The sequence below is a fragment of the Chiloscyllium punctatum genome, chromosome 28 (assembly GCF_047496795.1).
Source record: "Chiloscyllium punctatum isolate Juve2018m chromosome 28, sChiPun1.3, whole genome shotgun sequence".
Taxonomy (NCBI): Eukaryota; Metazoa; Chordata; class Chondrichthyes; order Orectolobiformes; family Hemiscylliidae; genus Chiloscyllium; species Chiloscyllium punctatum.
The window spans coordinates 53,571,451-53,643,539 of NC_092766.1; positions in this window are offsets into that span (position 1 = coordinate 53,571,451).

The following is a 72,089-nucleotide window of genomic DNA, read 5'->3' on the forward strand; positions in this document are numbered from 1 at the left end:
ATGTTCTCATGTTCCATTCAGCCCTCGGATCTGCTAAACAGGGGCAGATCGAGGCCACTCAGATGGTTAGGTGTAGTTTTGGAAATGTACTTGGAAAATCCAGGCTGGATCAGAAAGTGGCCACCACCTGCACCCCCCAGTCCCTGTTTCCATGCTTCCCCTCTCTGCAACTTCTGCTGCAGATGTGGGTCATGTTGCAGCCCCAGATACGCTGGAAATACAGCCACATACCCCACCCAGGGTTAAAATATCAAATCCTCTGCTCTCCCTGAATGCAACATTGTACAACACGATTTCCAGCAAAATAACCCGTTACTTTCCAAAAGCATAACATGTGAAATTAATAAATAGGAACAGGAGTAGGTCAATCGGCCCCTCAAGTTAACCCTGTCATTTAATAAGGACATGACTTACCTACTCCAGGGCTCAACTCCACTCTCTTGCCGACTCCTCGTATCCCTCCATACCTCTCCGAGTTAGGGAATTCCAGACATTCACTACCTTCGGAGAGAAGCAATGACTCTGCATCTCAGATTGAAATCGATGTTCCTTATTCGGTATCTATATCATCGAGTTCGACACTTTGCTCAAGAATGGAAAAACACTTCTCAACATCTACCTTCTCCAACCCCTTCTGTGTCTTGTATGTTTCAGCATTATCACTCCTCATTCATTTAAACCCCAATGAATTATCGCCTCACCATCTTAGAGATTCTCGATAACACAACCCTTTCTTCCCAGGAAACCGCCTAATGTACCAACCAAGTTACTTGCTGCATCAGCATGCTGACTTTATGTTTAATACACAGGAAGACTTTAAACCCTTTTTACTGCTCCTTTCTTGGAAGACTTCTCCATTAAGTAACAGCCTGCCTTTTGATTCTCAGTGTCATCCTCAAACTCGGATGTGTATTGCACTCAGCTCCCTCCTTCAGGCTATCAGTATAGATTGTAAATAACTGATGCCGTCAGACTGATATTTGTGGTACTCCAGCAGATACACCCTTATCATAAAGATCCATTAATCCTGACTCTCCGATTTCTGTGTTAAACAATCATCATCCCATGTTAATACAGTATCCGACGTCCTGAAGCTCCTGTTTTGTGTAAGAACTTTTGTTTTGTAATACCTTGTGGAAAATCTCTGAAAAGCCTGGTGTCCACCAGATCCCCTTTATCAAGTCCGTTGTTACATTTTCAGGCATGTCCAGAAATACTTTGCATGATTTTGCAGGGCAAACTATCATTTCCCTTTCACAAAACCACCCTGACTCTGCGTGAAGCTTTTCTAAATGTCCATGCTGGGCAGGTTTTCCAAACTATACTCGTCCCATCTGTTTTCATTAGGTCCATGGGCCTCTAAATGTTTCCCATTCATATGTTTGTCCAAATGAGTTTTACATGTTGTAGCTGTCCTTGCATCTCCCACTCTTCCTCTGGAAGCTCATTCCATACCCACACCGCCCTCTATGTAAAAAAGCTGCCCCTTAGTCCCTTTTAAATCTACCCTCTTTCACCTTAAACCTATTCTCTCCATGTTTGGATTCCCCTACCCTTTGGAAAAGACCTTGGCTATTCACCCTATCCATACCTCTCATGATTTTATAAGTTTCTATAATGTCACTCCTCAACATCCTACAGTCCATCTGATGCTAACTTCAAGAACAAGCGTTTAAAGATAAGCACTGCAAAATTGAAGTAATATTAAAAATGACAGGTAACCAACACTCAGCCCAAACGTCATACTGTGATTTGTTTTTCTCCATATTACAATACTAAGGCAGCATGAAACGCTTACTAGTGCCAATAAGAAGTCAAGCACCTGAATTCCTTTGTCTAAAGGGGGTAATGATCACGACAGTGAAAACGTTTCTGTGGCCAGATTTATATAATACCACATGGTCAACATTCTCCCTCCTAGCCTCAGTATGACTTTGTTTGGTTGTGTCTTATTTATCTTGCATTCAATAGAGAGAACACCTTACCCCCATTTACACCTTAATTTCGACCCGTTATACAGAATCTTCTCATTCACCACTGCGAAAAGCCCGTTTTTCTTTTGCCACACCCACATTTCACTGCCACCCAACCTCCACGTCTGGCAAGGGATTAAAAGACCATTTTGCAATTGTATTCAGTTTTGAAGAATTGTCACACTGGACAGGAAACACTAACTCTGTTTCTCTTTCTCTGCAGACGTTGACAGACCTGCTGAGTTTCTCCAGAAATGAATAGGCACCGAACGATTTTTCATTTAAACAAATAATTATGAATACTGGAAATAAAAATAAAAAAAAACTTTATAGAAGCTTCACTGGACCTGAAAAGTTAACTCTACATTCACACCAGAATATTCTACAGCATCTTTCGCAATTTCTTCAGCAATTTCTGTTTTTGAACAATTTCCAACGACATATTGTCAAAGATGCCAAACATCCTGTCCAACATGTAGCGCCATACACTGGGAACTGAACAGTAAGGCATGGTGACAAGTTCCTTGACTCTGAAACTGCATAAGGCTGGCATCACTGATGCTGCAGAGCTCTGATTCATGGTCAGGGAGAAAAACAGAAGGAAACACATTCACTTCAAATACAGAAGATGGCATTACTGAAAGGAAACGTTTCAGATTAGCACCTTAAATGGATATTGTTTATGTAACAAATTGGAAGCGTGACACCAAGGAAAGACTTCCAACAGAATGAGAACATGAAAATGGAAGTATTTCCGCATCAGAAACCAGAGTAGGTCACTGAATACAGGGCAGATGGATGAATGGGTCTCGGTGTGAACTGGGGTTGGGGGTGGCAGTGAGTAGAATTGAATTGTAGATATTGCAGCTAAAACTTGGTTATCATCTGATGCGGTAGATTTCAATGACAATCTGTAACTTTTCCCCCAGGGTAGTCCACCCGTCTACCATTTCCATCAAGCCGATCCATTGGTCAGTGACGAGTGTGGGTGAACATGGTCGGGTCGGAATCACGTGCATCTAAACGTGATGACAATCCATTAAAGCTACCGCACTTGACTGGTTACACTACAAACAGCAGGACTAACATCTGATACAGAGAGAGAGATGATCCCAAGACTAACAGATCAGATCTAAACTCTCTCGTCCTGTCAAATCCATGCATAAAAGTTGATGAACCATTAAACAACTTACTGGAAGAGAGGACTCCACAAATATCTCCATCCTAAATAATGGAACAGCCCGGTGCATCCATGTAAAAGATGCAGTATCTGCAGCATCCTCAGTCAGAAGTGTTGAGTCGATTACCCACCTCACCCTCACTATGATACCCTCAGAATCACAAATGCCCGTCTTCAACCAATTCAATTCACTGCACGTGACATGAAGCAACAGCTGGACACAGTAGATACGACAAAGGCATTTGGCCCTGACACCATTCCTGCAATAGGACTGAGGACTTTTGCTACACAACAAGCCATGTTCCTGAGGAAGCTGTTTCATTCCAGCTCCAATTCTGACATCTCCCTGGCAATGTGGGTAATTACTCAACTATGTCCCATCCCCTAAGAAGGGAATAATTACAATCAGACCAATTACCACTCCCTCAGTCCCATCACGATAGTCAAATTGGTTGGGTTATTTTTGACAGAGTTGTCAAACAGCACAGAAATAATCGGTTCCATGTGGTTTCCGATAGGCCCCCATGTGGAAATGGTGCTGTTGTGGAATTGTCATTGGATTGCTAATCCAGACCAGGATAATTCTCTGGCAACTGGTGCAACTTAAAAACAATTAATAAAATATCAAGATCTATTATCTGGTGCCAGTAATAGTAATCTTGTGTTCAATGTTGATTATAGATGTCGATCTCCTTACCCAGTGTACTTTCAGGAAGTGAATCTCCGTGCTTTCCTGTCTGGCCTAAAAGTGACTCCAGACACACAGACATGTGCTAAACCCTTCAATGGTCTCTGAAACGGCCAAGCAAGGCACTCAATTGTATCAAACTGCTCCGAGGTCTTAAAGGATAAACCCGGAGAGAACACCCGGCAACAGCCTCATTATCAGAAAAGGGAACGGGAAACACAATCCTGTCGACCCTGCAGAGACCTCCTTCCTAACAGCTGAGAACTTGTGACAACATTTATAGAGCTTTCCCACACACTACACAGAAGCATCAGGAAAGGAATACGTCATACAACTCATTGAGCTTTCCCTATTCGATTTAAAGGTCGAACATCTCCTCAACGCAGTTTTCCCCATACAATATACATTACCCTTAATATGTTGAAACATTGTGAAACATAAAATGAGAACGGCTGTAGTCCATTCAGCCCATCAGTTTTGCCCCTCCATTCAATATACAGGCGGTTCACCGATAACACGTGTTGATTAAATACAATTAGACTGCAATGCAATTCATGAACCTTTTTCTATAAAGTGAACTGGCGATCACTGTGATGCGATTCCTTGGCGGGCACCAGCTGAACAGCAAATCCTGTCTCAGAAACCCTCTGCCTACAAAAGGTATAATCAATGTGTTCAGCAAAAACAGGAATGCAATTGAATCTGCAGGCTTTGAAACTAAGCCTGAAACTGGGAATTGTAGTCTATATTTCGAAAGAACTTTATTTCAAACTGTGGGGAGAATCTTGGAGAGAACTGGAATTCCCCATCGGCATCACATGGTCACTCAGCCCCCGTGCGCTTTCTGGTGAAGATTGTGGTGAATGGTACGGTGCACCAGTGAGTGACTGTAGTGTGAAAGCGTTCCATTTACAGCACTGTTCCATTACAACATGTAATTTAAAGATTTATTTAGACTGTCCTATTGTGTGTTAGATCAAATTTAATTTTTGATTTTTACTGATATTTTGGGGGGTTCGCCAATTTCCCTCTTTTTTCCATAGGCCCCATTATTAATATTGCACGATTTTGTCCAACACAGTGTTGTGTACAGGAACACAGTTATTGCGTTATTGGAGAACAACCTGGAATGATAGCTGATTCTTCGATCTTCACACCATACTCCTGCTCTCTCCCTATCCCTTTAGTTTCCAGAAATCCTGATTTATATTCAGCCCCTTGACTTCCACAGCCTGACCTGGGAGAGAGTACCCCTGGTTCGCCACTCTCCGAGTGCAGGCATTTATTCTCATCTCAATGTAAAGTGGCCTGTCTGGACCTAATATTGTGGCCCCTTGTTTTAGACGTCCCAGCCACGGGAATTACCATCCCTGCTTCTAATCTGTCTCGCCCTGTCAGAGTGTTATATATTTCATTGAGATTTCCACTCATTTTCCTAATCCCCATTGAATACAGGTCCAGATACCCCAAACTCTGCTCCCACAACAAATCTGTCATCCCAGAGATCAGTCTGGTCATCCTTTGCTGCTCTCCCTCAATGTCAGGTTTGTCATCTGTTAGGAAAAGAGACCAAACCTGCACACAATACTGCACAATGTTCGAGATGGGTCTAACCAAGGCCCTGTAAAGCTGCAGTAAGATAAATTTACTCCTGTACTCAAATCCCCCTCAAATGAAGGTGAATACAACATTTTTCTTCCTTCCTGCTTTCTGCTCCTGCAATATTGCTTTAAGTGATTGGTGTACAGGGAGATCCAGATTCCTTTCAAAATTACAGTTCCCCACGTGCTGGGCCTACATACAATGATCATCGTGCCAATGCCATTCCCAGTATTGACTTCTGGCCTCAGAACCCACTGCCCTACATGGACTCGGAGGGCTACGCAGAAATAAACAAAAATGCAGCTTACGTTCATTTATAGTGCAACATTTTTCAACCACTCCTTTTTCAAATGAGAGGCTGCCCGTCCATTGTTCCCATCAATGTACACAACATCTCATCTCTCCCATTGCTCTCCATCTGCCAGGTATTTTCCCAGTCACTCCACTTGTCTCAGTCACCTTGGAGCTTTTTTATATCCTCCTCATCCACTCACAGGCTGACATTGTTTAGTGCTGTCAGCAGACTTGGGAATATTGCATTTGCGCCCCTCACCCAAAGATATGATGTGTATTGGGAATAGCTGGAGCCCAAGACACAATCCGTACAATATCCTCCAAGCATTCCATTTAAAAACAAAACATGGTTTTATTCCTGCTCACTGTTTCCTGCCAGCTCTCCCATTCTAAATCTATGACCATATATTAGCCCGAGTCCCTTGGATTCGAATTTGCACAATAGGCTTGGGGTTTTATCAAAAATCTTTCTGATAATCCACTCACATGGCATTGATACCTCCTACATAATTCTACTAAAAGCCACTTTCTCAAATATGATTCCCATGTCATAAATCTCTGTTGCCTTTGTCTATGCCCATTAATGTCAGTCCAATACTTTCTCTAAACTGTTTAGTTGCTATTTACATTCTATTCCCCTTTTCTCACAAGACTGAAATTCTCTCGTATAGCCAGGAAGTTTTCATTTTTGTTTTGTTTTCTTCTGTGAAGGCATAATTAAAGTATTTGCTCCATAGTTCTGCTATTTCCCGGTCCTCAAATATCTGGTATCAGACTGTAAGAAATCTGCAACGTTTTTCTCTTAATTTTGCCATTGACATATTTCCAGAAAATATTACAAGTTCTCTCTTATCAACTTTGTTAAGATAATCTTCAGAAACCCATCAATTCCTACCTTAAGCTACTCAATGATTGGCCTTCCACAGCCATACAATCACAGAAGCACAGACTCTGCACTACCAGAAATACAGCACAGTCTACATTCGGCCCACTTTCCGAAACAAGACCTTAGCCGTGAATCTTAAAGCATTTGAAACGCACAGCCGTGTCGTTACGAATGGTTTGAGGTTAGCATGACAACTCCACTCTCAAGAAGTGCATTCCAGACCCCAACACGCTCTGGTTGAAAAACAATTCTCAAATCTTCACTAAACCGTAAACCTTTCACTTTAAAAGTGCGAACCTTTGACTAAAATCAACAGCTGCTGTCTATCCAACCTATCCATGTACCTCGTAATCCTATCCTTCTGAATCACAGACCTCACAGCCTTCTCTCCTCCAAACTGAACAACCCGAGCTTACCCAGCCTCTCTTCATAGCTGTTATGCTCCATCCCAGGGAACATCTCTGCTCCCTCTCCACGACAATCACATCCCTCCTGTAGCGTTGGTCCGAGACCTACACACAGTATTCCATCTTGCCCTCACCAAAGTTCTGCATAGTTCTTATAATCTATGCCTCGATTAATAAAGGCTATATTTACAATCCCCTAGCCTTTCCCAGATTGTATATTAACCTGTGCAGTCACATTCAGCGATGTGTGGAGAAGCACCCTCTGAGCTTTCTAGTGTGCTGCCATACATTGAGTACTCCCCTGACTGGTTCCTTCTTCCAAAGTTGCATCACCTCACAGTTATCAGGGTTACATTCCATCTGCCATTGATCCACCCATCAGACTATTCCATCAGTATCTACCTGCAACATAAGGCCTTCCTCCTCACTGCCAACCACCCAGCCAATCTTTGTATCAAACACAAACTTATTTATTACACATCCCACCCCTCATCCATATTCACAGCTGCATCATCTATGAATACCACAAATAATAAGGATAAAAATCTCTCATCAATTACATCACGTGGTTGTGCACGTTGATGAAGAAGCTACGTTTCGAAAGCTCGTGCTGCCGAATAAACCTGTTAGACTATGGTCTAGTGTTATGCTATTTTTAGATTTGTGCACCGCAGCCCAACACGAGCACCTCCGAATCACAAATACTAAGGGACGCAGCACTGATGCCCGTGGTACACCATTGGACACGAGGCTCCAGTCACACAAACAGCCTCCTACCACTCCCCTCTTTGTCCTACTATTAAAGTTGATTTAGATGCAACTTGGCAAGTCACTAATGAGTCGGTCGTGTTCACTGGTTTTTCTGTTCCGCTTGACACACTTGTAAGTTATCTGGGGATTCTCTGTAATCTTGTCCTGCCTTGCCCCTGTGTGAGTCAGTCCCCTCCACGTGCAGAATTTCCTCCTTATTGCAGTCTTCAATGGTTTGTCCCTTATCCTGTCATTATTTGCCTTGAATGTGGATTAGACAACCTGATAAATTTCCTGTTAATTTCCAACTTGCTGTATGTTTTGTGAGTTTTATAAGTTCACAGTGACCCACCGCTGGTTCTTTGAACCTCTAGAGAACATAGGCTATTGGATACAGAGGGGGAGGCAGCGCATCTGCAATAGGAGACAGACAGGGGGAGAGCAGTGCTTCTGCAATGGGACACAGACGGGGGAGGTTCGAGCATCTGCTGTGCGATACAGACAGGGAGAGAACAGAGCGTCTGCAATGGGATACAGACGGGGGGAGGGCAGAGCATCTGCAATAGAGACAGACAGGGGGCGGGCAGAGGGTCTGCAATGGGACACAGTCAGAGAGAAGACAGATCATCTGCAATGGGATACAGACGAAGGAGGGCAGAATGTCTGCAATGGGATATGGACGGGAGAGGGCAGAGCATCTGCTGTGGGATACAGACAGTGGAGGGAAGACTGTCTGCAGTGGGATACAGATAGGGGAGTGCAAAGCGTCTGCAATGGGATACAGACAGCGGAGGGCAGAGCGAAGACAGTGCGTCTACACTGGGATACAGACAGGGGGAGGGCAGAACATCTAAAAGGGAGACAGACTGGGGAAGGGATGCATGCCTGCAATGGGATACAGGCAGGGGGAGGGAAGAGTGTTTGCAATGGGATACTGATGGGTGAGGGCAGAGCATCTGCAATGGGATACAGACAGCGGAGGGCAGAGCGAGGGCAATGCATCTACAATGGGAGACAGGCAGGAGGAGGGAAGAGTGTCTGCAATGAGATACAGACGGGGTGGGGAGACAGAGCATCGGCAATGGAATACAGATGGAGGAGGGGAGATTGTCGGCAATGGGACACAGACAGTGGGAGTGCAGAACGTCTGCAATGGGACACAGATTGGGGGAGGGCACAGCAACAAGCAATGGCATACAAACAGAGGATGGCTGTGAGCAAAGCTTGAACAGAAAAAAAATCAGTACAATATATATGTGATGGAAATTTTCTGTTTTGGGGAAAAGACAAAACAGCAGAAATTTATTTAAATTCAAGGAGAATGCAGAACTCAGTGTTACAGAGGGATTTGTGTGTCTTAGTACATGAATCACATCAAATTAACCTGAAGATGGAGCAAGTGATTTGGAAGGTAAATGTCATGATCCTGTTTCATGCAAGGGGTGTTGGGTATGATCTTAACGATGTTTTCTGCATCAGTACAGGGCATTGCTGAGATTACATCTGTTGTATTATGTGTAGTTAGAACTGCCTAAACAGAAAATTAAAGAAAACAAAATTGTTTTCGAAACGTCTCAAAGAGAATATTTCTCTTTACACATTCTTGGGATGAAGACATTACGTTGTGAAGAATTAACAGTTCGGCCTGAGAATGAGGGATGTTTTCTTGACCATATAAGATCTTGAGAAGAGTGCAGTTGGTGAATACTGGATGGATATTTCTTCTTGAATAAGAGAATACAAATGGGGAAATTCTTTAAGAATAAGTCAGTTTCAAAGGAAAGGTCCCTGGACAGAAAAATTGAACTGTGAATTCTCTTCCTACATGCTGACAGACAAGCTGAGCTTTTCCAGCAATTCCTGTATATGTTTAAGAATATTCATTCTACCACAGATATTGTGAAGACATGAAACGCTTATTTTTACATTATACAAGCACATATTAACACATCGTCAAAACAATTAGGACCATTTATTGTTAATGAATTTATTCTGCAATAACGCACTGACCTGGAGTCAAGAATGTAATGGAGTCATATAGTTCGGACAATGTTCAAGAAGAGCTCACGGAGTCCAGTGTGGGACTGATAACGTTACGGATTTAACTTACAGATGGAAAATGTAGCCTATCTGTGGAGAAACATTCTATTGCTCCCTTTCTGTTTCCCTATCGCTCATCACAGCAATGTGTGGAGTGAAAAAAAGCCCAGTCGTCTTTCCCACTAATGGAGGATTCCTGATGAGGATTCATTGGAATCTCCCCATTGCCTGAAGCAAAACAATTCAGCCAAATTCAACTGTTTCATGAAGAAATCCCATTGTCAGAAGGCAGTGCAAGTAAAATAACCAGAGAAGTAATTATCCGACTCGATAGGGAAGGGAACAGACAGGAGATTCTGTGGCTGCAAATGGGAATCAAGAATGGTGTGTAGCCTCCCACATGCCAAGGTCCAGGATGTCTCAGAGAAGCTGCAGAACGTTCACACCGGGGATGGGGGAGGGGGGGGGGTGGAGCGGGAAGCAGCCAGAAGTCATTGTGCACATTAGTACAAAGGACAGAGTGACCCAGGTAGAAATAGTGATGACATCCTGCAGAGTGATTGTAGAGAGCTAGGGAAAAGGAGAAAAGACAGGACCATGACAGTGGTAATATCCAGTTTATTTCCAGTGCTCCGTGCTAGTGAAGGTAAGAACAGGAGGATATGGCAGATGAAGGAGTGGCTAAAGAATTGGTGCAGGGGGCAGAGATTTTTGGATTACTGATATCTTTTGTGGGGCAAGGTGACGTGTTCAGGAAGAACAGGTTGTACCTGAGCTGGGAGGGGACCAATATCCTGGCATGCAGGTTTGCAACTGCTGCAAGGGAGGGTTTCAACTAGATTGGCTTGGGTTGGGGAGTGGTGGGATCCTCAACAGCAGGGAGGCAATTGCGAGACTGGAAGGAGATACAGTAATCAGAAACAGTAAAATGAAAAGACCGGTCAGGCTAGACAATGACAGGGAGCAAGAAATGCCTGTTGGATTAAATTGCTACTGTTTCAATGCAAGATGGCTGACAGGTAAGGCCGATGAACTCAGGGCATGGATCGGTGCGTGGGACTGGGATATTATAGCTATTACTGAAACATGGCTAAGGGAGGGACAACACTGGCAGCTTAATGTACCATGGTACAGGTGCTTTATCCGGGACAAGATGGTGGAAGGAGGGAACGGGGAATTTCATTTTTGATTCAGGCAAGTAACACAGCAGTAAACAGAGATAAAATAACTGATGGATCATCCAGTGAGGATATGTCTGAGGAGCTAATAAATAAAAAGGGAATGGTGATATGATTTGGATTGTACTATAGGCCCCCAAATAATAAACATGGAATTAGGGGTACAAAAATATGTAGACAGACTGGGGAGACTTGCAGGGCCAATAGTATTGCATTAGTAGGAGATTTTAATTTTCCTAACATAGACTGGGAATGACAGAGAATTAAGGACTGAGATGCGGTGAATTTATTAAGTGTGTTCAGTATAATTTCCTCAAGCAGTAAGTAGAGGATGCAACTCGGGAAGGGACAAAACGTGACCTACTCTAAGATCTAGCGCAGGAAAGGTGACTGAGGTGACAGTGGGGGAGCACACTGGGACCCGTGACAATAGTTCTATTAATTTTTAAATAGTTACGGAGAAGGACAAAACTGGTCCACATGTTCAAGTTCAAACTTGGTGCAAGGCGAATTTTGATGGAATTACTCAGGAGCTTGTAGAGGTTGGTTGGAGGAGTTTGTTTGCAGGCGAAGGGACCTCCTGCAAGTGGGAGGACTTTAAAAGTGAAATGACTACAGTTCAAGGTCTATATGCTACTGTTAGGGAAAAAAGCAAAGTTAGTAGGAAGAGGGAACTTCGGATGTCAGGAGATATTGAGGCTTTGACCAGCAAAAAAGGAGGCGTGGTTCAGGTCCAGGCAGCTGGGGATCGAGGGAATACCTGGAGGTATACAGGGGATACAGTAGTTTACTGAAAAAGGAAATCAGGAGGGCGAAAAGGGGGCACAAGGTAGCTTTGGCTGAGAAGATTAGGGTGAATCCAAAGAGGTACTTTAAGTATATTAAAGAAAAAGGAATAACTAAATGAGAATATGACACCTCGAGTTCCAAAGTGGACATGCACGTCTAGAATCGTAAGAGATTTGCGAGATTCTCAATGAATATTTCTCCTCTGCCTTTACCGTGGAGAAAAGCATGAATACTAGGGAGGTTAACAAAGGTAGTAGTGTCATCTTGGGGTGAGTCAATATCACAGGAGAAGACATGTTGGATGCATTGGAACGTATGAAGGTGGATAAATCTCCTGGTCCTAAACAGATGCATCCAAGAACACTGCAAGAGGCTACAGAAGAAACTACGGGGACCCTGGTTAATACTTTTGCATCATTGTTAGCTACAGTTTAGGCTCCAGAATATTGGAGATTAGCAAATGTTGTGCCATTATTCATGAAGGGAAGCAAAGAAAAATCTGGGATCTATAGACCAGGAAACCTAACAACTGTGGTACGTACGTTACTTGAAAAGACTCTGAGGGATGAGATATACATGCATTTTGAAAGATAAGATTTGTTAAGAAATAGTTTTTTGACAGATTCCCTACAGTATGGGAACAGGCCATTTGGCCCAACAAGATCACACCGACCCTGCAAACAGTAACGTACACAGTCCCATTCCCCTGCCCTATATTTACCCCTGACGAATGCACAAAACACTATGGGTAACTTAGCATGGCCAATTCACCTGATCTATGCATCTTTGGATTGTAGAAGGAAAATGGAGCATCCAGAGGAAACACACAAAAATACAGCGAGAATGTGCAAACTCCACACAGAGAGTCACCCGAAGCTGGAACCAAACCTGATCCATAACACTATGAGGCAGCAGTGCTAACTACGGAATCACCATGCCACCTTTACCTTTTTCAACACAGTTCAATGACACAGGTACAAAATCTATTCTGCCCTTCATGCATGATGCACGTTCCAATATTACATCCCATGGATAATTTATTCTCCACAGAAAATGTCATCTTATTATTATTTACTAATTCGTATGTTATCATTAATTTTAGTAAATATCATTAATAGATGTTTTTAGACTGGAAAGATTTGTGAGTGGGAGATCATGCCTCTCATATTTGTTTGAGTTCATTGATGAAGTGACCAGTAATGTTGATGAGGGTAGGGCGGTTTACGTAGTCTGTATGGTTTGTACTAAGGCCTTTGACAATGTTACCATTGATATGCTCATCTGGAAGGTTGGAATCGCATGGGAGAGGCAAATTGGACACACAATTGGCTTCATGGTAGAAGCAGAGGGTAATAGTGGAAGGATGCTCTCGGACTGGAGGCCTGTGACACATGAAGTGCCTCAACGGTCGCTGCTGGGTCCATTGCTGTTTGTTCTCTGTATCAATGATATTCTTGCGAATGTTCAAGGCATGATTAGGAAACTTGAAGATGACACTAAAATAGGTGGTATCGTGGACAGTGAGGACGTTAATCAGAAATTGCAGCAGGACCTTGATCAAACTGCAGAGGTGGGCCGAGGAATATTTTGGCAACGTTAGATCAAGGTAGGAGTTTCATGGTGATTAGTAGGACCTTAGGAGTGTAGTTGAGCAGAGGGACCATGGAGTTTAGGTCCACCGTTCTCTGAAAGTGGGATCATAGTTAGACATGGTAGTGAAGAAGGCTTTTGCCACACTAGCAAGCATTGGTCAGGACATGGAGGAGAGCAGTTGGGAAGTTATGTTGCAGTTATACAGTATGTTGGTGAGGCTGCACTTGTCGTGCTGTCTTCAGTTTTAGTCACATTGCGATCAGGAAGTTGTTTTTAATTTGGAATGTGTGCAGACGGATTTTACAAAAATATTGCCAGGTCTCAACAGTATGAATTGTAGGGAGAGGTTGGACAAGCGTGGACTTTTTTCTTTAGAGAATAGGAGACTGAGAGGGATCTTATAGAAGTTTACATCGATAGGATAGATCCAGCCTTTTTTCCCGAGAGTTGGGGAATCAAGGAGGTGAGAGCATCAATTTAAGGTGAGAGGGGAAAGAATAAAATGGAAACTGATGGAAACTGTTTTACGCAGAGAGTAGTACACAAAAGCAATGAGCTGCCAACGGACGTGGTTGCAGCATTTATATGAACGATATTTAAACGGCATTTGGGCAGTATCATGGATAGGAAAGGACGAAAATGCTACGGTCCAAATGCTGGAAAATGAGGTTAGTGTGGTTGGTATTTGGGTCAGCATGGACGTGTTTGGGCCAAAGGGCCTCTCTGCCTCTCTCCATGTTGTCGGACGTGATGACTTTACAAATAGAACAGCATTTGGGTCAAACTCTCATTTTTCCTTTGGTCATGAGTTCGAATCATATTTCGACAATGTTCTTTCAAGTTAACTTTGCAGATATTTCACTTTTCAGTTTATTATCGACAATCCGTATGTGTGTGTGTGTGTGTGTGTGTGTGTGTGTGTGCGCGTGCGTGTGTGCGCGCGCGTGCGTGTGTGTGCATGTGCGTGCATGTGTGTGTGTGTGTGTGTGTGTGTCTGTGTTTGCTTCTCAGCAAAATATCAATGTACCTATTTGCAATAAATTCTCGTCATTCCCATTTCCATCATAGTTTGAGTACATTTGTTTTGGTCATAAACGTGTTGTTTCAGCAGATTAAAGAAATCTGCCTGACTTGTTCCTAACACTGACCCTGACACACTCTAAGAATTATATCATTGGCCATACCACCAAATTAGTTTTTTTTTGTGGACAGCGGAGGAGTTGGGCTAGAAAAGGGAGAAGCAAGCCAAAACAACACAGGGAATTATTGACTCAATCAGCCAACGTTAGCGCCGAGGCGGTCGTTGGAGAGGATTCTGAAGGAATGGATTTACATGTATTTAGAAAGACAAGGACTGATTAGGGATAGTCAATATGATTTGTGTGATGGAAATCATGTCTAATTAATGTGATTGCGTATTATGAAGAGGTGACAAAGAAGATTGAAGAAGACACTGTGGTAGATATTGTTTACACAGACTTCAGCAAGGCATTTAATAAGGCACTTCAGCGTAGACCGATTACTAAAATTAGGTTATATGTAATCTAGGACAAACTAACCAATTGGATATAAAATTGGATTTGAGGTAATGGATTGTTTTCCAGACTGAAGACCTGTGTCCAGCGATGTGCTGAAAGAATCAGTGCTAAACTCACTGCTTTTCATCACGGATGTAAACAATGTTGATGTGATTATCGGAGGCATGGTTAGTAAGCTTACAGATAACATCACCAAGGTGGTGCAGTGGACAGTGAAGAAGATTATCTCAGAATATAACGGGATCCTTGACGATCAATGAGCCAAGGACTGGCAGATGGAGTTTAATTTAGATATTTGTGAGGTTTTGCATTTTGGTAAGCTAAAGCAGGGTAGTGCCCTTGGGACTGTTGCTGAGCAAAGAGACCTACGGGTGAAGATTCTTAGTTCCTTGAAAGTGTAATTTAGGTCCATAGAGTGGTGAGGAATGTAGTCGGCATGCTTGCCTTAATCGGTCAGAACATTAAGTATCGGAGTTGGGGTAGCGTGTTATTCTTGTACAGTACGTAGGTGAGGCCACTTTAAGAACACTGCGTACATGTCAGTTGACTCTGCTAAAGGATGGATGTTGTTAAGCTTGAACGGGTGCAGAAAAGATTGACAAGGATTTTCTGGAACCTGAGGGTTTGAGCTACAGGGAGTTGATGAACAGGTTGAGGCTTTTTTCCCCTGGACTGTCAGAGGCTGAATGGTGATATGACAGATGTTTAAAAAAGTCCTAAGGGGCATAGATAGTCTGAATGAGCAGTGGCGTACTGAACTGGACCGCATAGTGTGAAGGTGAAATGGCTAAAGACTTAGAAGGGACCTGAGGTGAAACGTTTTCATACAGAGGCTGGTGGGTGTACTGTCAGAGGAAGTGGTGAAAGCGGGTACAATTACATGTTTAAAATGTATCTGGAAAGGTACATAAATAGGAATGGTTAAGAGGGATGTGGGCCAAATGCTGACAAGTGGCACGAGATCTGATTAAGACGCCAGATTGGCGTGGACAATTTGGACAAAAGGATCTGTTTCCGTGCTGTATGACTCTCTAATTCTCCCAACGCGATGAGGGAAAATTCTAAAAGGGCCATTCGAATGGGAATTCTCTTCCCCAGAAGTTTGTGGTGTCTCTCTGATTACAAGTATTCAGAGCTGAGTTAGTTAAATATTTGACAGAAAAGTGCGTCACTGATAATGGGACACATGCAGGAAGATGAGGCTGAGACCACAATCTGATCAGCAACAATCTTAATGCCTGGTGGAGAAGGCTCAAATTCTCTAATGAACCACGCTTGTTCCTCAGTCACATATTTCTGTGCTCCATTTAACCACTCAAACCGGCTAGACAGGAGCTATTGGAGTCCACTAACTGTTATAGCATGGTGCACAGAAACAGAGGAGACCATTTCGTACCTCAAGACTGTCCCACATGGTTTGGTAGCTTTGGAAAATGTAACTGGAAGACACAGGCTAGATTTAAAAGAGGCCCCTCATCTCTCTTTACAGGGCTTCCCCTCTCTGTAACTTGTGCTTCATTTGTTGATCATGTTGTAGACCCAGATTCACTGTGAATACAGCCCCAAAGGCTCACCCAGCGGTGCCTCGCAAAATCCGTTGGTCTCCCTGATTGCAATATTCCAAAGAAGACCTTCCAGGAAAATAACACCAACTAACTTTCCAATAACAGAATGGGAGAGCATCAGAAACAGGGACAGGTCATTCACATCCTAAGCCTGCCTTGCCCTTCACTAAGATCACGGCTGACCTGCTCCAAGTCTCAAATATTCCTCAATGTCCAAGTCTTCTTGAGCACTTCCATAGAATACAGAAAAAAGAACAGTATTGATTTGGAAATGCCGGTGTTGGACTGAGGTGTACAAAGTTAAAAAGCACAAAGCACCAGGTTATAGTCCAACAGGTTTAATTGGAAGCACACTAGCTTTCCTTCATCAGGTGATAGTGGAGGTTTCAATCCTAACACAGAATTTATATCAGAAATTTGCAGTAAGATGTAACTGAAATTATACATTGGAAAACTGGTTTCTAAGCCTTCCATCTGTTAGAATACCATGATAGTTTCACTTCCCTCATATGTAAATCACGAAAACCTTTTTTTAAAGTTGCATTCTCAGGTTAGCTGCTAACAATGGTGATAGCTAGACAATATGGTGAAGGTGTTGCCCCCTGTGTTCTCTGTCTAGGCCATGATGTTTAGTTTGATTCTAATCTAAAAAGTGAGATAACGCAGTTTTACATGAATTCATGCAGTTTTTGAGCTCAGAGTTGTACATGAATGCATGCAGTTAGGACCTTCAGCCCTCGACGTTGTACCGTTTATCCTACTCTAAGATCAGACTAACCTACATGCTTCCGTACACGTTGTTCCATGTGCCGATCCAAGAGTCTCTTAAGTTTCCCTCACGTATTTGACTCTACTACCACCGCTGGCAGTGCATTCGACACACCCACCACTCTCTGTGTAAAAACCCGATCGCTGATATCTCCCCTAAACCTTCCTCCAATTGCATTAAAATTATGCCACTTAGTCACAGACATTTCTGCCCTGGGAAAATGCTTCTGGCTATTCACTTTCTATGCCTCTCATCATCTTGTACACCTCCAGTGAGAAAAGCCCTCGCTCCCTCATGGTTTCTTCAGAAGACCTGCCCTTGAGTCCAGGCAGCATCCAGGTAAATCTCCTCCTGGTCAATCGCACTTAATGAGAATTAACTAAGACCTCTACACTTTTTGGAGTTATTCATGGCACAAGAGAAGATGATTATCATTGGTGGGCATCAATCACCTCAGCCGTGGGACACATCTGCAGGAGATCCTCAGCGTAGCTTCCTCAGCCCAGGTATCTCCAGTTTGTAATCATAGAATCCCTACAGTGTGGAAGGAGGCTATTCAGCCCACTCATTCCAAACTGAGCAGTTTCGATTCCCTCCAGTGTGGAAACAGGCACTTCGGCCCAACCAGTCCACACCGACCCTTCGAAGAGTAACCCACCCAGACACATTTCCCTCTGACTAATGCACCTAACATATTGGACAACTTAGTATGGCAAATTGACCCGTCCTGAACATCTTCGAACTGTGGGAGGAAACCGGAATACCCGAAGGAAACTCATGCAGACAAGTGGGGAATGTGCAAACTCCACACAGACAGTTGCCCAAGGCTGGAATCGAACCTGGGACGCTGGCGCTGTGAATCAGCAGTGTAAGCTACTGAGCCACCGTGCCAGCAGAAAAGGGGGCATTCACTGAAGTTTACAAAGTTTTCAGAACAAGTTGTCCCTCTTCAGCTCTTGAAACAGTCTGTGACCATGTGCAGCAAGACTTGGATAACATTCAAGATCGTGCTGTTAAAGTCTGGGTAACATTTATGTAACAGCACAGTACATTTCCACAGTAAGAGGAGGAGTTCATTCAGCACCTCAATCTGGTTTCACCAGAATGTGAGGAAGCCATTCATCCCATCCCATCAAAACTATTGGACAAGAAGAAGGATAGACCACTCAGTCCCTCTTGCACAGGAAGTCAGCTAGTCTACTCTCTCCCACATGTCACATACATGGGAACAGACAGAACCATTTCACACTCGGAGTCACTTACAAAGGAACAGGAAGAGGTATTCAGCTTGTCAAACCACTAACGCAGGAACAGGAAAGTGTCAGAGATGCTTCAACATCACAAACAAATGGAGCAGGGGCTGCACAGACAGACTGCTCCAAATTGATCCACATGGCTTAATTACTCATGGTACATATGTGTTACTTTAACATGGTTTTCTGGCAGTCGGAATGGAGCCAACATTTTTTAGCCATTCTCCAAGTTTCCTTCCATCTCCAAGAAGGCAGACCCATGGTCTCCGTGGAGGTCAGAAACCGATGGGGAATTACTAACTGTTTCAGAATGAAGGTATTTTAGCTGCTGACAGGATTGTGTACAAAGTGACATTCAATGCAGTTTCACACAGGAACTGTGCATTAAAGTGTTCAGAGTTCATTCAGAGCCTGCACCTCGCTGTCAATCGACATGGCGGCTCTGCAGATGCACATAAACTGTCGTGAATCAGACATCAAATGAAAAACATGAAAGTTTCACCCTATTCAGCTGTTTGGGACATAATGAGTTTCTGTCCATATCCATCAAGCTTCAACTTCTTATTCTCTCACAGCCTACAGATTAAACACAGTTACTGCACCCTCTCCTCATGGTAACATCATGCCAGTGTTTAGTCTGGTCAAAATACGTTCCACTCTCTCAGTGACAAAGGGATTATTGTTTATAAAGCAGACCAAATCTTTACAAAATGCATTAAATACTCTCTCATAAACACGATCAGTTGGAAAGATATTATAACTTTGGTACTTCGATCATTTTGCATGAAGAACCACATATCATTTACTTCCTGCCCCCGTATGAATTCTGTCAGTGACTTATGACCAAGGACATCCAGGTCCTTTTCAAAAAAAGCACTCGCCAACCTCTCTACCATTTAATAAATATAAATGTACATGATGATATCTGTTGTTCACATCTGAATCATTCTTATACCTTGTGAACAGCTATTGCCCGAACATTGATTCTGCTGCCACCCATCAATCCTTCAGTCCAGAGATAAACAGAATTCTTCTCGTATCTCCTTTACCCAATTTTTAATCCATGTGGTATATATTCCACGCCTACCTACCCATGGACTCTAACATTCCCCACTCACCTGTATTCGAACATGTCAATCATCTTCTAAAATTACAAATACTCCAATCCAATTCGTTCTCAACTGTCAATGTCACAACGGACAATGTCCACAAACAGGTTTATCAAAGATCATTTCCCTTTCTTGAATCTAGGCCGAATGAACCAAATCAAATCATTATTCTCCAAGTATGTAGTTGTCACTTTCCTTATAAAACGTTCCAATATATTATTCTCACAGGTGACATCAAGCTATTTAGTTTTCTGTTTTCCCTCTCCATCCTGTTTGAAATATTTAAGTTTACAATAGTTGTTTTCCAGTCTGCGGCATCCTTTCCAGAATCTAACTAGCTTTGAAGAATAATCAGCAATTCTTTCACTAGCTCTGTTCTGATCTCAATCACTCTGAGATGGAGCTCATCAGATGCAGCAACTTATGAAACTTCAATTCAATTGGAATTTCAATAACTCTACATTAATTCTGATTTCCTGCAGTCTCCCATTTTTACCAATCACTCTGTTCCTTAATATTTCTGCAAGTTAGTTTCTGTACCCTCCGCTGTGGAGATGGAACCAATGCATTCCTCTCACAGGCAGATGGTTTCTGACTGCTTGTGAATACATTGGAGGACTGCACTTCGGAGATTGATATATTACCCATTGCTGCCTGCAAAGTTCCAGAATCAATCCAGTTTAATTCATCGTGAGTGTCAGCACAGTCCTGTCCTGGGTGTGAGACGACAGGTTATACTGAAGGAGGGTATATAGCTCAATGACGACCTCAATTTTGAGACAAGCTGGTTTTATACTTTACACCTGAATAGGTGCAGTATAGACAAATTTTCCTGGAAATCCCAGAGAGTATAGTACAGTGCCCTGCTCCTCCCTATTTACACAGCTTCCCTTCTTTGCAGTCATAGCTCCATTTGTTTACCATGGACCCAGACACACCGTAAATGCAGTATTCAGAGTGGGGTCCCCAGACCCTCGGGGTTCCCTGAATGACCCAGTAGCTGACATCACAATCCTGAGAACACCATCCACAGACACTCCACTGACTTTCTAGATGACAGCAGCAAGTCAATTCCCCACACCCACAGTGCATTCACTCAGTGTTGAAAATGCCTCGGTCTCCTCAGTTTCTTTTCCTGGCTGAGAAAGCTCTTACATCTCCACACAGTCGCACAGTAACAGTTCCTCTCTCCAAGGAAGCAGTTGACAATGGAACATTACGTTTCTCTCTATCTCAGCGACTATAAGTATTGCTGATGGAGTTGATCACCACACTCAGAGAGGAGAGATAGAGGAACATTACTCACGGTAAGCAGGGACATCCCATAATAAATATGATATTCAGGAATATGTGGAAAGGGGAATTGTTAGAATAACATCCCATTCTGTTTTCCTTCCAGTCCATCATCAGCAATCCTTTTGCTTGCTTTTCCTTTCTCTCTCTCTCTCTCTCTCTCTGTTGCTGGACATCATCCACTCAATACAAACCGCCCGCTCACCCTTCCAACCATCCCTGATATCATAATATTATTTTTCAGTTGCATTCAGTTTTGATAGGTTCACTGAAATCGAAACACTATTTGTGTTTCTTCAGACAGACGGCCATACCTGCTGAGATTCCCAAACATTCTTTCAGACGGTGGAGAATTTTATTTCAGATCGCCAGCATCCGCATTTCCTTGGTTATTTCACCTTTAATGTTGTTGTTTCGCGGGATGCCAGCATCACTGGCAAGGGCAGCATTTTTGTCCATCCTAACTGCCCTTGACCATGCGGCCATTTGTCAAGACAATATGGAGACAACCAGATTGTTGTGGTTCTGAGGTGACACTTGGTTCAGACAGGGCAAACAGGTTAGGTTTCTTTACCAAAGTTTATTAATAAAATAAGAAAAGAAATCCTGATGGTTTATGGTTGCTATGAGTGAAATTAGGTTTCTTTCCAATTTTTGTCATTGGAATTTAAATTTAGTCATCGACTGTGGTAGGATTTCAGACAATGCTTTTAGAGTCACAACCCGTGCCTCTGGATTACACAGTCAGTGATATTATTACTCTGTTTAAGAGTCCCTGTTGTGAAGTAACTGTACGGACAAGAACAAGTTTGTGGTCAAACTATTTGTAACTGGAAGAGAGGTCAGAAGAGAACTGGAGCCATAAAATCTGTCGTTAACGAAGGGGTAAGTAATGGCGAAGTCAGCAACAGAACTCAGGCAGAGCTGGAAATTGGGGATATTATTAAGGGGGTGTCAGCAGGTTTGATGACAGAGAGAACATGGAGACATAAAACAGTTCATGGTAAATGGAGACTCAAGGTTCCAAACAGTCTTGTTCCTTCTCAGATGTTTATGAGTAAGTATTTGGAAATGCATGAGAAGGAATTGGCGTTTGTGACTGAAAGTTTATGTATTTGTTAAATATAATCAACCAGAATAGCAATAACATTCATTATCAATTATAGAATTGACAGAGATAGACTTACCAGGAACACCAATAATAGCGATGATGGGATAGTACCCAGCTTGAATAATTTTCAGTACGGCTCGTATCCGCAACTCTAACCATGCCCATTCCTGAGAAAGCCAATAAAGACCCCAGGACAAACTCCTGTCCATTGTTGGAACATTCCAGTCTAATGTTCTCAGATTCTGATCAATTGTTGGAACATTCCAGCCGAATGTTCTCAGATTAAAATCCATTGTTGGACCATTGTAATGTTCTCAGATTCTGATTTTTCTCTCTTTCTCTGTAGCTGCTGATCCCAATCTTGTTGAGGTTGACTCTGCGCCGAATAATATGGCATAACAAGGTGAAAGAAGTCCCTAATTATGGAAGAGGGAAATCCTCCAGTGACCCAGTTAGGTCCAGGAAGACTGATATTAATCACAGTCACTGAACAAACAATTCGAGTTAACCCATTTCACAGCAACTCTGATATATCACAATAATACTTGGTGTGGGTGGGATTTTGATATCACTGATTATTGGTCTAATGGCATATCTCCAGTTGTAAACATAGAGGTGAGGGAGCGACATAATTCTTTCTCTTCACAAGCTCGATGATTCTACTGTGTTTTGGCAGCGAAGGAATTGCTGGGCTCCTGAGGCCGTCTGTGTCTGATCACCAGGCCTGCTGCATCTTTTCGTTTTATTTATTTATGGTTAACTTTGACTTTTGTCTGTCCAGCATTTAACTGCTTAGGTGGGTTTAAGCATTTTTGAGAGACACCTACGGAGCCATAGACGATGTAGATACAGTCCATTCCTTGTGTTCTTTCAGCCACGGCCTGGTCCTGTGGAGTGATGGTCAAACTCTCACAGAACCAGGATTCTTAGTTTTACCTTTCGGTAGTTATTGCTGGGGTCTCAGCAGAGTTGGAAGGCAGAAAATCTCTCCCGGGTGCTACACACTCTCTGTGTGATTTCTCTCGGAACTTTCTTTTGATGTTCTTTCCTCCTGTATTGGGGAACTGCATGTGAGACAATCTGTTTCCTGCATTTGTTTTTTGACATTTGTGTGCTTATTGAACGATACCATATTGGAACAGTTACTGTATAGCTATTAAGTAAACTATTATTCTGCTAAGTTTTCTAACAGAATTAAGTTATTGGAAGTTCCTCTTCCTTTTGCTGTCTTTTATGGACAGTATTCGAATAAATTGTGTTTTGCTTAATGTTGAATATTTTGACCAAGTAAATTTTATCTGAAAAATATCACCTCACATTTACCAGCAGAATGGGCCAAGCTGAAGGAGTGATAGTCATGTCAGGAATTATATCAGATACTCAATCCATCTCTCAGATCTCGCCCAGACACGTACAAGCCCAGATGAGGTACCTGATCAGCATGAAGCACTGCGTAGACCAGGCTGGTGTACTGCTCAGCAATCCGTCCAGGATCGAACACTGTTTAGAACTCACCAGTTCACTACTTATCCGTCCAACATTGCACTGATCTATAAACTTGGATAGATAATCTTTTCAGCACAGGGCGTTGTGCAGGACACACAAAGGCATTGTTCTATACACACGGACTGGATATCTGTGCAGTATGGGGAGCTGTTCAGTGAATAGCAGTGAATTTATCTGTTGATCTGGAGCAGTTACCTACCCAGCATGCTCAGCTGTGTACACCAATCACTGCATTGCTCAGTAACACTGTGTTCGGTCACTGCCCAGCGTGGGGAAACTTGCAGCTCAGAGAGAGATGGCGGGGAATCAGTTTTAATACCAACAAATGGGAGGAGCTTGGTTTAAAGCGAGGGGCAGATTGAGAGAGAATTTCAGAGAAGGATCTGATGGTAGGTTTAAAAATTGTGAAATGAAAACATTTCGATAGCATCTTGCAATATAGGTCACTGTTTCCAGGAATGATGGGTGAGCAGGATATTGGTGTAAGTTAAGATGATGGAGAGTTTTGGATAAGCATTTGTCCTGCAGCTTTGTAACTGGGAGTAGGGTCAGCAGAGTCTTCGACTCATTGGACAAAATCGAACAATAATTTGTCTCAGTGCCATTTTCATTTCGTGCGACAGAAGGAATGTCTGCACGAGGCAGAGCTAATTTCCTGCTGTTATCTTATCGAACTCACCTCATTAACTACCCACCGCATCCCATGGTGTCCCTCTCATTTCATACCAGCCCGACACTGTGGGGCACTGCTGCCATCGTTAAAAGGACAATGGACACACGGTTGAACTCTCTCAGTTTGGAGCTGCCGTGCACAGTTTACCCCGAGCATGGCAGATTAGGGAAATTACACCACAGCTTGTCGACAGGGGCACGGAGGGCTGGGTGAATGGTCTGGTATAAAGCGGGACCATTCTCTTCCCAGAGGGATCCGCACCACCAGACTCACCGAGCATGATCTGAGCACACCACTCAGCTCAGTGCAGTATCTGCGGTCCGAATAAAAGTCCAGCAATACAGTAAAGACATCAATAACCTTCCCCGCTCTGTCAGGACAAGGGTCACCATATTCTCTCTACTCCCTCACACTCACTGTATATCTGTTAGCGCCTTCCCCAGAATAAGGCTCCAGCACTCTCACCACTGCAATGCATCACCTTCTCTCTCTCTCGCTCTCTCACCTACCCAATACCCCGACATGGTTATAAAATGTTCTTATGAGTGCAGTTTCTAGAATTCTCTGGATGATGTCATTTGTACAATGTTCCAGATAATTTTCAAAATAATTCAACTTTAGCAAACTGTTCATCCCCCATTATGTAAACCATCAGAGGAAGGAGCAGAGTTTACCTTTTTTTAAAATCACTCAGGATGAAAGTGCCTCATGAGTCCATTAAGCCTCTTAAATATGCTCCGCTATTCAGACAAAGAGAGCACTTAGACACTTGAAGTCTCACTCTCTTCTTGATGACAGGCGCCACTCTGGAGTTATAGCCAGTTTCACTGGAACACTCCTGTAATCTTGAGAGTTATGGAATATTTCACACAGTGCCACCAGTCACTATGTAACCACTTGTATTAAAGCAAGCTATGAATTGCTGGTGAGCTGTTTACCCTTGGTCTTTTCTGTTTGAGAAAGGCCTTGTACGTTTCGTTAGAGACAATGCAAAACTTTCATCTGACTACAATTTTGTTTATAATGTTGAAACTCTTTGTGCCTTCCCCTGTGAGGAACGATGTAAAATACTGTTTTAAATTATCTGCCTGTTCCCTGAAACCAGTTCCCCAGTCACAAGCTCCCGGTGTCCCACATATTCTCTCCTTCCTTTCTTCCAAGGGTCACACATACATCATAAACGTTTTTTATTTGATATGGGAAAACTCTTGCGGTTAGTTTCTTTTCATATTTCTTGCCAGTTTTGGAATATTTTTCTTTGTATTTTGTTTTATACAATCTGCTTCTGGTTCCAAAAGTAAACTTCCCAAATATGGCCGACGCCAGAGCGCCCCAATCTGCATTCTTCTTTGTGATTGATTAGCACACTTCACAGTCTTTGTACATCATGGGTGGTTCATCTTCACATCTTCATATCATCTTCTTTTTGATAGGAGTCAATCGTTACTGAGCGTTATTAAGCAGTACCTGCTTAAATGTTCACCACAGACACACACACACACACACACACACACATCTGCTGACCTTCACCTATGTCTGTTTTCACACTCCGTGTTTGACCAGATATATGACAAATATCTGCATTTGAAATGCCTGGCTCTTTTCAATCATTGAGGGGGAACCTACTATGTGGCTGAACACATGATCAGCTGAGGGTGTCTCCATTCTCACAGTTTCCCTGCCTCTGTCATTTCTGTAATATTATGCCGCATTCCTTTGGGAAGGTTCATACATGTCATCCTTTTCACTCAAACGAGAAATCCCTTCACTCTGATGGACTGAGCTTTCAGCTGTGACTGTCCCGTCTCCCTCACTTCTGCTTTCACTCCGACCCCTCCTTCACAGAACAATGATAGATCTCCCTTGTCCTCACTTCCTACTGCACTAGGATCTACATTCACTGAATCAATGCCGCTTCCACCACCTCCAGCAGGACAGCACCATCAAACACATCTTCCCCTCCCGTCCACTCTCAGCATTTCACAGGGACCACTCCTTCTGTGGCACCCGCCATCATCCCGAACACTTCCCCACACCCCCATTGCACCTTCCCATGTAAATGCAGGAGCTGCAACATTTGCCCATTCACCTCTTCCCTCCTCACCGTCCAAGGCCCTAAACACAACTTCCAGGTAAAGCAGCATTTCACGTGTACACTTTCAATCCAGTTTCCTGTCATTGCTGCTCACAATGCAGTCTCCTTTACACTAGTGAGCCAAAGAGAAACTGTTTTGAGGAACATCTCCTCTCTGTCTATAGAAATGACCCTGGCCTTCTGATTGCACCCCATTTCAATAACCTACATTGCTCTCATGATTATGAGAATTCTTTGAGAAGTTAATGATGGGTTGGACCAGAGAGAGATACCTATCTGAACTTCCAGAAGGCCTCTGATATGGTACCGCACAGGAGGCTGCAGAGTAAGATAAGGACCCATGGTGTCAGAGACCAGGTACTAGCATGGATAAAAGGTTAGCTCTCTGATGGATACAGAGTGAGGATAAAATTGTCCCTCTCAGGACGGCAGCCGGTGACTACCAGTGTTCCACAAGAGCCAATGTTGGGACCACAAATTTTCACTTTATAGGTTACTGATCAGAGTGGCGGGGCAGAAGGCATTCTGGTTAAGTTTGCAGATGATGAAAAGATAGGTGGAGGGTCATGTAGTATTGAGGAGGCAGGGAGCCTGCAGAAAGATTTCGACAGTTTAGGAGAGTGGGAAAAGGAGTAGCAGATGGAACACAATGTGGGAAAGTGTGAGATAATGCACTTTGATATGACGAATACAGGCATGGACTATTTACTAAATGGGAAAAAAAATCAGAAATCTGAGTAACAAAGGGACTTGGATTCCAAGCCCAGGATTCGCCTTAGATACACTTGCAAGTTGCGTCAGTTAAGAAGGAAGATGCAATGTTGTCGTTCATCTCGAGAGGAGTCGGATATAATGGTGGGGATTCTGAGGCTTTCTAAGGCTCTGGGCAGACCACATTTCCAGTATTTTGTGCCTCATACCTCAGGAAGGATGTATTAGCCTTGGTGTGTGTCAAGAGAAGGTTCACCAGAAATGAAAAGCTGAACACATGAGGAACATTGGAAAACACTGGGTTTATAGTCATGGAGATTAGAAGGATGAGGGGGGCTCCAATTGAAACTTACAGAATACTGAATGGCCTGGATACATACAAAATTGGGAGCCCGTTTGCACTGGCAGGAGGACACAGGTTTAGAGCAAAGGGAAAATCCATTAGAATGAAGATAAGATGAAACGTCTTTATTCAGAGAGTGGTGAAATTGTGGAATTCCTTACCACAGAGGGCTGTGGAAACCAGATCATTTGGCACCAACGATATAGCCAGGAAAGGGACTGCGGATCTGAAAAGTGACTACAGAGAGTTAGTTTGGAAGCTGAAGAGCAGGACGAGTAGAGTAGTGATCTCTGGTTTGCTACCAGTGCCAGAGCTAGTGAGATGATTAACACTCAGCGAATGCAGCTTTAGACGTGGCTGCGAGGCTGGTGCAGGAGGGAGGGCTACAGATACCTAGACCATCGGGATACCTTCTGGGTAAGGTGGGACCTGTACATGAAGGACGGGTTGCACCTGAACTGGAGGGGCAAAAATGACCTGTTTGGGATGTTTGCTTGTGTGATTATGGCGGGTTTGAACTAGTTTGGCAGGGGGGTAGGAATCAGACCACATGCCTGAGAGGGGGTTAATTGCAAACGGGACAGTGACAGGGTATATTGAACCTATCAGGAAGATTTCTCACGCGATGAAACAAAGGGATCAGTTAAAGTGCGTCTGCTTTAATGCAAGGAATGTCTGAAATAAGAGTGACAAACTTAGAGCATGGATCAGTACTTGGGGCTACAATGTCATGGCCATAACCGAGACGTAGATTTCACGGGGGCAGGGATGGTTGCCTAATGTTTCAGGGTTTAGAACGTTTAAAAATCTTTAGGGGCGGCGCGGTGGTGCAGTGGTTGGCACTGCTGCCTCACAGCACCAGAAAACCGGGTCCAATTCAATTGGAGGACAGTGTTGAGAGGGATCTCACAGGGCTATGTCCTTGGGCCTCTGCTCTTTGTAGTTTTTATAAATGACTTAGATGAGGAGGTTATGGGGTGGGTTAGTAAATTTGCTGATGACACAAAGTTTTGAGGTGTCGTCGATAGTATTGAGGGCTTGTGTAGGCTGCAGCGTGACATAGACAGGATGCAGAGCTGGGCTAAGAAATGGCAGATGGAGTTCAACCTCGGTAAATGCGAAGTGATGCATTTTGGAAGGTCAAATTCGAATCCTGAATATAGCATTACTAACGGGATTCTTGGCAGTGTGGAGGAACAGAGGAATGTGGGTGCGCAAGTGCATAGATCCCTCAAAGTTGCCACCCAAGTGGATAGGGTGTCAAGAAAGCATATGGTGTGTTGGCTTTGATTAACAGGGGGATAGAGTTTAAGAGCCGTGAGGTTTTGGTGCAGCTCTACAAGTCTCTGGTGAGACCACACTTGGAATATAATGTCCACTTGTGGACCCCATACTATAGGAAAGATACAGAGGCTTTGGAGAGGGTGCAAAGAAAGTTTACCAGGATACTGCCTAAACTGGAGGGATGCTTTATGAAGAAAGGTTGAGCAAGCTCTGTTGGTGGAAGCAGAGTCATTGGGGACATTTATGCGACTGCTGGACATGCACATGGATAGCAGTGAGGTGAGGGGTGGGTAGGTTAAATTACTACATTTTACATTAGGATTAAATCTCGGGATAACATCGTGGCCCAAAGGCCCTGTTCTGTGCTGTACTGTTCTATGTTCTATGTTCTATTTAGTATATTTAAAACAGACTCAGATAAGTTCTTGATTGACAAGGGGATCAAAGGTTACTGAGAGGAATCGCAAACCACGCTCGAGTAACACCTCACTTTACACTTTGGTACGTTACAGTCTGTAGGAGTTAATATTCAATTCCATAAATGCCCAGCCTGCACCCACTATGGCTGTTCTCCATTTTCCGTACACTCTGCCTCCTGGGCTCCCTAAGTTCGTGTCTTGTTTATGTTCCATTCAACAGAGAAAATCAATTTCTAATATTTACACATTAGTTTACACCCATTATATATCTGTGTCTCTTTCACCACAATTTCAAGCCTATTTGTCTTTCACAGTGGGCCTCCAAACACTCTTTCCCACCTCTGCCAAGATACTAAAGCGCTCACTTTCCAATCCTTTACACGTCTGAAGAAGATTTTCACTGGACTTGAAACATTAACATTGTTTCTCTGTCTTTGCAGATGTTGCCAGACCCACTGAGTTCCTTCTAAAATGAAAAGTTACAGAATACCTTTTCAATATAGCTTACTGGGTGCTTTGAGGAACAGTCACAGAACCCGAAAGATTAACTCTGCTTTCACTCCACAGATGCTGTCAGACTTGGCAGTGTCTTCAGCAATTTTTGTTTTTGAATAAGTTTCAAACATGTGTGTCACAGCTGCTAATACGCCCTGACCAACATGGAGCGCCATACACCAGGAAGTGAATGATAATGCAGGTATACAAATTCATTTGATCTGAAACTACATAAGGTTGTCATTACCGACACTACAGAGCTCCTAACCATGGTCATGGAGAGGAACAGAGGGAAACACATTCGCTTTAAACAGAAGATGGCATTACTGGAGGAGAAAATATTCAGGTGAAAACGTTAAATACGTTTGAGGAATGCGACAAATTGGAGGCATGGCATCATGAAGATACCCTAACAGGATGAGAACCTAATAAACATGGATGCGTTACCACATCAAAAACCGGGATAGGGCACTGTGGACAGGGGAGAAGGGTGATTGGGTCCACGTGCGAATTGAGGACAGGCAGCAGAATTGTACTGCAGATATTGCAGCTCAAACTGGGCATTCATGTGATACTACAAATCATAGCAGCTGTAGTAATAGCAGCAGTAGTAGAATTATATTCAACCACAATATAATCTCTCAGTCTACCATTACCATAAAGCCGATCTCCGCCTCAGTGATGAGTGTGGGTGAACATGCCACGGTCAGAACTGTGTGCACCTAAACCTGAAGACAATCCATTCAAGCTACCACAATTACTGCTTACATTAACAAACAGCAGAACTAACATTTTGTAGAGAGGACGCCATGACCCCAAGACTGTGACCACTTCTTTTAAAACCAGCTGGGAATTACTGCTGGCCTGTCTACTCTTACTCTTATCTGTTAGAAAAATCCTTGTTTCTTTTGTTAGAGACGGTTCAGGAACTTCCCTCCTATTACCATTTGGTTTACATCATTGAGACACTTACTGTACCTTCCCCTGTGAGGAAAGATGTAAAACATGGGTGTAAATTATCTCTCTGCTTCCTGTAGCCACTTATTCAGTCATACCCTCCAATTATGCGCAATATACTTTCCTGCTTTAATTTCTACCGCAGGTCACACACTCATCTTGAACTTTTCTATACGCTCAGAAAAGCTCATGCTACTTGTTTTTGTACTTCATGCCAATTTACTACATCATGTCTTTTCTCCCCTTTTCCTTGCTTTCTAGATTCATACAGTCATATCGCACACAAACAGACCCTTTGGTCCAACTTGTCCATGCTTACCAGGTTTTCCAAACTAAACTGATCCCATCTGATTGCATTTTGTCATTATGCCTGCAAGCTTTTCCCATTCGTATGTTTGTCCAAATGAGTGTTAAATGTTGTAGCTGCACTTACTCCTCCCACTCTTCCTCTGACTGCTCATTCCATATACACACATCACCCTCTGTGTGAAAGCATTGACCCCTCGTCCATTTCAAATCTTCCCTCTTTCACCTTTAACCTATGCCTTCCATGGTTGAACTCCCCCATCCGTGGAAAAAGAAAACCTTGGCTGGTCACTCTATTCATACCTCTCATGATTTTATAAACTTCTACAATGTCATCCCTCAACCACCTACATGCTATCTGACACCAGCTTCACGAACAAGCGTTTAAAGATAAGCACTGCAAATTTGAAACAGTATTCAAATGACAGGTAAATAACACTTAGCCCAAGCTTCATACTGTGATTTGTTTTTCTCCATGTTACAGTAACTAAGGCAGCATGAAACTCTTACGAGTACCAATAAGAGGTCAAACACGTGAATTGCTTTGTCCAAATCGTGTGATGATCTCTACAGTGAAAGCGCATCTCTGGCCTGAACCATATAAGAAGGGGAATTCTTGTATCACACGGTCAGCGTCTACCTTTAGCATAGTGAGATGAAGGCTGAGTATACTTTTTGAAATTTGGATCACAGTGTGAATTCAGTGCAAAGGGGGAGAGGTGTTTTCAATAAGGTTTACGCCAATAAGGAAACTTTCCAGAATGAGATGTGAGTGGGAGGGTGTAAAGCAGCATGAATGGAGAGGCCGAGCCACACTGAGACCAGAGCAAAGTGGCAGCACAGAACGCAGCTTGATGCTACAGCAGAGTAGGTAGACTTGATCAAAGAGTTTCAGGTGAAGTGGGTTGCGGACCATAATGTGAGAGAATGTACTCTGTAATTTGAGACTAAGATCCTGCAATCAGGAAGGGGAGATGGACAGGGAAGAGGATGGAGCAGCAATGGTAGTGTTTTCTGGAGAGTAAATCAGGAAGCACAGCTGAAATGCATGCCTAACATCAGCTTATGGTCCCTGAAATAAACATTATAAATCTGGACCTCCACTATTCCTCATCAATAGTATCCTTGAGAGCTTTTGTCAACCATGTGTGGTTCGTCTGCTTATCGAGTTCTTCTTTTGAACAGAAACAATAATTACTTAGAGGTTTGGTTTCAGATAGATCCCCATGTGGAGATGGTGCAGTTGTGGAAAAGTCACTGGATTACTAATCCAGACCAGGCTAATGCTGTGGCAGCTGATGGACGTTAAAATTAATAAAATATCGAGATGTAAAATATCGAGATGTCGATTGTAAACACCAATCTCCTTCCTCAATGTACTTTCAGGAGGTGAATCTCCCGTGCTTTCCTGGTCTGGCCTAAACGTGACTCCAGACACACAGACATGTGATACACTCTTCAATGGTCTCTGAAACGGACAAGCAAGACACTCTATTGTATCAAACTGTTCAGGGGTCTTAAAGGATAAAACTTTACAGATCACCCGGCACCAGCCTCAGTATTGCAACGGCAAATACTACCGTATTGACTCTGCAGAGATTTCCTTCCTAACATCTGAGAGCAGGTGGCAGGATTTACAGAGCTTTCCCACAGACTGCACAGAAACATCGGGAAAGGAGTAGGTCATTCAACACACTGAGCATCCTTTATTCTAGTTCATGGTGAAAATCTCCTCAATTCAGTTTTCCCCACACAGTGTTCGTAATCTTTAGTATGTTTAAACATCGGAACATATAAAATCGGATTTATTGTAATCGCTTTGGTCCATCAATTTTGATCCTCCATTCACTATATAGGCATTTATCCAATAAAGGTGTGTTTATTAAATGCAATTTCGCTGCAACACAATTAGTGAATTGTGCCCCTTTCTTTATAAAGCGAGCTCCCGTTCACTGTTATGAGAGACCGTCTCTGGCACCAGCTGAACAGCAAATCCCAGCCTCAGGATCCCTCTGTCTGCCAAATGCACCCTCAGTGTATTCAGCTAAAGCAGGAATATAATCCGCTCTGCAAGCCTTACAGCTGAGCTTGAATGTGGGATTTGTAGTCTACATTTAGAAGGAAATTAATTTGAAACCCAGAGGGGAATATCTTGCAGAGAACTGGAATTCCGCATCGGCATCACGTGGTCAGTCAGCTCGCCCGCTTTCTGAAGAAGATCTTGGTGAAAGGTGCAGGGTTGTAGTCAGTGACTGTAGTGTTAAAGTCTGGCATTTACTGTCCTAATTCATTACAAAATACGTTTTAAAGATTTATGCAGCCTTGGTTTGGATGGAATGGATGAGGGTTGCTGAGGGATAGACTATAAATTTTTAAATCTTTTTAATCTGTCTTCCCTGTATGTGGGAGTATTGTAGGAACACTGCACTGTTGTTAATGATTCACCCTGTTTATAAAAGGGGGCAGGAATAAAATAACAGACGGGCTGCATAAAATGTTTAGTGGAGATGTTTCTAGATCCCTTTGTCTAATGCTGCTCCAAGTTTGAAATTCCCTGTTATCAAGTCCTTTCTTAACCTTGTGACATCATTCAGAGCATTCAAACTGCTGCTCAGGAACAGGGAGAAACAGGAGGTAGTGACTCAACTGCTCGATACTGGGACACAGGAGCAGGAGACAGTCTTAGAACTGTTCGAGATTGGGACACAGGAACTGGAGGTAGTCACTCAACTGCTCGAGACTGGGATACAGGAACAGGAGACAGTCACTCAACTGCTCGTGACTGGGATACAGAGTAATCTGGAAGCTAGTGAGGCCCCAGATTTCTGTTCCCCAGGAACAGGAGGAGTTGACTCACTACCCACCAGTCTTGGACACTGGGAGAAAAGGGAGATTGGCTTGTTACTAACAGAAATATCTGAATAAGTTGCGTGAGCAAGCCATTCAATCCTGCTCCAACATTCTTCAAAACCATGGCTGAGCTGATTGTGATTCACTCATTCCATTTTACAGAGATTCCCCTCTCTGCAGTCTCTGCTCCATTTGTTGGTCATGTTGCAGATCCAGATACTGTAACTACAGTCACCATATTTCATCCAGAATTGGGTCACCAAAGTTTAAAACACAGCCTCCAGGAAACCATCCCCAGCACTTCCACGAGGGTACAAAAACTAGAGTTAAGTCAAATGTCAGTAAAATGCAAGTGAGAAGCCTGGTCTGAATCACGAACAGTTATGGGGATTCCTCATGTTACTGAGCACATGAGCAGCAGAGAATGATTAACGCAGGCATTCAATGGATAGGCACAGAGCAAGTTACAACGATGTGCCTCAAAACTGCTAAAACCCCACTCTCCAACATGGAGTACAGGGCAGGACACTGGACACACAGAGAGACAACACATGCACACAGACCCACACAGACACACAGACACATTAGCATCTTTTGGATATAACTAGATAAGTTATGCTTAAATGATGGGATCAAGGCTTGTTATGAGAAGGCAGGAGAATTGGCTTGAAAAGCATGTCAACCATGATCAATAGCTCAGTAGACTGGATGGGCCAAATGGCCTTTTTCTTGTAATTATTTACAATTATTTACTGTAATTATTTACGTTCTATGGTACATGCATTTGTCTGTGTTTGTGTGTATACTTGTGCGCGTGTGTCCGTGTTTTTGTGTCTGTGTTTTTGTGTGTTTGAGTGTGTCTGTGTATGTTTGTGCTCCTCTGTATTTTCAGAAATGGAAATGTCAATGTACATTTTTAAAAAAATTCTATTCTGTTTGACATTCACCTTGCCATCATAGTTTGAGGAACTTTGTTTTCGTCATGAATTTGTTGTTTAAACAAATGAAGGAAATCAACCTGACCTCTTCTTAGGATGACCCTGATCCAATGTGAGACCTATAACATTGGCCATATCATCAAAACGGTTATACCGATAATTTGCTGTAACCAATGGAAGAGTGGCTGTAGTAAATAAAACAGTTACCCAACAACCCAAGGAACTCTGGAACAGTGAGCCTGACATCAGTGGTGGGTGAGTTGTTGGAGGGGACTCTGAGGGATAGCCAATTGCATGCATTTTCAAAGGCAAGGATTGATTGGGGATAGTAACCATAGCTTTTTGCATGAGAAATCGCGTTGTACGAATTTGACTGAGTTTGTTAAAGAGGTGAAAAAGCAGATTGATGAAGGCAGTGTTGTAGATGTTTTCCATTTAGACTGGAACAAGTTGTTTGACAAGATTCTGCATATTAGGCAAGTTAGTAAGGTTAGATTACATGGGAACCAGCGCACCCAAGCCAATTGAATACAAAATTAGATTGAAGGGAGGAGACAGAGGTTGGTAGAGGATTGCTCTTCAGACTGGAGGCCTGTTTTAAGGTACGAGGGGAAATAATTTAGAGGGAAGTTAGATACAATGTTTTCATACAGAGGGAGGTGTCCGTATGGAATTATCTCCCAGAGGAAGTGGTGGAGTCTGGCATCTTGATGGGTATCTGAACAAGGAGGTTTAGATGAATATGAGCCAAATACTCTCAAATCAGACTCGATCATAATGGGATATCTGGTCAGCACTTACATATTTACATGATTTATGACTCTATAAGAGGGATGAGCAGAAATTCTAAACAGGCATTTCAAGTGAGAATTCTCTTCCCCACAAGTTTGACATGTCTCTTTGTTTATATTTATTCAATGCTGAGTTAGTTAAATATTGGATAGAGAAGTGATTCTTGGATAATAGCACACAGACAGGAAAGTGAAGCTGAGACCACAACTTGATCAGCCACAATCTTAGTCCCTGGTAGAGAAGGCTCAAAGTGTCCATTGTCCCACTCCTGCTCCTCAGTCCCATGTTTCTGTGTTCCATTCAGCCCATCAAACCTGCTAGACAGGAGCAATTAGAGGCTATTTACTCCTTTCACAGAAAACGAGGAGACCATTCAGCCTCTGAAAACTGTCAAACCCAGTTTGGTCTGGTTTTAAAATGTAGTAGGAAAATTCAGGCAGGGCTATGAAAGAGGGTCCTCATCACTCCTAACTGAGCTTCCCCTTTCTGCAACCTGTGTTTCGTTTGTTGGTCAAGTTGTAGATCCATTTTCGCTGTGAATACAGCCCCCATTCCTCACCCAGAGATGGTCCAGACAATCTGGTAATATTCAATAACAGAACTTCCAGGAAAATATCAGCCACTACTTTCCAATAATAGAACGTGAGGAGGCCACAAACAGGGATATGCCATTCATCCACGGGCCACCCACCCCCCTCGCCCCCCCCCCCCCAACCCACAAGCAGATCTTCTCCCACGATAAGATCATAAGGTCTAATATCCTCTTTCGTGTCCAATTCGTGTCTGAGCCCTCAACTCTGACTGGTCAAAAAGCACTCCCTGCCCCACACTGTAGCCCATATTTTGTCAGACCGTCTATAACTGAATTGCAGCCCTTCAGACTGCTCTGAATGCTGCACTTGCCCAGTGAGCAAAGAGAGAGATTTCCTTTGTGAAACAGAAGGTATTCGAGCATGGTGATCACCATGTAGATATGAGGCGTACTTGGCCAGAAAGAAGATTGCCGTTACTATCACCCGCGATCCCAAGAAGATTAATGCAGCATTCAGGAAGCTCTACTCTGGGTTGTTCCATTCAGCGGGCTGGGAGGACAGATTGGCGACCGATGGTGTCCTTTATTAAGACTTTGGACATCCCAGGTGGAAGTTCAGAGCCGGCGTCTATTTAGAATGCCCCTCTCATAATCAGAGAGATACAGGACACAAAGAAGCTGCTCCAGAGTGGTAAAGCCCCCGGTGCAGATGGATTTTCAGAGTGACATTTAGAAGGAGTTCATTGACGTGCTGGCTGGGCCAGTGTTGGATATGTACAATTATTCGTACAGTCAGAACTGCCTCCCATCCTCTTTGAGAGAAGGAAACATTCATCTTATTCTCAATACAGGGAAAGTCCCAGAGGATTGCACTTTGTATGTGCCTATTCATTATTAAACGTGGACTTCAAAATTTTGTCTAAAATGATGGCTTTGAAGGTCCATTGTGAAAGAGGACCATTTTTATTAGCGGCCGTAGGTCCTTTGATAATGTTAGAGGAGTGGTAAATATGGTTCCAGTGTGCCAGCAAGGTTCGATTCCAGGTTTGGTAGTCTCCCTGGATGCAGAGAAAGCATTTGACCAGATGGAGTAGATGTGCATCTTTTATGTCTTTGAATGGTTTGCTCTTGGAGGGGTCTTCGCCAGGTGGGTGGCAGTGTTATATAGTGACCTGAAAGCAGCGGATTTCCCTAATGGTATAAGATCTGACAATTTTAGTATTGACAGTGGCAGCCAACAAAGTTGCCCCCTTTCACTGTTATCATTTACATTAATGATTGAGCCGTTGGCATCTGGGGGGGGGGGGGGGGGTCGCCAATATCACTGGCAAGGAGGTAGGACCAGGAAGGAATAAGATCAGATGGCGTTCCTCTCTTTCTAACTAACCCAATGATATCTGTGTCCTGTTTAATACGAATGATTAATTTATTTGGATCTTTCTCAGGGTATAAAATCAATTAATGAGATCGGAGGCCATCCCTGTTGGGGGTCGTATTGGAGTACCCGACCTTGGGTGGAATCTGATTCCCTTCCAGATGGTCACAAGGAGGTTTAGGTGTTTTTATCATCCAAGCCTTCGATTAATTATATAAAACTAACTTCGTGCAGTTCCTAGAGAAGATAAGACAGAATCTTCCAATATTCTGTTTGGGTTAGCTCTGGTTAAAATGAACGTCCTTCCTTGTTTATGATACCCATGCCAATTCTCCCTTTGACGTTGCCTAGGCAGGCGCTATGGAGGATTAACAGTTGGCTTTGATCTGTCATCTGGCGTCACAGAAGGCCTCCTATTAACCTGGACAAATTGCAGCTTCCACAGTGAATGGGGGCGTGTAGATTTTCCATAGTTTAAGAAATACCAACCAATTTCCTTGCTTTCCGATGTGGCTGATTGGACTTGTCAGGACCCATGGTCACTTTGGCTGGACATCGAGGCCTTCTAGGCAAATTGTCCCCTCATTCATCTGTTGTTCATGGACAAGATGAGGACTGTTATGGAGAATTGCAGAAACCGATTGTCCTGAACACAGTGAAAGCATGGAGAATGGTGGGACAATACTGGATTAGTGGTGCTGGAAGAGCAGGCAGCAGTTCAGGCAGCGAAATCGACGTTTCGGGCAAAATCCCTTCATCAGGAAGTTTAGGGCACTTTACTAAACAAAAACTTCGGCTTTCACTCCCATTGTAGGATTGGTAGGATTCCAGCGGGATTTATGGATTCTGGCTTTAGGCTCTGGGAGTGCAGATGAGTTTCCTGTTTGGGAGAACTTTTTGACAGGGAGGACATGATGAATTTTGAGCAGCTGAGCCAGGAATATGAGGTATCTGGGAGGGACCTCTTTTGTTACTTTCAGCTTCAGGACTTGATACAGAAAAAATACTATATTATAGTTCATCTCTGTAAGTCAAATGTGGAGACGAGAGTGCTTCAGAGTACGGGCATTCTGTCGTTCAGCGTGTTCTGTCATTTATTAGTAGGTAGTGTCTCAAAGGACATTGACCCTGTTACAACAGCACAGGAAGAGGCTATTCAGACCCTGGAGCCTGATATACAGTTACGGGAGGAGGCCAGTCAGCTCCTCGAGTCGATAACACTGGGCCCAGAGTAAGCCATGCACACCAGTATCCTGTTATGCAGCAATAGGATCAGTCTATTCAGCCTCCTCAAGTCTGTAACATAGGAACTGGAAGAGGGACTGGAGATTGGTGCACTGGGATACCAGGAGGATATTCAGTCCCATCGAGCCTGTTGCACGGGAATTGGAGAAGGATGCAACCTATAAGATTTCTTATGGTAAAGGAGGAAGAAGTTTACCTCACGTGTCTCATGTATGGGAAAAGAAGAAGGCCAATCATTCCCTCAGTCCTACATCAGGGATGCAGGAGAGACCGTTCAGTATCTCCAGCCTGTGATGGAGGAATATGATAAAGTGTTTTCAGCCCCTCAAACTGTTACACAGCAACAGAAAGATTGCATAAGCCCTCACGACTCTGATGCATCAACAGGAGGAGGACAGGCAAACCATCGAGATGGTGATGTGGAACACCAGAAAGACATCAGCCCACCGATTTTGTGCACAAGGAAGAGAATGACTCCATTCAGCGACTCCGACCTCTTACAGAGCAATCAGAGCAGGTCATTTCACGCCACGTGCCAATTATACAGGATTGGAGCGAACAAAGAGATTATAGAGAAGTAAGAATTGAGAATGATCACCTTCGTGATGGAATATATAGTAGTGAGAAAACTGTTGAAATTTAAGAAATATTGTTAAAGTCGATTATTCAGGAATTAATGACAAGAAATTTGAAAAGTCAAACCACAATCCATCAGAATCAACATGATTTTGATCATGGGGATCCTAGAGATGAAATATTTGGACTTCCAAAAGGCATTGAATAGCTCTTCTCAAATGATTAATCTGCAGAATAAGATCGTTTACAATTAAAAGTAATTTATCAGCTTGGATAGAGGCTTGGTGAGGCAACACAATGCAGTGAGATGGAAAAATACGGTTCATTTTCTGTTGACAAAATTCAACTTTTAGGAAACCATATGTCTTGGTCCCCAGGCCCCAACCATTTACAATCTATAGTCTTAAGTAGTTGAGAGGCTAGAACATGTTATAACCAAATTAACAAATGACACTAACTCAGTTGAGAAATTGCAATGAAGATGCAAGAAAGTTAGAAAATGTATATGGATAGGTTGGGGCAATATTTGACAGAAGAAACTGAACAACGAAAAGTATTAGTGTATCCGTTTGGATCAGTGTGGCAGAAAGGCAAATTATTATGCAAATGGAGAGAGACTTCAGAATGATTCGGTACAGAGGGATCTGGCTGTCCGCGTCCATACTACACAATACTCCGATGTAGGTACAGCAGATAATGAGAAAGGCAAGTGCAACTTTGGCATTTATTTCTAAAACAATGGATTATAAAGGGAGGGAGGTGTGAAATCCCAACTGAGTACTGTGTGCAGTTTTGGTGTCCTGACTGTAGGAGGGATATATTTGCCATAGAGGCAGTTCAGAAATGGTTTACTCGATTGACTCCAGAGATGAGGAGATTGTCCTCTGAAGAGAGATTGAGCAGTTAATGCCAACACTGCCTGCAGTATAGAAAAACGAGAGGAGATGTCAGAGGTCTGGACGATGTTAAAGGTGATTGACAATGTAGATGTGAAGTGGATATTTCCTCATGTGGGACAATCTCGAATGACCCTAAAACCATATTTTTAGGATGAGGTGGGGGGGAAATGGAACAGGGCTGAAGAGAACATACTTCTGTCACAGGGTTGGGAATCTGTGTAATTCACTGCTCCAGAGTGCAGTAGGTGCTAGGATATTCAGTAAGTGAAGGAATATGGAGAGCGGATAGGAACGTGGAACTGAGGACGCAATGACATCAGCTAAGATTGTATTCAATGTCGGAACAGGCCTGAGGGGTTGGATTGCCGAACTGATGCTCCTCGTTCTTATTCAGCCCTTTGAATGTGTTACACATAAATGGGAGAGGACTGGTGATCAAACAGGAGGCAGAAACTCTGGATAAATCAGCCTTAGTCAGTTTGACAGAACGTCACCAGTGACCAGTGCTAGGTCCACAGCTCTTGACAATCTGTATCAATGATCAGGAGGAGTGGAACAAATGTACTGTAACTATGCATGCCGATTAAACTAAGATAAACAGGAAACTAAATTATCAAGGGAAGGTGGAGAGTCTGTAATTGGATATGGACAGGTGAAGTCAATGGATAAACATTTAGCAAATGGGATTAAAGATAATATATAATCTGTCATTTTCTTTAGGAAGAATGGGTTGTTTATGAAGAATGGTATGTTACTGAAACCGAAAAATACTACAGGACTTAGTGATGCAGTGTGTACAGGAGGGTTCATTCTGACCCGATCAGACACGGGAAATGTTGCTCCATCTTCCTGATGTTCCCAGGGACCCAATTGCTCTCAACCACCAAATATATCCTCCGTCTCCAAGTGGTGATGTTGACGTCGGCATACTGGGAGATGATGGACATATCACCCACTCCTGCCTGGAAAGATCGGGATCATAGAAGCTGAGTGAAACAGTGACCCTGGCAGCACCGTCCTCCCCCGGTGTGAAGATGCAGATCGTCTTGAAGGAAGTGACACCACTCTGTGACCAGCTCCTTGTTCAAAAAGGGTCCCCTCACACTCTGCTCCAGGGTTAAATGTAACTTGGGAATCTGTTCCTGGAAAACCCAGAGTGGATACAGCAGATCCCTTTCCCCAAGCACACTCACTCCATGTTTTCAGATCTTCCTCTGTGTGCAGCCTCTGCTCCATTTGTTGTTCATCTTACAGACGCAGGTGTTGTAACGACAGTCCCCATGCTCCATCCAAAGTTGGGTCACCAAATCCTCAGGTCTTCCTGAATGTCTGAGGCGGGTCACACACAACCTCCAGCAAACCATTCACTAACCTCCACTAACATTTCTATAACAGGAGTCAGTCAGAAGCCACTCAGCTACAAGTTCGATGCCTGCTCTTTTACAATAATACTCGAGAGGTTTCCTCGTGTTATTGACCACACAATCATCTGAGAGGGACAAGCACAGGTGTTCAGTGGACACGCACAGTCCAAGGTTCAAAGGCGTGTCTAAAGCTGCCGGAACCCCTGACCAACATAGAGCACCACATGGGGCACACCAGGAAGTGAACAATAGACCAGCATGCGCACACACCTGTCCAATGATCACCACATGGGGCACACTGGGAAATGAACAGCAGCCAAACACACACACCCCCTGTCCATGGAGCAGTACATGAGACACACCAGGAAGTGATCGACAGCCCAGCACACACCTCCCTGTCTATGAACTACCACATGGAACACACCTGGAAGTGAACAACAGCCCAGCACACAGACCCCTGTCTATGGAACACCACATGGAACACACCGGGAAGTGAACAGCAGTCTGACACATACCATTTCATTGTTTCTGAGCTTCGCAATGCCAGCTCTTGATACACAAGGGATCCAAATCGGACACACAACCGGGACGTACAGGAGACCACAAGCCATACGTTTTGCACATTGTTTCTGAGCTTCATAATGATTACCCCAGGATTCCAGGGATATGAGCACCAACGGCCAGGTTAAGGTACAGAAGGACGGATATTCATGCTATAATTGGATGATTACTTGATCGACAAGTTCAGTAAACGTGGCTCTTCTCAGACAAATGGGATTAACTGGATGAGTAGTATTTTCTTAGGTCCAATAACAAAAATAAGAATATAAAGTAAATGAGCTGACAAATCAGCTGAAATCCACGTCACAGAATCAGGCACAATAATCCAGATGATATATCTGTGCAGCATGTAGCAGTGTTCAGACCAGGCTAGTGTACTGCTCAATACAACCCAGCAATCTGTGCAGACCACACCAGTCCATGAACTGCCTCTCCAGCAGTTATATAAAACAGTAGTATTTACCCTCCCAGCATGTAGAGCAGTGGACGCCACCCCAGGGCATGGATCTGTAACCCAGGAGCAGTTACCCTACCAGCATGAAGGACTGTGTATCCCACCCCAGTGCATTGAACTGTAAACTAGGAGCAGTTACCCTCCCAGCATGTAGAGCTGTATACACTGCCCCAGTGCATTGTTCAGTAACACTGTGTTAGATCACTGCCCATCGAGGGGAAACCTGCAGCCCATGCTGGAAGTGACAGGATGTGCAGCTCCCATCTATTTACAGCTCCATATCTCCATTGTATCAGTGGATGTAGAATATCTCAAGAGGAAGAAGGAAAATGACTTAGGGTTAAGTAGGCAAGGATCAGACAAGGCTCTAGAGGGTTACAAGGTAGTCAGGAAGGAAGTGAAGAATAATCTCAGGAGAGCGAAAAGCGGGCATGAAAAAGACTTGGTGAGTAGGATGAAGGTAAAACTTAAGATGTTCGATACTTTTGTGAGGAACAAGATGATTGCTTTAGTGAGGGTGGAGCTCATCAGGATAGTGGAGGGAACTTGTGCCAGGAGTCGGAGGAGGTAGGGGAACATACAACATATAACACTACAGCGCAGTACAGGCCCTTCGTCCCTCGATGTTGCGCCGACCTGTCATACCAATCTGAAACCGATCTAACCTACACTATTCCATGTACGTCCATATGCTTGTCCAGTGACGACTTAAATGTACTTAAAGTTGGTGAATCTACTACTGTTGCAGGCAAAACATTCCAATGCTCTCTCTTTAGGTCTTTCCTGTCTACCTTGTAACCCTCAAGTGCCCTAACTGAGCCTTCACATCTCATCCTAACATAAGTCGCCGTCTTCCTCTTGACCAGAGATTCCACTTCATTCGTAAACCATGGCTCCCACACTCTACAGCTTCCTCCCTGCCTGACAGGTACATACATATCAATGACAAACAGTAGCTTTTCCTTGAATAAGCTCCACATTTCTAATGTGCCCATACCCTGCAGTTTCCTTCTCCATCATATGATTCCTAAATCTTGCCTAATGGCATCGTATTTGCCTTTCCCCCAGCTGTAACTCTTGCCCAGTGGTATACACCTATCCCTTTCTATCACTAAAGTAAACATAACAGAATTGTGATTGCTATCACCAAACTGCTTCCAAGTCTAACACCTGACCAGGCTCATTATCCAGTTTCAAAACTAACGTGGCTTCGCCCCTTGTAGGCCTGTCTATACACTATGTCAGGAAGCCCTCCTGCACACACTGGACAAAATCTGACCCCTCTATAGAACTCGTACTATCGTGTTCTCGTTCAATATTTCAAAAGTTGAAGTTGCCCATTACATCCGCCCTGTCTCTGTCACTCCTACCGAGAATCATCTTTGCTATTCTTTGCTCTACATCTCTGGAACTATTCGGAGACCTATAGAAAACTCCCAACGGTGACCTCTCCTTTCCTATTTCTGACTTCAACCCATTCCACTTCAGATGACGAGTCCTCAAATATCCTTTCTGCAACTGCAATACTGTCCTTGACCAAAAATGTAACACCTCCCCCTCTTTTACCATCTTCTCTGTTCTTACTGAAACATTTAAAACCTAGAAACTGCAACAACTGTTCCTGTCCCTGCTCTAACCATGTCTCCAAAATGGCCACAACATTGAAGTCCCAGCTACCAACCCATGCTGCAAGTTCACCCACCTTATTCCGCATGCTCCTGGCGTTGAAGTGGACACACTTCAAACCAACCTCTTGCTTGCTGGTGCCGTCTTGCATTCCTGAAACTGGATATTGCACCGCCCTACTCTCAACCCTTTCCATATAACTACAATTTTGGTTACCATCCCCCTGCTGGATTAGTTTAAACCCACCCCAATAGCCTTAGCGAAATCCCCCCCCCCCCCCCCAGGATATTGGTACCCCTCTGGTTCAGATGAAGCCCATCCTGCTTGTAGAGGTCCCACCTACCCCAGAAAGAGCCCCAATTATCCAAGAATCCAAAACGCTCCCTCCTGCACCATCCCTGTAGCCACGTGTTCACCTTCTCTCTCTCTCCCTATTCGTTGCCTCACTAGCACGTGGCACGGGCAAGAAACCAGAGCCTTGAAGAGTATTTTCACTGCAACTGCATCCAAGCAATTCTGACCAAACCATTTGTAAGGTGATGCGATTAATTTATTACACGTTCTTTAAATTGAAATATTCTATAATTCTCCCCTAGAAGGTGTAAGTGAGAAAGGATTGAAAAGTCCTGAAACTGGCCCAGTGGTGGTGGTAATATATCTAGGTATCAGACAAAACTGTTCTGTGCATCCAGAGATATTTGCAAAACCAAACAGCCGTGCAATGTGAGATATTCCCAGTATTTAATGCCCTCTGGGAGAAAAAAATGACACTTGTGCAGTGGCTTGGGGAGTCCAGCAGAGGGTGGCATTGCATGACTATAAACTTAACAGGGACAGACGTAGAGGTGGAGGAGGGGAGTACGGGTTTATCTCAATTTCAATGGATTTACTTCCAAAATCACAGAGCCATCATTTAACAGAGATGCACACAAACATACATAGACACATTAAAGACACAACACGTATACATACAGATATGGACATTTACACATAAACACATGCACACGCCTGCACACACAGTGGTTTCTTTAAGATTGAGATAAGTATGTTTTTCATGAATAAGGGAATCAATGGTCAGTTGGTGAGGGAAGGAGAATGTGGCTGAAAAACATTTTAACTGTGATCAAACGGCACAGCAGATCCAAGGGGCTAAATGGCCTAATTCTGTTCTGTTCCAATTTCCTATTTTGTGAAGGGATTCATTTTGGAAGTCGAAGTTGCATGCAGATTACTGGGTCAAATGTAGGATTCGTAGCAGTGTGGAGGAACAAACGGATCTTGGGGTCCATGTCTGCAGGTCTCTCATTTGCCACCTCGGTTGATTGGGTTGTTAAGAAGGCGTATGGTGTGTTGGTTTTCATTTGCGGGGGACTGAGTTGAAGAGTCGCAAGATTATGCTATAAAGCTCTGGTGAGACCACATTTGAAATGTTCTGGTTGCCTCATTATAGAAAGGATATGGAAGCTTTAGAGCAGGTGCAGAGGAGATTTACCAGAATACTGCCTGGACTAGAGGGCTTGTCATATGAAGAAAGGTTGAGGCAGCTATGACTTTTCTCATTGGAGTAAAGAAGGATGAGAGGTAACTTGATAGGGCTGAACAAGACGGTGAGAGTTACAGACAGAGTAAATAGCCAGATTCTTCTTCCCAGGGTGAAAATGGTTGTCACGAGGTGAGCATAATTTTAAGGTTTTTGGAGAAAGGTTTTGGAAGATGTCAAAGGCAGTGAGACACCAGCCCCCCTCCCCTCCCCACAAACCGGGCCCGTAGGTACTGTGAGACAGCCGTGCTAACCATAGAGACATCATGCCCCTCTCCCCCTCCCCAAAAACGGGGCCCCTGGTACTGTGAGACAGCCGTGCTAACCACCGAGACACCATGCCCCCCTCCCCCCCTCCAAACCGGGTTCTTGATACTGTGAGGCAGTCCTGCTAACCACTGAGACACCATGCCCCGCTCCCCCTCCTCCCAAACCGGGTCCCTGATACTGTGAGGCAGTCCTGCTAACCACTGAGACACGATACCACCCTCCCCCTCCCCCCAAACCGGGTCCCTGGGACTCTGAGGCAGTCGTCCTAACAACTGAGACACAATGCACCCCCCATACCCCCGAAACCACGTCCCTGGTACTGCGAGACAGCCGTGCTCACCACTGAGACACCATGCACCCCCTCCCACTCCCACTCTTCCCCAAACCAGGTCCCTGGTACTGTGAGACAGCCGTCCTAACCACTGAGACACCATGCCCCCCTCCCCCTCCCCACAAAACCGGGTCCCTGGTACTGTGAGACAGCCATCCGAACCACTGAGACACCATGCCCCCCTCCCCCACCCCAAACCAGGTCCCTGGTACTGTGAGACAGCCGTGCTAACCACTGAGACTCCATGCCCCCACTCCCCCTCCTGATTAAACCGGGTCCCAGGTACTGTGAGACAGCCGTGCTCACCACTGAGACACCATGCCCCCCTCCCCTCCCCCAAACCGGGTACCTGGTACTTTGAGACACCTGTGTTAGCGACTGAGACACCATGTCCCAATTCCCCACCCCCATCCCTCCAACTGGGTCCATGGTACTGTGAGACAGCCGTGCTAACAACTGAGACACCATGCCTCCCTCTCCCTCCCTCCAATCCGTGTGCCTGGTACTGTGAAACAACCATGCTAACCACTGAGACACCATTCCCTCGTCCCCGCCCCCTCCCCAAAACAGATTCACTGTGCGCGGTAATACTGGGGAAAATGTGAATAAAAGAGATGAGCTTTAGAACATTTAAAAATAATAGGGAGGAGGTAAAAAGAGGAGGTGTGTAGCACTGCTAATCAGAGAGGGTATCACAGCTACAGAAGTTACCATTATCGTGGAGGGTCTGCCTACTGAGTCAGTATGGGTGGAAATTAAGAGCAGTAAGGCAGCAATCACCTCATTACGGGTTTACTACAGGCCCCCCAATAGAAGCAGGGAAATTGAAGAAAGCATAGGTCGGCAGAATTTGGAAAGGTGTGAATGGAATAGGGTCGTTGTAATGGGTGACTAACTTTTCCAATACTGTTTGGAACCTCCTTCCAGCAGATGGTTTGGAAGGAGCTGTTTTTATAAGGTGTGTTCAGGAGGGTTTCCGAACTCAGTACGTTGACAGGCCGACGAAGGGAAAGGACATTTTGGATTTGGTGCTCGGCAATGAGCCGGGGCAGGTGTCAAATCTTGCGGTGAGAGAGCATTTTGGTGAGAGTAACCACAACTGCCTCATATTCTACTTAGCTATGGAGAAGGAGAGAAGCAGGTAGAATGGGAGGATATTTTGTTGGGGAAAAGGAAACTATGATACTATCAGACTGCGTTGCGAAGCATGGACTGGGAGCAATTGTTCCATGGAAAGGCCACTCTAGACATGTGGAGACAGTTTAAGGAACAGTTGTTGCGAGTGATGCATAAATGCGCTCCTTTGAGACAGGCAAGAAAGGGTAAGATAAAGGAACCTTGGATGAAGAGAGCGGAGGAGCTTCTCGTCAAAAGAAAGAAGGCAGCTTACGTAAGGTGGAGGAAGCAAGGGTCTTGCTCAGCTCTACAGGATTACAGGCAGGCGAGGAAGGAGCTCAAAAATGGCCTGAGGAGAGCCAGGAGGGGGCAGGAAAAAGGCTTGGCAGGAAGGATTAGGAAGAATAATGGTCAAAGAAAGAGTAGGGTCGATCAGGGATAGCATCGGGAACTTGTGTACAGAGTCTGAGCAGGTAGGGGAAGCCCGAAATGAGGTTTATGCTTCTGTCTTTACGAAAGAAAAGGACCTTGTAGTGAATGAAACCATTGAGGAGCAGGTAAGCATGCTGCAACAGATAGACTGAGGAAGCTGATGTGCTGAACATTTTGACAAACATTAATATTAACAAGTCGCCAGGGCCATCCCAGAATTGTCCTCGGCTGCTTTGGGAAGTAAGAAATGTGATTGCTTCGCAACTTGCGAAGATCCTTACATCCTCGTTCTCTATTGGAGTCGTACCTGAGGACTGGAGGGAGGCAAATGTAATTCCTCTCTTCAAGAAAGGAAATAGGGAAATCCCCGGAAATTACAGACCAGTCAGTCTCATGTCTGTCATCTTCAAGGTGTTAGAAAGGATTCTGAGGGATAGGATTTATGACCATCTGGAAGAGCATGGCTTGATTAAAGGCAGTCAGCACGGCTTTGTGAGGGGCAGGTCATGCCTCACAAATCTTACTGAGTTCTTTGAGGATGTTACTAGACAAGTTGATGAGGGTCGAGCGGTGGATATGGTGTATCTGGACTTCAGTTAGGCATTTGATTAGGTTCCACATGGTAGGCTCGTTCAGAAGGTCAGGAAGAATGGGATACAGGGAAATTTAGCTGTCTAGATACAGAATTGGCTGTTCGACAGAAGACAGCGAGTTGTAGTGGAAGGAAAATATTCTGCCTGGAAGTCAGTGGTGAATGGTGTTACACAGGGCTCTGTTCTTGGGACTCTACTGTTTGTAATTTTTATTAATGACTTGGATGAGGAGATTGAAGGATGGGTTAGCAAGTTTGCAGAGGACACAAAGGTTGGAGGTATCATTGACAGTATACAGGATTGTTGTAGGCTGCAGCATGACATTGCCAGGATGCAGAGATGGACTGAGAGGTGGTAGATGGAATTCAAACTGGATAAATGCGAGGTGATGCATTTTGGAAGATTATAATTGAATGTTGAGTACAGGATTAAAGGCCGGATTCTTGGCAGTGTGGAGGAACAGCGGGATCTTGGTGTGCAGGTACATAGATTCCTTAAAATTTCCACCCAGGTGGACAGGGTTGTTAAGAAAGCATATGGTGTTTTGGCTTTCATTAACAGGGGGATTGAGATTAAGAGCCGTGAGATCTTGTTGCAGCTCTATAAAACTTTGGTTATACCGCACTTGGAATACTGTGTCCAGTTCTGGTCGCCCTACTATAGGAAAGATAAGGATGCTTTGGAGAGGGTTCAGAGGAGGTTTACCAGGATGTTGCCTGGACTGGAGGGCTTATCTTACGAAGAGAGGTTGACTGAGATCGGACATTTTTCGTTGGAAAAAAGAAGGAGGTGTAAAAGATAATGAGAGGCATAGATAGATTTGATAGCCAAAATCCTTTTCCCAGGGTAGCAATCGTTAACAAGAGGCGTCATAGTTTTAAGCCGTTGGGCGGAAAGTATAGAGAAGATGTCAGAGGCTGGTTCTTTACGCAGAGAGTTGTGAGAGCATGGAATGCGTTGCCAGCAGCAGTTGTGGAAGCGAGGTCATTGGGGATATTTAAGAGTCTGCTGGAAATGCATATGGTCACAGACATTTGAGAGTTCATACATTAGGTGTACCTCACATGAGGATCAATGGTCGGCACAACATCGTGGGCTGAAGGGCCTGCTCTGTGCTACACTGTTCTATGTTCTATGTTCTAAACAGTAAACAGTGACAAAACACCACAGATGAGTCAGGATCTGGAGGTAGAAACATAGGCAGCATTTTGAGTCTGATATGATCCTCTTCTGAAAAATTCAAATTGGAATCAAAAAGTTAATTGTGTTTCTCTCTGATCAGAACCTGCAAATGTTTTCCTGCACTTGCAACTTAGTTACTCTTCTGGACAGTGGATATTTGTCTGATCTGAAAGGGAACAGCAAAGCTGCCATTTGTGTTGACGCTCAAGAATTTGGTTATGGTTTATGAATGAAAAATTAAAAACTATGTGCCTGACAGCTCCCCAAATACCGATAGTTTATTGCCATTGTCATAAGGCATTATGAAAATGTTGAACTCGGTGGTCATGAAATTACATGATCAATTCTCTGAAAGTAACTGATTGTTCACAATTGGGATCAGTACTTAAATGTCTTATCATGCTCCTGATGTCACTGGCATTGTACTCATCCAGCAAGATCTTACCTTTCCGAGAGTTTCCATATATCTATGAAAACATAAAATATCTTTGTATTTTTTAACAAGACATATTCATCCAGGGTTTTGGAAGGCACGAGCAAGGGTAGAGTTTATTTGTCATCCTCAATGGCTCTGGAATAAGTGACACAGAGTTGCCCTGTTTAACCTCTACAATCCAAAGTGATGCAGATCCAGACAGAGCTGTTTATAGGGGCATTCCAAGATTTTTAACAAATACTTGTGAAGGATCAGCAAATTAGTCCCTAGTCAGGATGACATGCAACTTGGAAGATACCTTTCAGAGACTGATTTTTCTCTTGATCCCATTCCCAGTGCAGAATGTTCTCTAATTCCCATTAACCACAGTTTTGCTCAGGGTCTTTGATTCTACCTTCAGTCAAGTCCTGCTTCGATTGAAAGGGAAGTAACTCTGATCTCACCTCAAATTACACGGGAACTTCAGTTGAAAGAATAAGGAGCAAAAGACAAGAACACTGTTTGTTTGAGCAATATCCTCGCAATATTCAAAAGAAGATTGATGCATGATCTTACTTAATGCATTATTTCAACATGACATCACTTTTCAAACAATATTCAAAGCGGTGGGTGTTTGTTCTTTTAACTTGCTTCCAATTCAGTGTAGGAATGAGAACGTGAATTATCTTCTATAGTGTGTTTATAATCCAGAATTTAATTCAATCTTTATCATCATTGCTCTAGCTCTTTCAAACAAAATTAACGAATGAGCCTGTGTCTATCCTGCAGATGAAAAAGTTCTTTCAGCTCTGACTATTGCAGCGAATGCTGTAAAGAATAAGCTGCAGGCCCACGTAAAATGAAAATGCTGCAGGGCAAGGTGCCAAACGCTAGTCCAAGATTAATTATGTCCAAGCATTATGAATAATACATGCAGAGGGGCGGAGTATAAAAGCAGGATTCAGCTCCCTGTCCAAAATACCGTTTGTAGCTCCCTCACAAAAGACCACAACTGATTCACGGTGTAAATTCACCAAAATAGGAAAAACAAGAGACTGGAATTCCCAATTCTGCAACTACATTGGAAGAACAGGAAGAAAATCAAGGTTTGTTTCTGAAATTCATACATTTGATGTTCAGAATGTGGGAGATGAGGGGGTGGGACATGTTAATGGATGATAAACAATGTTGTAGATGACATAATGATTATCCAAGTGGGTCACAGTGAGCAGGAACGTGTTGGTTACAGGAGGGTACAAACAGATTTTCAGATGGCCAGATCAATGACTGATAAAAGGTTACACTGAGATGTGTGAGATGCTGCACTTTGGAAGATGTAACAAGACAAGGGAGAACACAAACAATGAAGATAGGTTAGATTTGCTTTTGGAGCAGAGAAAGGTGAGGGGTGAACCTGACAGAGGTGTATTATAGCATGACAGGTATGGGACGAGTGGACAGACAACAAATATTCCCCTTAGTCAAAGGGTCAAAAACACTGGGAAATAGGTTTGGAGTCAAAGAGAATATACTAACAGAGGATTTGTGAAATCTGTTTCGAACCCAGAGCATGATATGTGTCAAAAATGCATTGCCTGGGTGGATGGTTCATGAAGGTAACCTCACAAACTTTATAAAACACTGTATAAGCACTGGGTGGTGCAGACTCGACGGGCCTTGTCTTTATTACATGATTCCATGTGGTGGCAGCCATGAAATGTCTGATATATTCTGAAGCAGCAACCAATTGGACTTGGTTTGTTCCAACGAACTCTGCTCAGTAAGTGGTGAGATTACAAACCAGCATCATCCCATGGAGTATCAGCACTTACACAACCTAGGACAGCCCAGCCATCTCTGAAATCATCCAGAATAATTCACATGCTCAGTGTAAGAATCGTCCAAAACAGCATCCACAGTATTCCAGCTGTTTGACACCATTATTTTAAGTTCACCAAGAAACAGACTTCACTTCATTATTATATAGACTTCTCGTGTAAGGTTGTTATTTCTCTGAAGACTAATAAATTCCTTCCCATATATTCGTATTGACAAATAGTCTGTTATCCTGCGAGATGTTCCTCACCAGTAATATTTACTCCCAGTTAAACCGGCTCATGAGATGCACTGCTGGCACTCCCTCCCAACAGCCACTTGGATGGACCAACATCAACTGGACTGGAACGTCTCAAGGGCAATGAATTCTGGTCTAGCTTCATTAAAATCCCAAATGAACTATAAAGACAATCCGATTTTATAATATTTATTAAACAACGAGGGCATTTTGTTGATCTGAAGAGTTTGTCGCTGTCTTTGAAATTGTGGGAACTGTGTTATTTTATTTTCAGTATCTAAAGACAACAGAAATGTAAAACCTAGCATCAGGAGTAAGGAATCAAAACAACTCCATCATGTGATAAGGTTGTGGATGATCTGATTGTGACCTCAATCACACATTCCTCATTTGCCCTTACAATGTTCGTGCATCATTCTTAGTCAAGAATCTGCCTGCCTCTGCCTTAGGAATATTTAATGCCTTATCCTCCATCGCTATCTGGGAAGAGAATTGTACAAAGACACAACACTCTGAGAGGATGCCACCAAATCACCATCTTCTTAACAGAGACATTTTTCTGTTTTACTCTCCATCCACTCATGGTAATCTCTCACACAAGGTGAAATATTGTTTTAGAATTCAACTTGAAAGACTACTTGGAATATTTTGAGGTTAAGCAAGACCACATGTTGTTCGCCTAAACCCCAGCAGATCCAGAGCCAGTCATTTCGAGATTTCCTCCAGAAATAAACGCTCCTCACAAGAGTCAGCTGAGTGAATATTCTCTGGGTTGCATTTCATATCATTGTGGCCATCGCTCTCATGATGTGGTTACACCACTACATGGTTAATCTGTACAAAATCGTCCCAACTTTTAAATATATTCTGTTTCAGAAAGTTTCAACATTTGTCTTACCTCCCAAAAAATTTGATGTTCACATAAAATTTTTATTTTGTAATTCAATTGCCCGGTTCCTCTGTGCCTAAATCCAATCTCTCCACTGAAATAATACACACCATTTCCATTCAATCCACCAATATCTTTTAGCACAGACACATTTTTCCTACTATGTTCCATACACCAATATTTGCCTGTTCACTTGACCCACCTTAATCTCCTTATCGACTCATGTCCTCTTCATATCTTCCTTCTCGGTTTCAAGTTTTTTTTTAGATTAGTTATAGTGTGAAGACAGGCCCTTTGGCCCAACAAGTCCACACCGACCCGCCGAAGCTCAACTCACCCAGACCCATTCTCCTACATTTACCCCTTCACCTAACACTACGGGCAATTTAGCTTGGCCAATTCATCTAAAGTGCACATTTTTGGACTGTGTGAGGAAACCGGAGCACCCGGAGGAAACTCACGCTGAAGTTTGCATTCTTCCGTAATAAAGACAGAATATTTGGCCAAAGAAATACACTGTGGCCATATTGCAAAGTAATTGACAATGAAATATTGTTATATCATGTCTAAACTATAAATTTGAGACAATGCTAAAATGTTTTGCAGTCGCATCACTCAGTTCCATTACTTAAAATAGAGTCAGATGGTGTGGAATGTGTGTGAGTAGAATTGAGGAACCGTAAAGGTGAAAACCCGCAGTTGAAGTTATGTACAGGTCTACAAATCGTAGTCAGAAGCTGGGGCGCATGATAGACGAGGAGATAGAAACGATATGTAGGAAAGGCAAAGTTACAGTGACTGGGGAGATTTAAATATGCAGGTGGACTGGGAAAATCAGTGGTAGTGGTTTGCAAGGAAAGGAATTTGTGGAATGTCTACAAGATGGCTTTTTGGAGCAGCTTATGGTGCAGGCAACGAGGGAACGGGCAATACCGGATTTAGAGCTGTGCAGTGAGGCAGACTTGATCAGGAAGCTTAAGGTGAAGGAACCTTCGGAGGCACGATCATACTATGATTGAAATTGTTCTTCGATTTGAGAGGGAGAAAGTAGAATCGGAGTTAATATTACCGCTAACTCAAGACACTTTCAAAGACACAAGGGAGGAGCTGGATAGAATTGACTGGGAGAGGAGCCGAGCAGGAAACACAGTGGAACAATAATGGCGGGAGTTTCTTGGAGCAATTTAGGAGTCACAGCAGAGATTTATCCCGAGGTAAAAGATGCATTGTACAGCGAGGATGAGGCAACCATGGATGACTAGGACAGTCATGGCTAGGGTAAAAGGAAATTAGAAAGCAGATAATGTAGCACAGAGCAGTGCGAAACCAGAGGATTTGGAAGCTTCAAAGATGAACAGATGGTAACAAAATAAGAAATGAGGACGGAGAAAATTAAACACGAGGTTAAGCTATCCAGTGATATAAAGGACAACTGTAAGGGTATCTTTAGACATATAAAGGGCAAAAGAGAAGCAAAAGTGGATATTGGGGCACTGGAAAATGACGCTGGAGAGATAGTCACGTGGAACAAATAATAGATGAGAAACTGAATAACTATTACGAGAGTGGGCAAAGAAGTGGCAGATGGAGTACAACTTGGGAAAGTGCGAGGTGATGCACATTAGTAGGAAGAATACAGGCATAGACTACTTTGTAAGTGGAGAGAAAAATCAGAAGTCTGAAGTGCAAAGAGAGTTGTGAGTTCCAGTTCAGGATTGTCTCTAGATAAACTTGTCGGTGAAGTCAGCAATTAGGAAGGTGTTGTTTCTGGTGCACAGTGTGATTGAAATCTTATATTCAGCAAAAGAACCGAGTTAACTCTTACAAACAACATTTGTTTTTTGAACACAATTAATATTAGAACAATAAAACGTATTATAACGCAATGATAAACGCTACACATTATCTTATGCTTTAACTTAACTTTGGATGATCACAAACCACCCCACTAGAAGTTGACCGGTCTCGACTTGGTGATGTCTTCTTGTTCTTCTTATGATCTTGGAGGTGTCTTCTCTTTCACTGGTTATTCTCCAGTTACTGCACTGTGTGGGGTTTGTGGTGATTCTTATCCTTCCAAGTCTTTACGCCCTTTTGGGAAGGTAAGGAGGATCTGTCAATGGAATGATCAGGTTCATTTACCCGGATCAATCAGACTCAATCATGGGTTTGCTCAAGGGAAACATTCCATTGTCCCATTCAGGTCCAACTTCAGGTGAGTATTTCAGGATCTGTAGTTTCAGGTTTGTTTGCAAACCGTCTGTGGGTAGCTGCAGCCTGTCTGGATTCTGCAGCATGTGGATTAGCACAGAGACATTAGTCAAAGCTGGGGTCCATTTCACAGCATGCTTTAATAATTGTTCATTTTTGTAAGTTCATGGTAAATTTATTATTGCCCATCGTAAGATTAATCTTTCAGGTGGCCCGTCCGGTTAGAAGCGCCTTCAGCCTGAGAGTGGTGAATCTATAGTAAGGATGGCAGTTTCCTTACCGAAAGGACATTAGTGAACCAGGTGGTTTTTTCTTGGCAATCGATTCATAACCACCATCAGTCTCTTAATTCCAGATTTGAATTCAAGCTCCCCTACTTGCTGTGGCAGGATTTGGACCCTAGTCACCAGAACATTATCTGGTCTTATCACATTGGAATTCAGTTATAACACGACGAGGCCACTGACTTGCCCAATCCTCCATAGTGTGACTAACATGTGCAGTATGATATGCACTAGGATTTGCCTTCATGTTATCCTTGACTTCCTTATAAAGATATGGATGTGTTTTTCCCCGTTATGCAACTCCTGTTCGGTCTTCAGTATATCCCTAATTATTTGCCAAATTTCTTCATCTGCCTGCATTTGACTATTCTTTTCTCCCACCAAGGCCAAATCCTTCCTTAGGCCAGTATAATTACCATTGCCTAACACTAAAACTCTCAAGTATGACTCAGTCTTCACACTTCCAATATGAATGTGAAACTCCAGCATGTTGTGTTTACTCCTTCCAAGGTAAAGCTCATTCACAAATCCTTCCTTGTTACATAATATCAAATCTAAATTAGCCCATTCTCTGGTTGGTTCCATGCCATCCTGCTCTCAGAAATAATCTCTCATACAATCCATGAATTTTTATTCGAGGATATCACTCTTTAGTTGATTAACTGAGTCAATTTTCATGTTCAAAATACCCATAATTAAAATTGTGCCCCTGTTACAAGCCCTCACTATATTATACCTCAGAAGTACTTTGGGGGGACAGTGGCTGAAAATTCCTCTTCCCAAGAGGTTTCTTCTTTTGCTTTTTATTTGCACTGAGACGGATTTCAAATATTTTCTGGCACAAAACAGTTTGGAAAGGTCTGAGTTCCCACTCGCACATACAATTGTTTATTTTCTTTACATGAACCACATTTCACAGTAAATATTGAGGAATTAAGAGGGCTAAAAGTGGTCATGAGATATCTTTAGCAAACAGGGTTGAGAAAAAATCCCAAAGACTACGTTTCATATATAAGCAACAAGAGGGTAACTCGAGAACTGTTTGGCCCACACAAGGACAAAGGAAGAAAGTTATGCATGGAGTCAGAGAAAATGGTTGAGATTCTTAGCGAGTACTTTGCTTCTGTATTCACCAAGGAGAGGGACATGATGGATGTTGAGGTTAGGGATAGATCTTTGCGTACTCTGGGTCAAGTCGACATAAAGAGTGAGGAAGTTTTGGATATTTTAAAAGGTAGAAATGTAGACATGCTCCCAGGTCTGGATGAGATCTACCACAGGTTACTGAGGGATGTGAGTGAGGAAATAACTGGGGCTTTAACAAATATCTTTGCAGGACCCTTGTACATGGTTGAGGTCCTGGAGGACAGGAGCATTGCTAATGCTGTCTCCTTGTTTAAGAAGGATAGCGGGAATTATCCAGGTATTTATAGACCAGCGAACCTCAGATCAGTGGTAGGGAAGCTTCTGGAGAAGATACTGAGGAACTTGACTCAGGTATTTTATTAGGTTCTCCAGGGTAGGCTGATAGAGAAGGTGATGCCACATGGGGTCCAGGATGTTTTATCTAGATGGATAGAGAACTGGCTGGCTAATAGGAGACATACAGTAGTATGGGAAAGGGGATTTCACAAAATGGAGACCTATCACCAGTGGTATGCAACAGCGATCTGTGCTGGGACCACTGTTGTTTGTGATATATGTCAATGATTTGGAAGATCAGTTGCCTGATTAGCAAGTTTGCAGATGACACCAAGATTGGTGGGGTAGCAGATAGTGAAGGAGAATGTCAGAGAATGCAGCAGAATATAGAGAGATTGGAGCGATGGGCACAGAAATGACATATGGAGTTCAGACTGTGCAAATGCGAGGTGATGCATTTTGGAAGATTAGGTTCAAGAGCAACAATACAGGAAACGGAAAAGTCTTGGGAAAAATTGACATACAGTGAGACCTGGGTCCATTGTTTCCTGAAAGGTCAGTAAACTGGTCAAGGCAACATAAGGCATGTTTTCCTTCACTGGATCAGCTGTTGAGTCCAAACGTTGGCAGGTCATGTTACAGTTGCATAGGACTTTGGTTTCACCGCATTTGAAATACTGCATATATTTCTGGTCACCACGTTACTAAAAAGATGTGGATGCTTTGAATAGAGTGCAGAATAGGTTCACCAGGATGTTGCCTGGTATGGAGTGTGCTGGTGATGAAGAAAGATTGAGTAGATTAGGATTTTTTAATTATAAAGATAAAGCTTGAGGGGGACCTGATTGAGGTCTACAAAATCAAGAGAGGTATAGACAGGGTGGATAGCAAGAAGCCTTTCCCCCAGATTTGGGAACTCAATTACTAGGCGTCATGAGTTCTAAGTGAGAGGGGAAGGGTTTAGGGTAGATATATGTGGGAAGTTCTTTACAAATATGGTGGTGGCAGCCTGGAATATGTTACCAGCAGAGGAGATCGGGGCAGGTACAATAGCGTTATCTAAGATTTATCTGACAGATACATGAATGGGCAGGCAGCAGAGGGATACATTCTCTTAGAAAATAGGTGGCACGTTTAGAAAATAGGAGGATCTGGATCAGCACAGGCTGGGAGAGCCAAAGGGTCTGTTCCTGACTTGGAATGTTCTTTGTTCTTTATCATTCATTCTAAAAATAGCAAGATTTCAACTTATTGTATGCTACAATTTAATGATATAAACCATTTATTTGACAGTACATATCAAATTATTGTCATTTCTATATTACAGCCACAGAGTCAAAGAGATGTACAGCATGGAAATTGTTCCTTCGGTCCAACCCATCCATGCCGACCAGATAACACAAACCAATCTAGTCCCACCTGTCAGCACTCAGCCCATATCCCTCTAAATCCTTTCTATTCATATACCTATCCAGACATCATCTAAATGTTGCAATTGTACTTACTTCCACTACTTCCTCTGGCAGCTCATTCCATATACAAACCACCCTCTGTGTGAAAAGGTTGCACCTTGCATCTCTTTTATATTTTTCCTTCCCAACCTAAACCTATGCCCTCTAGTTCTGGACTCCCCCACACCAGGGAAAATACCTTGTCTATCTCCCCATTCATGGCCCTCATGATTTTATAAACCTCTTTAAGATCACCCCTCCGTCTCCAACGTTCCAAGGAAAATAGACATAGCCCATTCAACTACCAGCTAAAGCTCAAACCCTCCAACCTTGGCAACATCCTTGTAAATCTTCTTAGAACACTTTCAAGATTCACAACATCCTACCGATATGAAGGGGGACAGAATTGCATGCAATATTCCAAAAGTCGCCTAACCAATGTCCTGTACAGCTGCAACATGACCTCGCAACTCCTGTACTCAATGCTCTGACCAATAAAGGAAAGCATACCAAATGCCTTCTTCACTAACCGACCTACCTGTTCCTCTACTTTCAATGAACAATGAACCTGCACTCCAAGGTCTCTTTGTTCAGCAACACTCCATTGCACCTCACCATTAAGAGTATTAGCCCTGCTAAGATTTGCTTTCCCAAAATGTAGCAACTCACATTTATCTAAATTAAACTCCATATTCCACTGCTCAGCCCATTGGCCCATATGATCAAGATTCTCTTGTAATCTGAGGTAACCTTCTTCGCTGTCCAGTACACTTCCAATTTTGGTGTCATCAACAAATTTGCTAACTATACCTCTTATACTCATATGCAAATCATTTATATAAATGACAAAAAGTAGTGGACCCAGCACCGATCCTTGTGACATTCCACTGGTCACATGCCCCCAATCTGAAAAACAACACTCCACCACCAGCCTCTATCTTCTACCTTTAGCTAGTTCTATATCCAACTGGCTAGTTCTCCCTGTACTCCAATGAAATCTAACCTTGCTAAACAGTCTCCCATGGGGAACCTTATCGAATGCCTTACTGAAGTCCATATAGATCACGTCCACCGCTCTGCTCTCATCAATCCTCTTTGTTACTTCTGCAAAAAATTCAATCACGTTAGTGAGACATCATTTTCCACACACAAAAGCATGTTGACTATCCCTAATCAGTCTTTGCCTTTCCAAATACATGTTCATCCTGTCCCTCAGGATTCCCTGCAATAACATGCCCTCCAATGACGTCAGTCTCACTGGTCTATAATTCCCTGACTTGTCCTTAACACTTTTCTTCAACAGTGACACCACGTTCGCCAACCTCCAGTCTTCTGGCACCTCACCTGTGACTATCAATGGTACAAGTATCTCAGCAAGAGGCCCAGCAATCAGTTCTCTAGCTTCCCACAGAGTGCTAGGCTACACCTAATCGATTGGGTCCTGGGGATTTATCCACTTTTATGCATTTCAAGACATCAGTACTTCCTCCTCTGTAATATGAACATTTTTTAAGATGTCACCATCTATTTCTCTGTATATCTACATCGCCATGTCCTTCTCCTGAGTAAACACTGATACACAATACTCATTTAGTATTTCCCCTAACTCCTGCAGCTCCACACAAAGGCTGTCTTGCTGAACTTTGAGAGCTCTATTCTCTCCCTATTTACCCTTTTGTATTTGTATTTGTACATTCCTTTTGGATTCTCCCTAAATCTATTTGCCAAAACTATCTCATGTCCCCTTTTTGATTTCCTGACTTCCCTCTCTAGTATACTCCTCTTGCCTTTATACTCTTCTAAGAATTCACTCGACCTATCCTGCCTGTACCTGTCATATGCTTCCTCATTTTTTCTTAACCAGAACCTCAATTTCATTAGTCATTCAGCATTCTCTATACCTACCAGCCTTTCCTTTCATCCTAACAGGAATATAGTGTCTCTGGACTATCGTTATCTCATTTCTGAAGGCTTTCCATTTTTCAGATATCCCTTTCCCTGCGAACATCTGCTGCCATCAGCCTTTGAAAGTTATTGCCTAATAGCATCAAAATTGTCCGTTCTCCAATTTAGAACATTAACATTTACATCTACTCTATCCTTTTCCATCATTATTTTAAAAGTAATAGAATTGTTGGCAAACAGCTGAAGCTCACATATTTCAGGTGAGAAATTAAATCGATTGATTATATTTAAATGTGTAAGAGTTGCAAGTCGATTTGATTTTTCAATCATTTGTTCAATCTGAATATGTAATCAGTTAGAGGTCAGCCACTTTATAAATGATAGAGCGACAATGTATGTATTTGAATACTGAGATTCAATATGTAATTGTGATCACCAAAATAGCCAGACATGTTCGTTTTCGATACAAAACAAAATGTGATTCCTTACTTTTGTATAATAAAAGGATTTTCGTGTTTATATTTTAATTCCATTAATATAGAATCAACTTAAGTGTTTTCAGAGATGATGCAGTTATTGTTCAGTTGAAAAATTGTAGCTCATATCTTATTATTGCCCAATTCACAAACATGGCAAACTCCTGATCATTGTTCAGATCAGGAAACCCATGACTTTGCATCATGACCAAAATTAAAAGTAGATTCCAAAAGGCCTGAATTCGGGTACAGTGCTACTGGATCTCACAGCTGCCTGTGGCACTGAGTGAGACACTGGTCTGCCTCCGGAATCTGTCCAGACAGTTTCCAACCTGGGTCAGGGCAGTCATTCAAACATTCTCTGACAGAGATCCATTTGGGATCCGCCTTGAGCAGGAGGAAACTAGCCAACAGGCTATCACTACTCGCAGTGTAGGTACAAATGCTGTCTAAATTAGATACCAATGACTGACCAGGAAATATACCTTATAAATTCATCATCAGTCAGAGCCTGGCCCAGGGAGCAGATGTATGGACATGGAGAGTCATTATCATACCGCACACGTTACTTATGGCGATGACATCTGGCATGACCTCCAGATTCCATACATCTGCCCCTGAACCAGACACTGGGTGAAAACGTTCACATTTTACATATTGCAGCATCTTGTCTCTCAAAGTGAACCCTCTGAAACTATATCCACTAAATGTACCTTCACATTAACCAGGATCAAAATAAAATTGTACATGCCTGTGGATGCTCAGATACTAATTATAGGTCATCCAACAGAATGTATCTGAAGAAACCAGGAGCAAATAGCAAGCGAAGAATCGTTTTAATAACTGAACTTTGTGGATTTTGTCTGGTCTTGGAAACCTCACATATTGTGCTGACATTCAGGTGAATGAAACAAAGCACATCAAAACTGGAAGACTTGGTCTAACGCCCCACCCCAGATTCCTGACGTCACTCACCTCACTCCCTCACCCGCCTCAGTTCCTCCCACATTCACCAACCGACGAGAATCCACAAACTGAGTGAAACTTGGAACATAGAACAGTACAGCACAGTGCAGGCACTTCAGCTCTCAATGTTTTGGCAGCCTTTTATCCTACTCTAAGATCAGACTAACCTACATAACATTCAATGTACTAACGTCCATGTGCCTATCCACTCGACTACAACCACTGGTGGTGCATTTCGTCCCCACCACTTTCTGTGTAAAGAACCTATCTCTGACAGCCCCCAAAACCATTCTCCAATCACCTTAAAATTAAGCCCCTTGTTGATAGCCACTTCTGCCATGGGAAAAGACTTTGGCTATCCAATCTATCTATGTCTCTCAACATCTTGTACACCTCTATCAAGTCACCTCTCATCCTTCTTCGCTCCAGGGAGAAAAGCCCCAGCTCCCTCAAACTTTCTCCCTGAGACGTGTCCTCCGGTCCTGGCAGCATCCTGGTAAATCTCCTCTACACAATGTCTGAGGCTTCCACATGTTTCCTATACGGAGGCAACCAGAACTGAACACAATACTCCTAGTGTGGTTGAACTGCAGCTTTATTGACCTAAGCATTAACCCTGCCGCTCTTAATCACAATCCCCCATAATGAAAGCCAACACACCAAACACCTCCTTAACAACCTTATTAACGTCGGTGGTAACACTGAGGAAGCTATGGACATGAACCCCAAGATCCCTCTGTTGCTCCAAACTGCCAAGAATTATGCCATTAACTCTGTATCCTGTATGCAAATGCAACCTTACCAAATTAAATCAATTCACACTTTTAACAGTTAAACTCTATCTGCCACTTTTCAGCCCAACTCTGTATCCTGTCAATGTCCTGTTGCAAACTACAGCAGCCCTCCACACTATCCAGAACTCTATCAACCTTCATGTCATCAGCAAACCTTCTAACCCACCATTCCACTTCCTCATCAAAGTCATTTATAAAAATCACAAAGAGCACAGGTACAGAACCGATCCCTGTGGAACGCCACTGCTCACTGAGCTCCAGGCTGAGTACTTTACATCTGCTACCACCCTCTGTCTTCTATGGGCCAGCCACGCCCGTATACATAGAGCCACATTTCCCTGTGTCCCATGCCTCCTTACCTTCTGAATGAGCCCACAACGGGGAACCTTATCAAATACCTTCTAAAATTCGTGTTCACCACATCTACTGGACTATCTTCATCGACATTTTTTTTTCACATCTTCAAAGAATTCAATAAGGTTTGTGAGGCATGACCTTCTCTTCTAAAAGCCATGCTGACTACCTCTGATCATACTATGGTTTTTTTAAGTAATTGTAAATCCTGTCTTTCAGAATCGTCTCCAATACTTTGCCCTCCACTGATGTAAGACTGACTGTTCTATCATTCCCAGGGTTATCCGTATTCCCTTCTCTGAACAAGGGAATAACATTTGCCACCCCCCAAACATCTGGCACTACTCCAGTGAACAGTGAAGATGCATATATTATTACCAAATTCACACCAATCTCTTCCATCACCTCCTGGAGTAATCTTGTGTATACCCCATCTGGTCCAGGGAATTTATCCATCCTTATGTTTGTACTTCAATCAATCTGTATTTCTCCTCAACCTGTCTACACCCTGTCCAACCAATTGATTGACAGCTTTCCTTTTCAGTGCTATATACAGTGCTACGTTACTGAGCAAGTAGGGTTCCCAACATCCTGCAAATCAAAGAACAAAAAAAAAGGAATGCACCAATTCCTTCCTGATAAAGAGCTCATGCCCGAACTATCGAATCTCCTGCTCCTCGGATGCTGCATGATTTGCTGTGCTTTTTCAATACCAAAATTTTAGACACTGATCTCCATCAACTGCAGTCCTCAGTTTCTCCATTACTGAGGGCTGTCCCCTCTGCACACTGATGGGGGGAATTAACCATCAGAAACTCATTGTATGTGGAGCTGACTGCTCAGTTCTGGAAAGATGCACTTGATGAATACATTTTTTTAAAAAAAGAAATTACAATTCAACAAATATTCATTCAGTCCCAGAGTTACAATTTTGGTTCAAGGTTTGGGCAGCCTGATAACAAATAGTGAATGATTGAGGAACTCCAATACACAGAGTATTCCAGGTGTTATATTCCAGCTTACATTAATGCTGGGAGTATTATCAGACAAACTGTTGTGACAATTGCTTGACTCGACATGTGGTGGTGGAATATTTTTGCCATCACAGAGACGTGTTTGAGGGAGGTCAGGGCTAACAACTCAGTATTCTGTTGTATTGGAACTATAGGCAGGACAGGAGAGGGTGTTAAAGAGGAGGTGGTGTTGCATTATTAATTAAAGAACAGTTACTGCAGTAAGGAGGGACGATATCTTGGATGTGTCTTCAAATGAGGCTTTATAGGTCGAGGTTAGGGTCCAAACGATGACAGGCACACTGCTGGGGATATTTTATAGAGCCCCAGAAAGACGAAAATGCAGGAGCAAATATATAACCAATTCACTGAGGTGTGTAAAAACCAATTCACTGAGGTGTGAAGGAAACCAGATGTTACAGATTTACAAGCTGGAGATGTTACAGGGAGAGAGGAACGCAAGGCTGGAGAGGCTACAGAGAGAGGAAAACAAGGCAGGAGGTGTTACAGAGAGATGGGAAAGCAAAGCAGGAGATGTCACAGGGAGAGAGGAAAGCAATGTTTGAGATGTTACAGGGAGAGAGGAAAGTAAGGCTGGAGATATTACAGAGAAATAGGAAGGCAAGGTTGGAGATGTTACAGAGAGAGGAAAGAAAGGCTGGAGATGTTACAGAGAGAGGAAAGCAAGGCTGGAGATGTTACAGAGAGAGGAAAACAAGGCTGGAGACGTTACACAGACAGAGGAAAGCAAAGCTGGAGATGTTAGAGAGAGAGGAAAGCAAGGCTGGAGATGTTACAGTATTGGGAAAGCAAGGCTGGAGATATTACAGAGTGAGAGGAAAGCAAGTTTGAAGATGTTACAGAGAGAGGAAAGCAAGGCTGGAGATGTTACAGAGATGCGAAAGCAAGCCTGGAGATGTTACAGAGGTGCGAAAGCAAGGCTGGAGGTGGTCTAGAGATTGCGTGGCCTGTGCATACTAGAACATGTTTTTGAGATATTTTATAATTCATTCGCAGGATATGGGGAGAGGTGTAGCAGCTGGATATTAGAGAGACAGGGAGGGGTGTAGCGGCTGGCGGAATTTACAGTGAGAGGTGGGGCTGGAGTATGTGATAAAGATTGTGGGGATACGGAGGGCTACTGAGATACAAATGGATGTAACGGCTGGAGGAGATGACAGGGAAAGATACAGAGATACACGGAGATAGTTTAAAAAACGGACTTATGCAATATCTTAATAGTGGAAATATTGTAGAAATCTGTGGAATAGACAAGGCACTTGGAGGAACTGAAGGAGTGAGACCTGGACTGTCCAATCACAAGAGTCATAGAGTGAGTGTCATACAGTACAGAAGAGGCCATTTGATTGATAGTGATGAAAGTTAAAAGCACTGCAGACACTGGAAATCCCTCCTTCCTAATGTCTGGGGACTAGGGCTAAATTTGGGAGAGGCGTCCTACAGACTCCTCAAGCAACAATGTGACATAACGAAACCTCCTGTTATCAGATCAAACAGTGAAAGGGAAATCTCCTGATGACTCCCCTGCCTGAGCTGGTGGATCAGTGTCCCTCGACATTGAACAACACTTGGAATACGCACAGAGAGAGTGAATGAGCTGGTGAATGTATACTGGGTGGGCCATTTCAAACCTCACCACCAAGAGGGGCTCAGCAGCAGCATTGCTGATAGAGATGGTTGGGTCCAACAGGACATAGCTGCTGGACTGGGGCTGCACCGAATCGGGAGGGACCGACTGACAGGCAGAAACATACTTGACCTCATCCGCACCAAACTACCGGCTGCAGACACATTGATCGAGGACCATATTGGGAATGGTGACAGGGCATACAGTATTTCTACAGAGAAAGTCCCACTTTTACATTGTCAATAGTGTGTGTGCGTGTGTGTGTACACACATGTGTGAGCGCACATGTGAGGAATACAATCACCATGCTAAATGGTAAAGATTTGAAAGAAACCCAGAACACAGCACTGGCCTGTGTGAGGTGATTCTGGTCATTACCGACAGCAGCAGAATTGTACTCTAGCACAATGTTCACTGTCACTGCCTGGCAAATGCTCCACTTTACCCTGACCATCAGGCCAGGGGTTAAACCCTTGTTCTATGAGGAACACAGGGGGACCGGTCAAGAGCAGCACCAGGTATACCTCACAATGAGGTGACGTTACCAAACAGGACCACTTACTTACCAAATAGCATAAACAGCCAGTGACAGACTGATCTAACCAACAAATCATACCTAATTTCTGCAATCCTGACACATGCAATCAGCGTGAATTGTGTGGTCAATCAAACAACTCACTGGAGGAGTAGGATCCACAAATATCACCCTCCTCAACGATGAAAGGGCCCAGTACAACAATAGAAAAGCTCAGGCTGAAATATTCACAAAAATGTTCTGACCAAAGTGTCGATGGGATGATCTATTTTAGTCTTCTCCAGATAGCAGTCATCAGCTAAGTCTATTCACTGTGTGTGGTAACTCCAAACGGCTGAAGGGATGGGGAATGCAAAGGCTGTGGGCCCGGAGAACATTCCATTCAAGCTTTTCCTGCTGGGATAGAGCACTGGCACCTACCTGACAATGTGGGAAACTCTCAGGGTGTGTCCTGTACACACACAGACAAAACATCAGACAATCAATGATTGCCACATTGCTCTAATTACCAACATTAATAAAGTGATGGAAGATGTCATCCACAGTGGGATCAAGCAGCACTGCCTCAACACCAACCTGCTCGCTGAAGCTCAGTTTTGGCTCTCATCCCTTGGGCACATTGAAGCCTTGGTTTAACGATGTCCAACAAGAGAACACACAGCTGAATTCTCGAGTTGAGGTGACAGTGACTGCACTTAACATCATCATAACTGCATTTGACCAATTGTCATATCTTGGATTAACAGCAAAATTGGAGCAAATAGGAATCATCTGCACTGGCTGAAGTTATACCTGGTACAGAGGAAGGTGGCTGGGGTTGGTGGGGAGCAGCCATCTCAGCTCCGCCGCAGGTCCCCAGGGGAGGGGTTTCTGAGTTAACCTGTAGCCAGAAATGGAAAGGCAGGGCACCATACACCAACAAGATGATAGGGTTGTTCTCTCGTCAGATAGATGTGACTAGCAGCAGTTTAACTGGACAGTCATCATGTCTCAAGCAAGGGAGAGGTTGTGTAAGACAGCCCTTTTAAGGCACCTCATTCAGTGCTGGAACTGAATCCACACTGTTGGCATTAATCTGCATTACAAACTAGCCGTCCAACTGATTGAGCTAACCAAGTCCTCGCTCAGCTCCTTGGGGAAGATACTGTAACATTATTCTGTTCAGATATGTTGTTAGACACCTTTGGAGCAGGTGGAACTAGAAGCAAGTTTCCTAGCTCAGAGAGAGGGACAGCATCAGTGAGCTGTAAGAGTTCTCTATGCCCTTGGCCCAATAATTTTCAGCTGCTTCATAAATGACCATCCCCTACTCAAGGAAAGTCACAACTGGGGATGTTTTCCAATGATTGGACAATGTTCAACACCATTCGTGATTTACTCAGATACTGGAGCAGTCCTTGTCCAAATGCAACAGGTCCTGGAACTCTGCAGGTGTGTGCTTAACAGTGACAAGTACCATTTCTATTACACACATGCCAGACAACGATTACCTCTGACAATAGAAAAGTGTACCATATCATTTAATGTTCAATGCCACCACCATTGCTGAACACCCACCTAGCAATATCCCGGGGATTACCGTTAACCAGAACTGGACAGACCATAGAATTTAATTACCCAGTCCTGTGAAGGGCTTATGCTAAAACGTCGACTCTCCTGTACCTCAGGTGCTGAATGACCTGTTGTGCTTTTCCAGTGCCAAACTTTGACACATATTAATTCATTGGCTACAAGAATATGTCAGGGGCAAGAAATCCTACAGGAATGACTCACCTCAAAATTTCGGAAAGCCTGTCTCCCATCAAAAAGACTCATGTTGAATGTGTGTGTGATTAAATACCTCCATTTGCCTGTGTGAGTGCAGCTTCACCCCTCATCCACTGACACTCAGAAGGAGCAATGTCTGCCATCTACACGGTGCTCTGCAGAAATTTGCCAAGGCTCCTGACAACGTATCTCTGAACCCCCGACCATCAAGAAGGACAAGGGAAGCAGATACATGGGACTACCATGTTCGCGTTCCAACCCAAGCCATTTACCGAGCTGATTGGGAAGCATGTTGCCGTTCTTTCAGTGTCACTGTTTCAACATCCTCCCTAATGGTATTGTAAGTCTAGCTACAGCACATGGGCTGTGGAACCGGTCCATGTGACAGCTCACCCCCACCTTCTCAAATGCAACGAGGGACAGCCAATAAATCCTGGCCTTATCATATTCAATGAATAAAGTAGCATGAAAAATATTGTCCAGTCCTGCCCAATTCTGGACACTGTACTTTGGGTTTTGTGAGATCTGGCTGGTTGGGTCCAGGCAGATTTGATGTAAACAGCTGAAAGAATATGCTGTTTGAAACAATCGGACAGTCTCTCAGAGGCATGGCCTACATACCGAGCATCACACAGACACTGACAGTCACATCCCACATTACTCAGCTCTGAGACAGACAGAGGCAATTGAAAATATACTTATATCTGACTGACTTGTTTAATCACACAGTGATATTGTTGCCACGAAAATGATTATGAGTGAATATTAGCAGGGGAAAGTGAGGACTGCAGATGCTGGAGATCAGAGTCAAAAAATGTGGTTCTGAAAAAAGCACAGCCGTTCAGGCAGCATCTGAGGAGCAAGAGGGTCTACTATTAGTTCAAAATATTAATACAAGAGAAAATAATTGCATATCTTCAAAGTCCTTGTACTTAATAATAATTTGGTCTTGGGTGTGGGAATGAGATTTATCATTTCAATGCTCCTTACTGTGAGTTGTGCACTGTTTTCATCATAATGTTGTTGTAAAAGTGAACGGAATAAATGGGTGGATTTTAGATTACATTACATTACATTGTGGAAATGTAATCTAATCTAAAATGTACCCATTTATTCTGTTCACTTTCATAACAACATTATGTTGAAAACAGTGCACAACTCAGTAAGGAGCATTGAAATGATAAATCTCATTCCCACACCCAAGACCAAATTATTACTAAGTACAAGGAATTTTGTGCTTATTGCACAATCTAAAAATTGGTATTATGAAAGGCTATCGAAACTTCAGTAAAGACATTTTGCTGTGAACGGTTAGAACAATGCTGCAAACATTTACACAGAGATTTCCAACTCAATTCACACACAAGATCATTGGGCTGGGATGATGCTGACCATCAATGGAGCTGCACAATTCTGTTTGGATACTGACATTGTGGGGCTAACATACACTGGATATTGTTTATGAGGGGTTCAATGTAAAATGCCATGTGCTGCAGGAGCCCATCACCTTTATAACACCTTCATTCAGGATCGGGTCCAAGGTGCAGAATTACAGAGTTTAGATGCCATACCAGAAGAGATATACCTGCAGGACATGGCTGTTTACAGGTCATTGTTACAAATGTTGAACTGTGTCTGGATCAGTGCCTTGTGCTAGTCCATTGACCAGTTTTCCCCACTCACATCTCTCCGTTGTTCAGGTATGTCTCTAACTCGTCTATTGTGAGGGATTATGTCAGTAACTGCCCAGCTCCAGTTTGGAAACTATCTGGACAGATTTTGGAGATAGTCAGTGTTTTGCAGGTCATGGTGCGGGCCAGTAACACTGTGTCTGAATTCAGGCTTTTCTGCAAAGTCATTTCCAACAGCTTTGATGCCTGCAAGATGGTGTGTTCATTCATCTGAACATCAATCAGTTGTTTACTACAGTCACTGAATTGTGTAATAGTTAGCTGTGTGCTCTGGTAATTTAAATATTGTTCACTTCAATGGTTTTCAACTAAAAAAATGATGTTTGGTTTATTTTAAAATATGTAAGAAACAAAGTGATATTAACTCTTCATTATACAAAATGTAAAAGTGACCTGTTTTATATATCCCACAGACGAATCAGCAACAGTCAGATATTATCTGTAAAGCAGGAATCTGTGAATAGGACTAATTCCAGGCAACATCACCACCCTCTCTGTTAGGGTATGTCACACTGACAGGACAAGCCAGGCAGAGGGGGGCAGCTCCGTGGTATATAGTCAGTATCGTGCTCAGCATTGTTGCTGCATCCTGTGGCTGCTGGACTGCTCTGCGGCAGGTTATGGGGGAATCAATAAAAGGGAAACATATCATTGACCACATCATCACCGATCTGCCTGCTGCAGATACATCTCTCCATTTCATATATCGGTAAGAATGGTCACTGCACAGTCCTTATGGGGAACAGGGGCTACCTTCACATTTTACAGACTCCTCTCACCATGATATGTAGCCCCTGGGCTTTAAACAGATTGAGAAATTAATGATGATGCATCCATGAGGTGCAGTGGGCCACAGTCAGGATCAGAATCATACTCTGTACAACTCATACAGTCTGCAACCTCACAGCCCAACATAACCCCCACTGTACAATAACTGTCACACCCCGACATACCTCCCACTGTACAGTAACCATCACACCCCGACAGACCTCTCACTGTACATTAACCGTCACAGCCTGACATACCTCTCACTGTACAGTAACCATCACACCCCGACAAACCTCCCACTGTACAGTAACCATTAGGGTCCGAGATACCTCCCACTGTACAGTAACCATCACGGCCAGACATACCTCTCACTGTACATTAACCGTCACAGCCTGACATACCTCCCACTGTACAGTAACCATCACACCCAGACATACCTCCCACTGTACAGTAACCATCACGGTCCGACATACCTCCCACTGTACAGTAACCATCACACCCCGACATACCTCCCACTGTACAGTAACCATCACGGCCAGACATACCTCCCACTGTACAGTAACCGTCACAGCCAGACATACCTCCCACTGTACAGTAACCATCACACCCCGACATACCTCCCACTGTACAGTAACCATCACACCCCGACATACCTCCCACTGTACAGTAACCATCACACCCCAACATACCTCCCACTGTACAGTACCCATCACACCCCGACATACCCCCCACTGTACAGTAACCATCACGGCCCCAAATACCTCACACTGTACAGTTACCATCACGGCCCGACATACCTCCCACTGTACAGGAACCATCACGGCCCGACATACCTCCCACTGTACAGTAACCATCACAGCCCAACATACCTCCCACTGTACAGTACCCCTCACGGCCCGGCATACCTCCCACTGTACAGTAACCATCACACCCCGACATACCTCCCACTGTACAGTACCCATCACACCCCGACATACCTCCCACTGTACAGTAACCATCACGGCCCGACATACCTCTCACTGTACAGTAACCATCACACCCCGACATACCCCCCACTGTACAGTAACCATCAGGGCCCGACATACCTCCCTCTGTACAGTAACCATCACGGCCCAACATACCACCCACTTTACAGTAACCATCACACCCCGACATACCTCCCACTATACAGTAACCATCACACCCCGACATACCTCCCACTGTACAGTAACCATCACACCCCGACATCCCTCCCACTGTACAGTACCCATCACACCCCGACATACCTTCCACTGTACAGTAACCATCACGGCCCGACATACCTCTCACTGTACATTAACCGTCACAGCCTGACATACCTCCCACTGTACAGTAACCATCACGGCCCAACATACCTTCCATTGTACAGTAGCCGTTTCAGCCTGACATACTTCCCACTGTACAGTAACCAGTACGGCCCCAAAACCTCCCACTATATGGTAACCATCAAGAACAGTACGATGGCTCAGTGCTTAGCACTGCTGCCTCACAGCACCAAGGTCCTAGGTTCAATTCCGGCCTTGGGTGACTGTCTGTGTGGAGTTTGCACATTCCCCCCGTGTCTGCGTGGTTTCCTCCCACAGTCCAAAGATGTGCAGGTCAGGTGAATTGACAATTCTAAACTGCCCATAGTGATAGGCGCTTTAGTCTGAGGGAAATCTGTATGTGTGGGTTAATCTTCGGAGGGTTGGTATGGACGAGTTGGGCCGAAGGCCCTGTTTCCATACTGTAAGGAATGTAAGGCCCTGTTTCCACACTGTAAGGAATGTAATCTACTCTCCAAGGTTCAAGTCAGGAACATGATGGAATAATCACTTGTCTGAATGAGTACAGCTCCAACAGTACTCTAATCTGGATTTACAAGCAACCGGCAACTCAGTTGTGTGGGGAGGATCATGTCTCACAAACATGACTGAATATTTTGA